The sequence below is a fragment of the Pleuronectes platessa genome, chromosome 18 (genome assembly GCF_947347685.1).
Source record: "Pleuronectes platessa chromosome 18, fPlePla1.1, whole genome shotgun sequence".
In the NCBI taxonomy this organism is placed as follows: domain Eukaryota; kingdom Metazoa; phylum Chordata; class Actinopteri; order Pleuronectiformes; family Pleuronectidae; genus Pleuronectes; species Pleuronectes platessa.
Window position 1 is genome coordinate 22,578,436 of NC_070643.1, and position 71,373 is coordinate 22,649,808.

Sequence of the window (71,373 nt, forward strand, 5' to 3'; positions counted from 1 at the left end):
AGTCAGCGTGAGCATCGCCAGCCTCGCAGTGAGCCGCCCGGGTACAGCCGGGATCCAACCCGCCACCGAGCACCCGGCTGCCGCCGACTCCGGCAAGGAGGGGGCTTTGGCATGTGACTTACCCCGACCGCAGGCTCTGCTTCTCGGCCAGATCTCCGCTGCTTCCCGGGTGGGCTGCCACATGCAATACTGCTGTAAAAACGTGCACAAGCAGCCATTTGAAGCAACTTTAAACACAAACTAACAGCAAGCTAGCGTTAGCTCCCTGCTGCTAACCGTAAACAAACACCGACAGGTCCACCAGAAGCGAGCCGCAGACATGGGTCCAGCAACCCGACATCCCCTAACGAGCCCTAGCTGAGGAGGGGGCTTTGGCATGTGACTTACCCCGACCGCAGGCTCTGCTTCTCAGCCAGATCTCCGCCTCTCACCCCGCTCACCGGCTGGTTAGCGGCCCCCCTCGGCTAGCTTCACAGCTAACACCCGCCGCCTTGAGCTGTGGAGGGTGCTGTGGCTCGTAACGTAACCCGGTATCCTCCTCCACAAGATCTCCGCCTCCAGGGGGGGGGGGGGGGGCTATGCCATGTAGACCGACTGTGACATCAATTCTGGTCGTATTCCCATTCAACGCACTCTATGGTTTAGTTTCTTACATAGAGGAACCACAACAAATCGCGGGACTTGTTTTTTTCAAGAGTTTTTGGGACGGTAGACATGCCAGATACCCACATTAACGTGTAGAAGCACTACAAAAGTGGATTTGTCATAATATGTCCCCTTTAAGGGCGGCTTATCAACATGGTCCGACGAGGTGGCGACTCAACAAGCTACGGTAACCAGCCTCCAAAGACAGGTGCCAACTCCAACAGTCCGATGCGAGGACATGGAGGGGAGAATGAGACGCTGCAACATCCGTATAGCCGGCATTCAAGAGCAACCAGACTCCAGCTCCACAAAAACAGTTGCTAAAGTTATCAGAGAAGTCCTGCAGATGGACCGGGATATAAAGATTGACCGATCGCACCGCGCACTCGCCACCAGGAAACCGGGAGACCGGGAGAAACCACGAGTGATCATCGCTAAACTATACAATGACGGAGATGCTGTAGACATCCTGAGGAGAGCCCGAGACAGAGCGCCGCTGATGTACTGCCCTAAGTTAAACACATACTGGAGAGCAGTGTTAATTTTGGCAGCTATTTTTGATTTAGTCTTAGTCTTAGTCTTTTGACGAAAATGCATATTAGTTTTAGTCACCTTTTAGTCATTTTAATCCTTCTTAGTTTTAGTCTAGTTTTAGTCGACGAAAACAAATTCCATTTTAGTCTAGTTTTAGTCACATTTCATAGCCACATTAAACTCCTTTTCTATAAAAACATATAGCTGCAGCCTAATAGCTTAAAAATATATATTTAATTTTAAATGTGAAAACAAAAAGGGAGAGCAGGTCAGACTGGAGCCGGACACAGAAACTGAACATCGGTACAAACTAACTGCAGCTTCTGCTCTGATCAAGAAGCTGAGGGGCTGATCTCTGAGCAGCTGAGACCAGAGAAACTCTGGTTTTCACTGTTTCCATAGTTAAGAAGCAGTCGGTCACTGAGAGGCTGCTCCACGAGAACGCGCTCTGCTTTCACTGTGTCTCTCTGAGCGAGTGCGCGAGGCGGGGGGCGGAGCTACGGACCGGAGCGCTATCTGGGGCGCACACACACACAGACACACACAGACACACTCACTCGCCCGCTCCTGATACTTCATGACGGCCTGATACGATGATGTTTTAAAAATTATTGTGACTTAGTCGACAACCACCAACATTTTCGTCTCGTCTCGTCTCGTCAACGAAAATTAAAATAGATTTCGTCATAGTTTTTATTTTCAAAGATTCGTTTTCGTTACGTCTTCGTCTCGTCTTCGTCATGGAAAAAAGGTCGTTAACGAATATATTTCGTCATCATCTTCGTCAACGAAATTAACACTGCTGGAGAGAAGTCTTTGATGCCCTCAAAGAGATATTCCAACAGGACATCCCACAAGACCCCACAAGCACTACTGGGAGCAATGCCTGAAGGCCTGGACTGGAGGGCCAAAGAATACCTGCTAAACATACTACTCACAGCAGCATTGAAGTGTATAACCATCAAATGGTTAAAACCAGACCCCCCCCACATACAATATATGGACCCAAAAAGTATGGGACATCTACCAAATGGAGCAAATCACATATTCATTAAGGCTCCAAAAGTCAATCTTTACTAAACGATGGGGTCCTGTCTCTGCGTTATTAATACAATGAGGGTTACTAATTAATTTCGCTCTGGGCCTCTGGTTGACAGACTCACAAATTGTTTTAAAACCAATTCTTTAATGGGGTTTTAGTTAAAGCTAAAGAAGGCAATTTGTTTATTTGTTTGTTTGTGGTAAAGTGAAATTGTGCAGACAGTATTAGGAAATAAAATTGCTTGTTTGATTCAGCTAAATTTAATATGTCTGTAGTTCTAAACAAATCTTTTACCGCTTGAACTTTCTTTTTTCATTGGTTGTCATTAAATTCGACACTATTTAGACTAAGGGTTTACTTTGGGAACAAATTGGGTTTAATTTGACATTTTGGGACTTTTAATACTGGGTAATGATAATTTTGATCGAAGGAAAGATAGTCAGAATTTTGTTTTAAGGTGATAACGTGAGGAGATTGTTTGCATTGATTAGTGACTACCAATATGTTTTTATTAGGGGTGTCCATATCTACACTAAGGGCTGATATAAATAAGAAAAACATATCTGTTTTTCTTCACTGGGCGTGAAACATGTGCGATGCACAGACGGAGAATCATAAATATATATTTGTTTATGAAAGGACTGTTGAGTTTTTAATACAGCCGTGAATAAATAATTAACTATTGAGATCTTTAAAGATATTACTAGAATGAAATAAACTAAATTATACATTGATGATGCATGGTATGAAATTATGACGGGTGTATAAAGGAGAAAAACATCTGTTGACATAAATGCTGGCAAATAAAGGGCGCTAATGTGTGCAAATCATACTGAATCGCTTGTGTTGCTGTTAAAAGGACGTAAAGGACGTAAAGATACTAAATCATTGTCTGTTTCTTTTCCCTTATGACGAGTGGGAATAGAGTTGGACAGACGAGAAGGCAGCTGGCCGGTGCAACACGGCCTGGTGCTTGCTGACATCTGCATGTGCAGCTTCTGTCTCCAGTCTGATCAAGGCCGGTACAGTCTATCCACAAACTCTTAACCCTTAACTCTTGTTTGACGATTTGAGGTGAATATTGGTTGTTTGCTGCGAATAAGAGCACATTGTGGGAAAGCGTGATCTTTTTGTCAAACATTATATGCGGATTGTGAATTGTGATATTACATTGATGAGCTTTTGAGTCCTTTGGAGTTGTGAATTCAGTTTCATATTTATTGGCTCTGGTAAATTAGTGGTTTTAGTACATGATTTATGAATTGATTAATTTGTTGAGTGCTTGACTGATTTGTTGATTAATTGATTCCTAAAAGGGGGAAGAAGTAATCTAGAAAGCTTTAACTAGCTTTAAATCTTAGCAATTACTTTTTTTAATTTACAATAAGGGAACAAAAGGAAGCTGCTACTCTAACAGAGGTCGAGTGTGTAGAGTGCTGAAAGAGACGTTTCCTACAAATGTACATCCTGACAACATTTTTATTGAACCATTGGGTCAGGAAGAAAACCCGAGGGCTTATGTGTCTAGAGCTCATCAAGTGTGGAGAAATGTCCCAGGAAATGACCCTGATTTGAATCAAATAGAGCAGTCAATTTTGCGAGCCAAAATACAGAAGGGGTTGCCCCTAACAGTGAGGAGCAAACTGGCAGAGGTAGTTGGTCTTGGAAGCATGGAAAAAGGTGTTTATACAGATCATATAGCCCATCATCTGGTGCTGTATAAGAAAAAGGAACATGACCAGAAAGAACAGGACCAAGAGGTCCTTAGAAAACTCAATCAAATACAACTGGTGGATAATGACAAAATTAAGAAACAAGCTCTGGTACAGAATCAGGCTCCACTAGATCAATCATTACTACAATCACAGCTGAACCAGGTTCAGCTCCAATCGTTCCACCCATCATCAGTGGTTCCAGTCATCTCCTACCAAGAGTCAGTATTTGATCAAGCACAGACCTGGAGAGGAAGGTTCGATCCAAATTTTGAACAGCATTCAGAAGAATGTTATGATTGTGGAGAGTTTGCCTGTGAGTGCAACAGCTGGACAGAATATGGAGGAGAATACCAAAGAAACATCAGAGAAAGATCGGAGGATGACATGATTTGCGATTCATACAAGATTTCTAAGTTGTTGACGTTGCAGTACAACAGTGTGCTTCATTTGTTCCAAATCCTTAATGCATCAGTAAGTACTGAACGATAGTAAATTGTTCTCTGTTGTTGATCTGGTAAATGCATTTTTCAGCATTCAAACTGATAAAAATAGGGTTATATTGGTTTGCGTTTGAGTCTCACAGAGAAAGTTACACTTCACATGCCTATGTGAGTGCTATTTACAACATTTTTATGCCAAGGCAACCATACATAGTATTCCTATACCACTGAAATGAGGAATTTTAGCAAATTGTGTAGGAATACTATGCATGGTTGCCTTGGCAGAGGGGCCGTGAGAGAATTTTCCTGTCTAAATTGTTTCAGGAAAGATAGCTGCCTGACAGGTTTTCACTCTCACTCCTAAACTCCATTACTGTTGCTATGTTGTTAAAATTATGCTGTAGGACAGATTGATATTTTTGTCATGATCATACACCTGTATGTTTTATTCTTCTGATTATTTCAAGACTTTGTTTAGTGGTGGTTATGTCGTATATTCGCTAGAGTAAAACATTTTGGCATGTGTTTAAAACTTAATGACAGGCTTACATTTATGATGCCTATCTGCTGGACTCTCCCACATTCTCAGAGAGTCCTCCAGATGTTTATCTTATTTGTTCTCTACCTTTTAGGAATGACCTTTGATTTAGGAATTATATCTGACCAGCTAATGGATGGGTGTAGAAGGAATGTTCTTGACCAATGTGTTTTCATCTTCATGTACATGTCCTTATTTAAGCAGAAGGCACCATGTGGGGCGGCATGTTACCTCAAGTCATGGGTGGAATGGTATCTGGTTATACCATGGTGCCCGTCTGACCTGTGAAACTTCTTGTAATAAACATAATATACAAACAAGAACGAGGTCTGCTGAGATTCCTTCATCAACATCAACCTCTACAACATCATCGACCTCTCGGCTGCATAGAATATACCATACCCATCCTCCTCCATGTACGCAGATGGGCTGTGAACCAAGCCTCCTCCATGGACGCAGATGGGACATGACCCCATCCTCCTCCATTGACGCAGATGGGCTGTGAACCCAGCCTCCTCCATTGACGCAGATGGGCTGTGAACCAAGCCTCCTCCATGGACGCAGATGGGACATGACCCCATCCTCCTCCATTGACGCAGATGGGCTGTGAACCCAGCCTCCTCCATTGACGCAGATGGGCTGTGAACCCAGCCTCCTCCATGGACGCAGATGGGCCGTGAACCCAGCCTCCTCCATGGACGCAGATGGGCCGTGAACCCAGCCTCCTCCATGGATGCAGATGGGACATGACCCCATCCTCCTCCATTGACGCAGATGGGACGTGAACCCATCCTCCTCCATGGACGCAGATGGGACGTGAACCCAGCCTCCTCCATTGACGCAGATGGGACGTGAACCCATCCTCCTCCATGGACGCAGATGGGTCGTGAACCCATCCTCCTCCATGGACGCAGATGGGACGTGAACCCAGCCTCCTCCATGGACGCAGATGGGACATGAACCCATCCTCCTCCATGGACGCAGATGGGACGTGAACCCATCCACCTCCATTGACGCAGATGGGCCTTGAACCAATCCTCCTCCATGTACACAGATGGGCCGTGAACCCATCCTCCTGCATGGACGCTGTCACAAATTCACCTTCTTATTAATATTTTCAGTTTGTCTGTTAAGTTTTGTTTACTAATTCTATTCTCTTTCCAGGACTCTGCCACTCCCCTCCTGCTCTGCACCTTCCTCATTCCTCTGATCCCTTCACTGGCTCCACCCACAGAAGCACCTGTCTTCACTTCCCTCATTAGTCTCCCCTCTATATCTGCATGCCTGTTCCCCTTGTCCTCTGCCAGATCGTTTAGTGTGTTCGTGCCTAATCTTTCCAGCGTTACTTTCCTGATTCCCTTACTGCCTGACCTCCTTCGTGACCTGCCTACCTTTGCCTGGACTCCTCTTCTGCCTGCCCCTTGTCGGTTTTGTTTGCTTTGGACTGATTTCCTGGCTCCTGACCCCTGCTCTGTCTTCACTGGATTATCTCTGGCCTGCTCCCTCTTGGATTTGTGTTGCATCGGACTGACTGCCTTGTATCTGACCCCTGCTTCGTTCAATAAACCAAGAACTCTGCTAATTCCTTCTCTGCCTCATTGTCGTAGCTTTTGGGTTCACGCCTGTCATTCTGCCAGCCCTGACAGACGCAGATGGGACGTGAACCCAGCCTCCTCCATGGACGCAGATGGGACATGAACCCATCCTCCTCCATTGACGCAGATGGGACTGCGTAACCTTCTGACGTTCCCTTTGCATCATTCACGAGCAGTCGAAACGCTCCCACGGAGCCAATGCAACTCGGCAGGACCCGGCTGTCATCAGTGGAACGACAGCGACGCCTGGTGGAGAACTGCTGTATGTACTGTGGGCAGGGAGGCCACTATGTGTCATCTTGCCCGGTAAAAGACCGGGCTCACCAGAGACTCAGAGGGCGCTGGTGAGCCACACTTCCATTACTGAAAAGCCCTCTCGGCCCCTTATCCACGCTCAGCTTTTCTGCAACGGACAGACTACCACAGTCTCTGTATTTATCGACTCGGGGGCAGACACCAATCTCATGGACTGGTCGCTTGCCGTGCAGCTGGGCATTGAGCAGGAGCTCCTGAGCCAGTCCATCAAGGCCACTGCTCTGGATGGACATCTCTTATGCACAGTGATCCACCGCACCATTCCTCTTCGCCTGGGCATGTCAGGTAACCACACTGAGCTTATCTCCTTTCACCTGATTCATGCTCCGCAACAACCAGTTATCCTGGGGCACCCCTGGCTAAAGAGACATAACCCTCACATCGACTGGGTTTCTTGTTCCATTCTCCAGTGGAGCAACTTCTGTCATGCGGCCGGCCTCAGATCTGCTTCATCCCTGACATCCGGTTTTTCTCATTCTAAGACGGTTTCTGATCTTCGTGGAGTTCCATCAGAGACCTCCGGAACGCCTATCACCTGGTGCGTATCAGAGAGGGGGACGAGTGGAAGACCGCATTCAACACACCCAGTGGACATTATGAGTACCTGGTTATGCCATTTGGTCTGACCAACGCCCCGGCGGTTTTCCAGGCCATGGTGAACGATGTTCTCCGTGATTTCTTGAATATTTTCGTGTTCGTATACCTGGATGACATTCTGATATTTTCCAAAACAGAGTCGGAACATGTTCAGCACGTTCAAAGTGTCCTCCAGAGACTCCTAGAAAATCAACTGTTTGTAAAGGCAGAAAAATGTGAATTCCACGCCTCCGAGGTCACATTTCTGGGGTTTATCATCAGGCCTGGCCAGATCCTGATGGACCCTGCGAAAGTAAAAGCAGTGTCAGACTGGCCAATCCCCACCACTCGAAGAAAGCTGCATTAATTCCTGGGGTTCGCTAACTTCTACCGACGCTTTATCAGGAACTATAGTTCTGTGGCGGCTCCGCTTACAACTCTCACTTCCCCAAGACTCACCTTCCAGTGGTCCCCTGCTGCCGACAAGGCCTTCAGTGAACTTAAGTCAAGGTTCTCATCCGCCCCCATTCTCGTGTTTCCAGATCCGAAGCGTCAGTTTACTGTGGAGGAGGACGCATCGGACTCCGGGTTGGGAGCAGTCCTCTCTCAGCGGTCGGCAGGGGACCAGAAGATGCACCCATGTGCTTTTTTCTCCCGTAAGTTGTCAGCAGCAGAACAACATTATGACGTGGGGAATAGAGAGCTGTTGGCGGTAAAGATGGCTCTGGAGGAGTGGAGACACTGGCTGGAGGGGGCGGAGCAACCGTTTGTGGTCTGAACCGACCACAAGAACCTGGAGTACATCCGGTCAGCCAAGCGGTTGGGTTCCCGTCAAGCCAGGTGGGCTCTATTCTTTAATCGTTTTGATTTTTCTTTATCTCATCGCCCAGGATCTAAAAACGTCAAGCCCGATGCCCTGTCCAGGCAGTTCCAGTCCGATGGTGGTTCACCTGTACCCGAAAGCATCCTCCCTGCTAAGGTGATTATCGGTGCGTTAACCTGGGACATCGAGGATAAGGTGAGGCAGGGTCAAGTTAATCACCCAGCACCAAGTGCCTGTCCCGTAGATCGCCTGTTCGTCCCTGCTATCCTCCGCTCACAGGTTCTCCAGTGGGGGCACTCTTCTCGCCTTGCCTGCCACCCAGGGGTCAGACGCTCCCTGGCTATGTTGAGGCAACGCTTTTGGTGGGGATCCATGGAGAAGGACACCAAGGACTTCGTCGCAGCCTGCCTGGTCTGCTCTCAGCACAAGAGCGCTCGTCACGCCCCTTCTGGCCTGCTCCAGCCACTGCCCATCGCCCATCGTCCATGGTCCCATGTCTCCCTGGACTTCGTCACCGGACTTCCGCCATCAGATGGTAACACTACTATCCTTACTGTCGTTGATAGGTTCTCAAAAACAGCCCATTTCATCCCGTTACCTAAATTACCCTCTGCCGAGGAGACGGCTGATCTTATGCTGCAACATGTGTTCCGTCTGCATGGTCTTCCCTGTGACATCGTACCTGACAGGGGTCCTCAATTCACCTCCCGGTTCTGGATGGAATTCTGAAGCATGTTGGGGGCTAAGGTCAGTCTATCCTCGGGATTCCATCCACAATCCAATGGCCAGTCGGAGAGAACGAATCAGGAGATGGAGACGGCTTTGAGGTGCATGGTCTCTCATAATCCTTCTTCCTGGTCTAAGCACCTACTGTGGGTCGAATACGCACACAACACGCTGCCCAGTTCAGCTACAGGACTCTCACCATTTCATTGCTCCCGGGGATACCAGCCTCCACTTTTCCCGGTAAAGGAGCGGGAGGCCAGGGTTCCGTCAGTCCAGACTTTTATGCAGCGATGTCGGCGTACCTGGTTGCAGGCCCGTTCGGCGCTCCTACGCGCCTCTGACCGGTACCAGCGAGAGGCCAACTGACACCGCAACCCGGCTCCTCGCTATGCTACGGGCCAGAGAGTTTGGCTGTTGACCCGTGACCTACCACTTCGGGTGGAATCAAGAAAATTGGCCCCACGATTTGTGGGCCCCTTTCCAGTCGCCCAGGTTATCAACCCGGCTGCAGTTCGCCTTACCCTCCCCCGGTCTATGAGGGTCCATCCTACGTTTCACGTCTCCAAAATCAAACCCGTCAGTGAGAGTCATCATTCCCTTACTGCCTGACCTCCTTCGCGACCTGCCTGCCTTTGCCTTGGACTCCTCTTCTGCCTGCCCCTTGTCGGTTTTGTTTGCTTTGGACTGATTTCCTGACCCCTGCTCTGTCTTCACTGGATTATCTCTGGCCTGCTCCCTCTTGGATTTGTGTTGCATCGGACTGACTGCCTGGTATCTGACCCCTGCTTCGTTCAATAAACCAAGAACTCAGCTAATTCCTTCTCTGCCTCATTGTCGTAGCTTTTGGGTTCAGGCCTGTCATTCTGCCAGCCCTGACAGACGCAGATGGGACATGAACCCAGCCTCCTCCATGGACGCAGATGGGACATGAACCCATCCTCCTCCATTGACGCAGATGGGACGTGAACCCAGCCTCCTCCATGGACGCAGATGGGACATGAACCCATCCTCCTCCATTGACGCAGATGGGACGTGAACCCAGCCTCCTCCATGGACGCAGATGGGACATGAACCCATCCTCCTCCATGGACGCAGATGGGACGTGAACCCATCCACCTCCATGGACGCAGATGGGCCGTGAACCAATCCTCCTCCATGTACACAGATGGGACATGAACCCATCCTCCTGCATGGATGCAGATGGGACGTGACCAAATTGTCTTTATATACAGTCACTTTTATTTCATCAGGGCTTTGGGACACTTTACCCTATTTTCTGATTTAGATTTTAAACTTTCACTTTCAGTGGACCAGTAATTGTTCGTTGTGTTTGAGTGTTTGGATTTTACATTCTTTGAAAACTCGAACCCATCATTGGAATGTAGAGTAACGCCTCCTGAACTAGCATCAATAAATAGTCAGAGAATAATAGATGTAATCAATACATTGGTTCCCTCCTGGTGATTCATCACGGTTTTATAATTGTTGGTTTGTGTCCTTTGTGTTTAAAGGTGGGAACCAGGTGAACTCACCTTGCTGCCCAACCTCCATTAATGGACAAACCCTCTAGTTCTCTGAGGCTTCAGGGAGTCTCTCATACTTGGAATGTGCTAATTGCACTAATTGTCTTTACTTGTGAAGTTGTGTCGGTGGCACCACGCCTCACACCAGATGATGCTCCTTTCACCAGCTCAGAGGAATGTGCTGCGGTTTATACACAATGACAGAAAATAGAGATGTGACCGAGCTGAACCTCTGGAAAATGTGTTTCAGAGATAATTATTATTAATAGTCATACATAGAGATTATAGATCATACACCCAATTACAATTTATTACGTACGTTTTGTTCTCAGTGGTGGATAAAGCACTCGCTTCACTCACTTGATAGAAAATAATAGAAAACCAGAATGTGGACGATACTTAACTCCAAGTAAAAGTATTAAAAAGTAAAAGTGCTCATTCATTAGGAAGACTTTACATTTAATTTGATCAGTATTTGATGATTAAAAGTGAGGCATTAACATGTGAATGTTGTCACTGGTTGAGCTGAAGTTGATTTTGACTGTGATCTTATGCAGATCCCTGAGATGAGAGGTGGCCCCTGGGAGCCAGGAGAGGAACCTCATGTTATTAAAGTCAGAGGAACCTCGATGGGCTTGAGCTGCTCAGCAAAGAAAACAACGATCAAAGCAAAATGCAGTAATTGTTAATTTATTGATGAAGACATAATCACATTCTTTCATGAATTAAATCAAGAGCAGCTGTTTTCATTTATAATCAAAAACAGTCACAATTACGAATATGAATTGCAATAAACTATAGAATAAGAAAAGTTTCATTCAGTACAAACCATGCTAACAATAAATAGGATAATAAATATGATAATTTACAGCCATTTAAAGAGTCGAATATCTCTATTACTGATTAGTGATTATTCAAATATTGATCATTGTTCCCTTTCTCATTTCCTTTGATCCAACCTTTCTGACCTGTCAAAGACAAATATAAAATGTTCATAATTTTGGTACACACTATGAATTGGAGATAAAATAAAGGAATAAATACATCTTGATATTCTACAATAGAACGTGTCAGTCCCTCAGTGCAGCAGCTGCGTCATGTTGCTCCTCACAGAAGCAGAGCAGCGATGACGGAGATCACCACAGAAACCAGGCTGATCGTATTGTAACTCGCAGCTCCTGTTGTGTTGCTTCCTGAATTTGATCCTGTTCCAGACCCAGACCCAGAGCTAGATCCAGATCCAGACCCAGACCCAGACCCAGATCCAGTTCCAGACCCAGACCCAGACCCAGACCCAGATCCACCTGCTGCTGCTGCTGCTGCTGCTGCCTCGGTTTGGTCAGCGAGGGCCTCTGCTGCTGTTGCTGCGGCTGAGGCCGATGTCACCGCCCCTTGTGCTGCTGATGTCATTATTGCTGTGAGTTCTGCCGCGGATGTTGCTGATGTTGCTGATGCTGCGTCTACTGCTGTTTCCGCTGCTGTTGTGGCTACTGTTGCTGTTGCCTGTGCCATCTCTGCCACTGCCTGTGCCCCTGCTATTGCTGCTTTCTCTGCTGCGGTCGAGCCTGTGGCCTGTGATAAAACGTCCTGCAGTTGTTGTACTGCTTCTTTTGATGCTGTGGCCACTGATCTGGCAGCTTCAGCAGTTCCTGAGATTGTTGCTGGATTTGCGTTTGCAGCTGCTGCCGACGTTGCTGCTGCTGCTGCTGTTTTTGCTGCATTTGCTGACTTAATTGCTGATGCTGCTATCAGCGCTGCTTGTTGCGTTTGTCCTGCTGTTCCTTTTTTTAATGCTGCGTCTACGGCTGCTTGTGCTGCCAGATCTGCAGCTTCAGCCGCTTTTCTTGCTGCTGCAGCTGCTGTTCCCACTGGTGCTGCCCCTGCTGCAACTAATGCAGCAGCCTTTGCTGCTTGTTTTGCAGCTATTGCTGCATTCCTGGCTGCTGTGGATGCTGCTGGTCCAGAAGCTGCAGCAGCTGCTGAGGCGGCTGCAGCCGCTGCTGATGCTGCTGCTGTTGACGCCACGACTGCAGTTTCCTTTGCTTTAACTGCTACAGGTGATGCTGCTGTTGTTGTTGTTGTTGCCAAGGTTGGTGCTGCACTGCTGCCTGGTGTGGGGCTTGCTGTAGAAGGGGTTACATTTGTCCCTGATACCAGTGAAAGCTGAACGCCTGCTGCTGCTGTTGCACTTCTTGCTGCTGCATTTGTACTTGATGTCATTATTTCAGAGTTGTTGGCTGTTGCTGCCTTTACTACTGATTCTACTGACAATGCTGTTGCTCCTGCGATGACTGCCACTGTTTTTGCTGTTGCTATTGCTGAACGTGATTCTTCTGTCATTTGCGCTGCTTTTCCTGCTGGGATTGCTGATAATGTCGCCAATGCATCGTTGGATGATTTCCCCACTTCTTTGGCAGCTTCTGCTGTTTCCATCAATGCTTCTTGAGATGCTCCTGCTTTGCTGGCTTCTTTTGCTGCTGTTGCTGCTGCCTTTGCAGCCTTTGCAGCTTTTGATGATTCCTTGGCTATATTTGCCATTACATCTCTAATTGATGCAGGTGCACTTGCTGCTGCTTGTATGGCTGCTAATGCTACTGCTTCTGCTGCTTCTGCAGCGTCTTCGGCTGCTGCTACTGCCAGGGATACTGATGCTGTTCCATCTGCTACTAAGGTGGCAGCTCGAGCTGCTGCTCGTGCCTGGGTTATCGCAGCTTCTAATTCTTTGGTTGCTGCTCCAGTGACTGCTGCTGTTGAGGCGGCCACTGCAGTTGCTGCTGCTGCTGCTGAGGTGGACGCAATAATTGCTGCAGTTTGTTTTTCTGTGGGTGCTGTTGTTTGACTATTTGATGGTTGCCCTGTGGCTGCACCCACGACTTTAATTGGGAGTGCCCTCACTGCTGCCCTTGCTGCTGCTGTTGCACTTCTTGCTGCTGCATTTGTAGTTGATGTCATTATTTCAGAGTTGTTTGCTGTTGCTGCCTTTACTACTGATTCTACTGACAATGCTGTTGCTCCTGCGATGACTGCCACTGTTTTTGCTGTTGCTATTGCTGAACGTGATTCTTCTGTCATTTGCGCTGCTTTTCCTGCTGGGATTGCTGATAATGTCGCCAATGCATCGTTGGATGATTTCCCCACTTCTTTGGCAGCTTCTGCTGTTTCCATCAATGCTTCTTGAGATGCTGCTGCTGAAGTTGCCTCGTTGACTGCTTTTGCTGCTGTTGCTGCTGCCTTTGCTGCCATTGCAGCTTTTGATGATTCCTTGGCTATATTTGCCATTACCTCTCTAATTGATGCAGGTGCACTTGCTGCTGCTTGTATGGCTGCTAATGCTACTGCTTCTGCTGCTTCTGCAGCGTCTTCGGCTGCTGCTACTGCCAGGGATACTGATGCTGTTCCATCTGCTGCTAAGGTGGCAGCTCGAGCTGCTGCTCGTGCCTGGGTTATCGCAGCTTCTAATTCTTTGGTTGCTGCTCCAGTGACTGCTGCTGTTGAGGCGGCCACTGCAGTTGCTGCTGCTGCTGCTGAGGTGGAGGCGATAATTGCTGCAGTTTGTTTTTCTGTGGGTGCTGTTGATGGGGCTCCTGTCACTGGTGGTGTTGTTTGACTATTTGATGGTTGCCCTGTGGTTGCACCCACGACTTTAATTGGGAGTGCCCCCACCGCTGCCCTTGCTGCTGCCGCTGAGCTTTTTGCTGCTGCATTTGCTGCTACTACCAAGTCCCCTGTTGCTGTCGATGCAATCAGTGCTGTTGCTTCTGTCATTGCTGCCACTGCTTGCGCTGCTGATAAGGATAAACCTATGGATGCTGCTGTGGGTCCACTTACGGATGATAATTCTGATTTCAATATTCCTGCAACTATTATTGCTTTTTCAGCCACTGTTTTTTCAGCTTGTGCAACTTTGTCATTAGCTGTTGTGTTACCAAAGGCTGCCAGCACTGCTGCGACTGCTGCTTCTTCAGAAGCCTGTGCAGCTATTGATGATGCATTTGCTAGTCTTGCGAGTGATTCTCTCTTTGCTGCTGGTGCTGCTGCTGCCTCAAGAGCTGCTGCGACTGCTGCTTCTTTGGCGGCATTGGCAGCCCTAATTGCTGCAAATGCGGCTGCTGCTGGTGATGGTTGTCCTTTGGACAGTAATATGGCAGCTGTGGCTGCATCTTGTGCAGCTTGTATGGCTTTTGCTGCAACTGGGCTTGTTGTGGCTCCAGCCACTACAGAAGTGGCTCCTCCTGCTGCTGCTGCAGTAGCTGCTGCTGCTGCAGCCACTGATACTGCTTTCACTGTTGCTGTTCCTCTTGGTGACAATGTTATGGGCGATGCTGTTGTTAATTGTGTTGTTGTTGCGCCGTCTGTTGTTGGCTGTATAGTTGTTGCTCCTGATGTGAGCGCTGGTGTGGGTGATGTTAGTGGTAGTGATGAAGGTATTGTTGTAGTTGTGGTAGTAGTAGATAATCCTGTAGTTGTCATCATTGTTGTTGGTGCTGTTGTTGTGGGAATCAGTGGCGTTGCAACAGAAATGGCAGTTGCGGCAGCAGCAGCAGCCGCTGCTGTTTCTCCTGCTTTTGCAGCGGCCTTTGCAATCAGTGATGCTTCCCTGGCTTTGTCAGCTGCTTCTCTTGCCTTTTCGATGGACTCAGCTACAGATGTTGCTGTTGCTGCATCTGCCGCAGCTTCAGCTGCTTCTTTTGCTTTCATTGCTGTTGCTGCAGCCAATTCTGCTGCTTTTTCTGCTGCTAACATTGATGCTTGCACAAATGGTGAGTCAGTGTTGGTTTCGGATGTTGCATTTTTGTTTTCTGATAATGCTACCTGCAATGCAGCTAGAGCTCTTGAGGCAGCCTCTGCTGCATCTGTTGCAGCTGCTGCAACTAACTTTGCTGAATCTGCTGTTGCTGAATTGTTAGCTGCAACAACAGCTGCAGCTACCTTATCTGCTGCAGCTGATATATTTGCTGAAGCCTCGACTATTTTTCGTAACATTTCTGCTTTTGATGCTGGGGCTGATGAAGCTGCTTTTAGCGCTGCATTTATTGCTAATTTTGCTTTGTCAGCTGCTTTAACTGCTCTTTCAACAGCAAAGGCTGGTGATAGTCCTGCTAGTGGTCCTTCAGAAGCTGCAGCTGCATTTAATGCAGCAGTGATAGCGGCTACTGCAGCTGCTACAGCATCTTCCGCATCTGATCCTGAAGAGGCTGCTCCAGCCGCTGCTGCCGTAGCTGCTGCTGCTGCTGCTACTGCTGCTGCTGCTGCCGTTGCTGCAGCTGTCAAGCTTGCCACTGTTGTATTTGAGATTTGGCCAGGTGCTGCTGCGATTGGGCTTCCTGTTGTTGGGTTGTTTGTTGGACCAGCTGTGGGACCAGCTGTGGGAGCAGCTGCGGGAGCAGTTGTTGGACCAGCTGTGGGACCAGCTGTGGGAGCAGTTGTTGGACCAGCTGTGGGAGCAGTTGTTGGACCAGCTGTGGGACCAGCTGTGGGAGCAGCTGCGGGAGCAGTTGCTGGTCGAGCTGTGGGAACAGCTGTGGGACCAGCTGTGGGACCAGCTGTGGGACCAGTTGTTGGACCAGCTGTGGGAGCAGTTGTTGGACCAGCTGTGGGACCAGCTGTGGGAGCAGCTGCGGGAGCAGTTGCTGGTCGAGCTGTGGGAACAGCTGTGGGACCAGTTGTTGGACCAGCTGTGGGACCAGTTGTTGGACCAGCTGTGGGAGCAGTTGTTGGACCAGCTGTGGGACTAGTTGTTGGACCAGCTGTGGGACCAGTTGTTGGACCAGCTGTGGTGGATGTCGGGGCACTTGGATTTCCACTTCTGGGACACCTGAGCTTCAGGCTTCCTTCTGCTGTCTGGCTGGTGGATGCTGTTTCCATTTCAGAGTATGATCAGAATTCATTCATATAATTCAGAGTTCATAGTTTCCAACTTAATTACATAGAAATCATAACTTACCAATCAGTATCACAACAAAGAGAAAAGTCTTGGCGATCATTTTGAATGCTCTCTGTTCTCCTCCGCTTTCTTCTCCAAAACTGAATCTGACCATCTTATGTGAGAGAATGAAGTAGTTGAAAAGATACTGTTAATATATTCATGAATATTGTTAGAATAATAAATATTGTCAACATGAAAGTATCATATACAGTTGATTTGACTAAAAACCCTCTGTACTTCTCGGATCTTGTTCATTTGAAATGATTTCACTCTATAAAGCTGTCGGACACATTCCAGCTGTGACTGGTGCTGTGGGTTTATGAGACATTGAATCAAACCCAAAACCCACAGTAACAGAGACGATGACAGGAACAGGGTCATATGCACAAATTACACATAAAAGCTAAATAAACATTTAAAATGAAATGAAATCACAAAAAACACTGAGTCATAAGTGAAATACTCACTCAGATTCTGAAGTGAAGTGACGATGTTTCCTTGACAGTTGCAGTAGCTCTCTCTCTTTGTCTGTCTCTTCTTCTTCTTCTTTGACTTTGTCCTTGTCTGTCCTCGTCTCTTCACCCTGTGTATATATATACCAAGATGCAGGAGGAATCACAAATGAGTGACGATCATGATGATGTCAGAGCCAGAGACGTCCCTCCCTTTCACGTACTTGGACGCTAGGTGTGTGGAAGCTTACTCAGAGTCGTTAACTCAGGTGAAACTTGTCCAGTGACATTTTGAGATTGAACCCAGTAATTAAAACTCATGATTTGTTGTTGACCTTTATTATGATCGTCCCTTTGATATCTGCAATGTGTTTAAGTGTAGAGCAGAACATTTATCTAATTGTTCTTCTACGAAGGCGAGGCTCCACGTAACTGCTTAATAGTTGTGATGCATGGAAACATTTGAATAGCAGAGGCAAAGATTTAATTATTGTGTGTGTGTGTTTGTGAATCTGTGTTTGTGTGTGTGTCTTTCTTTGTGTATTTGGGTGTCTGTCTCCTGTCCTCTACCTGCCCTTGTCTGTTCTCTACCTGTCCTCATCCTGCCCCCTGTCTGTCCTCTACCTGTCCTCATCCTGCCCCCTGTCTGTCCTCTACCTGTCCTCTACATGCCCCTGTGTTTCCTCTACCTGTCCTCATCCTGCCCCCTGTCTGTCCTCTACCTGTCTTCTAGCTGCCCCCTGTCTGTCCTCTACATGCCCCCTGTCTGTCCTCTACCTGCCCCCTGTCTATCCTCTACCTGTTCTCTACCTGCCCCTGTCTGTCCTCTACCTGTCCTCTACATGCCCCTGTGTGTCCTCTACCTGTCCTCATCCTGCCCCCTGTCTGTCCTCTATCCGTCCTCTATCTGCTCTTTGTCTGTCCTCTACATGCCCCCTCTCTGTCCTCTACCTGCCCCCTGTCTATCCTCTACCTGTTCTCTATCTGCCCCTGTCTGTCCTCTACCTGTCCTATACATGCCCCTGTGTGTCCTCTTCCTGTCCCTTACCTGCCCCCTGTCTGTCCTCTAGCTGTCCTATACCTGACCCCTGTCCGTCCTCTACCTGCCCCCTGTCTGTCCTCTACCTGTCCTCTACCTGCCCCCTGTCTCTCCTCTACCTGTCCTCTACCTGCCCCAGTCTGTTCTCTAGCTGCTGTTGATGTGTCCTTGTCTCTGAGGCTTCAGGGAGTCTCTCATACTTGGAATGTGCTAATTGCACTCATTGTCTTTTCTTGTGAAGTTGTGTCGGTGGCACCACGCCTCACACCAGATGATGCTCCCTTCACCAGCTCAGAGGAATGTGCTGCGGTGTATACACAATGACAGATAATAGAGATGTGACCGAGCTGAACCTCTGGAAAATGTGTTTCAGAGATAATTATTATTAATAGTCATACATAGAGATTATAGATCATACACCCAGTTACAAGTTTATTACGTACGTAATGTTCTCAGTGGTGGATAAAGCACTCGCTTCACTCACTTGATTTAAATAGTAGAAAACCAGAATGTGGACGATACTTAACTCCAAGTAAAAGTATTAAAAAGTAAAACTGCTCATTCATTAGGAAGACTTTACATTTAATTTGATCAGTATTTGATGATTAAAAGTGAGGCATTAACTTGTGAATGTTGTCACTGGTTGGGTTAGGGTTTTTGTGAAACCAAAGGCTTCCTCTTCGGTCTATATGGGTAAGCAAAAGCCTGAAACCGCATGTCCTGTGATCCGGACAAAGCCAGTGCAAAGGGAACTCAGTCTCTCAGGATGCCTCAACTTCACACAGAGATATATATAAATATATATATAAACAGCTGAAGAGAAAATAAAACAACAATCGTGCATTTATGTGCAATATGCAAATATGCCACGGTGCTGGTCTGGTGGAATTATTGCAGTTCAGAGGAGTTTAAAAGTCTTATGGCCTGGCTGATGAAACTGTCTCTGAGCCTGGTGGTGCCGGCCCGGATGCTGCGGTACCGTCGGCCAGACGGCAGCAGGCAAAAATGTTTATGGCTGGGTGATCGGGGTCTTTAATAATCCGGTTGCTCTTCTTCCTGCACCGCTGGGTGTAGAGGTCCTCCATGGATGGTAGCGCCGTCCTGGTGATGTGCTGGGCGGACTTCACCACCCTCTGTAAAGCCTTATGGTTCAGGGCGGTGCAGCTGCCATACCAGGCGGTGATGCAGCCAGTCAGGAGGCTCTCTATAGTGCACCTGTATCCTGGAGTCCATGTGGAGCCTCCGCAGCCTGAAGGTCTTCCTGATGGAGTCTGTGTGATGGGTCCAGGGCTGGTCATCAGTGATGTGGACCCCGAGGAACTTGAAGCTGCTGACTCGCTCCAGTCCCGTTGATGGAGAGGGGGGCGTGTTCTTCTCCTCCTCTCTTCCTGTAGTCCACGATCAGCTCCTTCGTTCTGCTGACTTTGAGATGGAGGTTGTTGTCCTGGCACCAAGATGTCCGGGCTCTGACCTCCTCTCTGTAGACCTTCTCCTCGTCGCTGGTGATCAGGCCTATGACAGTGGTGTCATCAGCAAACTTAACGATGGTGTTGGAGCTGTGGCCACGCAGCCCTGGGGGGCACCGGTGTTGAGAGTCAGGGTGGAGGATGTGGTGCTGCCGATCCGCACCGCCTGTGGTCTGCCCGTCAGGAAGTTCAGGATCCACTCACGGAGGGCGATGTTGATCCCCAGGTCTCTGAGCCTGGTGACGAGCTTCAGGGACATGATGGTGTTGAAGCTGAACTGTAGTCGATGAACAGCATTCTCACATATGTGTCCCTCTGGTCCAGGTGGGAGAGGGCAGTGTGGGGGGGGGGAGATGGCATCTGCAGTCGACCTATTTGACCTGTAGGCAAACTGAAGAGGGTCCAGAGAGTCAGGGAGGGAGGAGGTGATGAATGGTTGGACCAGCCGCTCAAAGCTTCATGATGATGGAAGTGCGTGCTACTGGGCGGTAGTCGTTCAGGCAGAGGATTTTAGTTTTCTTGGGAACTGGGACAATGATGGTCTTCTTGAAGCATGCGGGGACAACAGACTGGAGCAGTGACATGTTGAAGATGTCTGTGAACACATCTGCCAGCTGATCTGCACACACCTGGAGAGCTCGGCCTGGATCCCATCAGGACCAGGTGCCTTGTGGGTGTTGATCCGGTTGAGGGATCTCCACACGTCTGCTCTAGATATGACGGGGGGGCAGCGGTCCTCCTGGGCCTCTTCGATCTCCGCAGCGGGGGAGTTACTCTCAAAGCATAAAAAGTGTTCAGATCCTCTGGGAGAGATGCAGACACTACATCAGAACTACTGGTTTTAGCTTTGTAGTCTGTGATGGTTCTCAGTCCGGCCCACATGTTCCTAGTGTTGGAGCCCTTGTAATGGGACTCCACTTTGTCCCTGTAGAGTCTCTTAGCACTGCTAATAGCACTCCGGAGCGCGTACCTGGATTTCTTGTATTCCTCCAGATCCCCTGAGATGTAGGCAGCAGTCCGTGCTTTGAGTTTAGCATGGACGTCACCATTAATCCAGGGCTTCTGGTTCGGAATGTTTTCGCACAGTAATCCTGGGTACGACGTCATCGATGCATTTGCTGATGTAGCAAATGCATCGCGTCCGTGTACGTGTTGACGTCATCATCCTGGAACACGCACCACTCCGTCGTGCTGAAGCAGTCCTGAAGAGCCGAGTCTGATTGATCGGTCCACAGCTGAATGGTCCGAGTCACCGGTCTGTCACGCTCTAGTTTCTACCTATAGGAAGGCAGCAGCAGGACGGAAACGTGATCTGATTTGCCGAATGGGGGGCGGGGGAGGGCCTTATATGCACCCCGGAAGGGAGTGTAAACATGGTCCAGCGTGTTCGCTCCGCAAGTCGGACAGCTGATGTGCTGGAAGTACCTCGGCAGAACTTTCCTCATCTTGGCGTTGTTAAAGTCCCCGGCCACGATGAACGCAGCCTCGGGCCGTGATGTCTCCGTCCTGTCGATCACCGCCTGCAGCTCGTCCAGTGCCCGGTTGGTGTCGGCGCTGGGTGGAATGTCCACCGCTGTTATAACGACCGATGTAAACTCCCTCGGGATGTAATAAGGTCGGCATCTGATCATGAGGTTCTCCAGGTCCGGAGAACAGCCCGAAGAAATAATCCTCACATCAGAGCACCACAGATTATTCACCATGAAGCAGACTCCCCCTCCCTTGCTCTTACCTGAGTTTGTTGTCCGGTCCTGGCGGTGAATGGAGACCCCCTCGGGAACAATGGCGGAGTCCGGTATCCATGGGTCGAGCCAAGTCTCCATGAAAACCAACACGTTACAAAACTTGATGTCCTGTTGAAACGCCATCCTGCTATGAAGTTCGTCCAGCTTGTTGTCCAGGGACTGGACATTAGCCAGAAGAATGCTTGGTAGAGGAGGCCGGTTTTCACGTTTCCTCAGCCGGACCAGGACGCCGGCCGCGACCCTCGTTTCCTTCGTCGTCGCCTCCGAGTTCCAGGTACGGCAGGTAAACCGCGCCATGGGTAGTCTCCTTTGTTTGTTGTCGGTGGCGGTGAAAAAGTGTTTTTTACCGTCAAACCGATGGACAGAAGTTGTTCTCTATCATATATGATGATAGGGCTCTTGCTTTACCGGAGTGCATGATACAAAATACAGTAGAATAAATAACAACAAGATAGAAAAAAAGAGCAAAGCTGTGGGAGAGCGTGGGACACAGCAGCCTTGCTCGGCGCCATCCTACACACTAGGATGGGAGGCTCCTACCGCTAAGGCAGGAGCCTCCCAACCAGCCCGATGACCTAACCCAACTGCGAACTGCACAGCAACTTCTTTTATCCCCTTTCCACGGACGGGTTACACAACTGGGCTTAACAATTATACTAGGCTAAGCAAGACTGTTTATTTGGTTTTGTGTGGTGTTTATAAGTTTGATTTGTGTTGTGATATTTTGGTTATAAGTTATTCGAAAGTGATGCTAGTTTGTTCTGCTCTCCACAGTCTTTCGTTGCATCCACTCTAGTAACTTTCTATAATTTGGCACACACACAGACACATGCATAACTCTTCACCTAATTAAGTCTGAACCCCACTCCATGTGGTCAAACCTCCCAAAGGGGGAAGGGTGTTATCTTGTGGCCAGCCGCCATTTTGAAAGCACGCCGACACACACACATCTATACTCACACAGGTTAGTTTGTAATGCTCTTCACAGGCTTTCTTAGCATATAACTTTTGCATTTCTCTGATTGAACATCTACACAGACACACGCATATCACTTCACCTAGTAAAACCTTCCCCCGCTATCGGTCGTAAAGCAACTTCAGAAGAAGGGGGGGGGGGGCTATCTCTAGGTGGTCAACGACCATTTTGAAAGCATGCTAAGGAAGGTGTGAACTTTGGCCAAGCCACCATTTTGAGAGCACGCCAACGCCAAAATATCTCATTTTGATTGTGATCTTATGCAGAGCCAGTCCAGTGGCTCCGAGATGAGAGGGGGCCCCAAGATGAGCTGGGTCCAGACATGAGAGGGGGCTCCTGGGAGCCAGGACAGGGACCTCATGTTATGATGAATGTAACATCTCCGGAGCAGCTGGAGCCACTCAGAAAGAGGATATATCAGTTTTTAATTAATTTCTTCCTCTTAAATAATTGTTCATATTTATGCTATATATACAAATTGTGTTTATGAACCGTAATCATTGTACTTTTTATTTAAAAGCCCAAAACTTCACCAAATGTCTTTCAACACATATTAAAGTCAGAGGAACCTCGATGGGCTTGAGCTGCTCGGCAAAGAAAACAACGATCAAAGCAAAATGCAGTAATTGTTCATTTATTGATGAAGACATAATCACATTCTTTCATGAATTAAATCAAGAGCAGCTGTTTTCATTTATAATCAAAAATTAGTCACAATTACAATTACGAATATGAATTGCAATAAACTATAGAATAAAAACAGTTTCATTCAGTACAAACCATGCTAACAATAAATAGGATAATAAATATGATAATTTACAGCCATTTAAAGAGTCGAATATCTCTATTACTGATTAGTGATTATTCAAATATTGATCATTGTTCCCTTTCTCATTTCCTTTGATCCAACCTTTCTGACCTGTCAAAGACAAATATAAAATGTTCATAATTTTGGTACACACATGATGAATTGGAGATAAAATAAAGGAATAAATACATCTTGATATTCTACAATAGAACGTGTCAGTCCCTCAGTGCAGCAGCTGCGTCATGTTGCTCCTCACAGAAGCAGAGCAGCGATGACGGAGATCACCACAGAAACCAGGCTGATCGTATTGTAACTCGCAGCTCCTGTTGTGTTGCTTCCTGAATTTGATCCTGTTCCAGACCCAGACCCAGAGCTAGATCCAGATCCAGACCCAGACCCAGACCCAGATCCAGTTCCAGACCCAGACCCAGACCCAGACCCAGATCCACCTGCTGCTGCTGCTGCTGCTGCTGCCTCGGTTTGGTCAGCGAGGGCCTCTGCTGCTGTTGCTGCGGCTGAGGCCGATGTCACCGCCCCTTGTGCTGCTGATGTCATTATTGCTGTGAGTTCTGCCGCGGATGTTGCTGATGTTGCTGATGCTGCGTCTACTGCTGTTTCCGCTGCTGTTGTGGCTACTGTTGCTGTTGCCTGTGCCATCTCTGCCACTGCCTGTGCCCCTGCTATTGCTGCTTTCTCTGCTGCGGTCGAGCCTGTGGCCTGTGATAAAGCGTCCTGCAGTTGTTGTGCTGCTTCTTTTGATGCTGTGGCCACTGATCTGGCAGCTTCAGCAGCTCCTGAGATTGTTGCCTGATTTGCGTTTGCAGCTGCTGCCGACGTTGCTGCTGCTGCTGCTGTTTTTGATGCATTTGCTAACTTAATTGCTGATGCTGCTATCAGCGCTGCTTGTTGCGTTTGTCCTGCTGTTCCTTGTTTTAATGCTGCGTCTACGGCTGCTTGTGCTGCCAGATCTGCAGCTTCAGCCGCTTTTCTTGCTGCTGCAGCTGCTGTTCCCACTGGTGCTGCCCCTGCTGCAACTAATGCAGCAGCCTTTGCTGCTTGTTTTGCAGCTATTGCTGCATTCCTGGCTGCTGTGGATGCTGCTGGTCCAGAAGCTGCAGCAGCTGCTGAGGCGGCTGCAGCTGCTGCTGATGCTGCTGCTGTTGACGCCACGACTGCAGTTTCCTTTGCTTTAACTGCTACAGGTACTGCTGTTGTTGTTGTTGTTGTTGTTGTTGTTGTTGTTGTTGTTTTAGCTGTTGTTGTTGCCAAGGTTGGTGCTGCACTGCTGCCTGGTGTGGGGCTTGCTGTAGAAGGGGTTACATTTGTCCCTGATACCAGTGAAAGCTGAACGCCTGCTGCTGCTGTTGCACTTCTTGCTGCTGCATTTGTACTTGATGTCATTATTTCAGAGTTGTTGGCTGTTGCTGCCTTTACTACTGATTCTACTGACAATGCTGTTGCTCCTGCGATGTCTGCCACTGTTTTTGCTGTTGCTATTGCTGAACGTGATTCTTCTGTCATTTGTGCTGCTTTTCCTGCTGGGATTGCTGATAATGTCGCCAATGCATCGTTGGATGATTTCCCCACTTCTTTGGCAGCTTCTGCTGTTTCCACCAATGCTTCTTGAGATGCTGCTGCTTTTGCTGCTGTTGCTGCTGCCTTTGCAGCTTTTGATGATTCCTTGGCTATATTTGCCATTACCTCTCTAATTGATGCAGGTGCACTTGCTGCTGCTTGTATGGCTGCTAATGCTACTGCTTCTGCTGCTTCTGCAGCGTCTTCGGCTGCTGCTACTGCCAGGGATACTGATGCTGTTCCATCTGCTGCTAAGGTGGCAGCTCGAGCTGCTGCTCGTGCCTGGGTTATCGCAGCTTCTAATTCTTTGGTTGCTGCTCCAGTGACTGCTGCTGTTGAGGCGGCCACTGCAGTTGCTGCTGCTGCTGCTGAGGTGGACGCGATAATTGCTGCAGTTTGTTTTTCTGTGGGTGCTGTTGTTTGACTATTTGATGGTTGCCCTGTGTATTAAGAGTATGGTCAGAATTCATTCATATAATTCAGAGTTCATAGTTTCCAACTTAATTACATAGAAATCATAACTTACCAATCAGTATCACAACAAAGAGAAAAGTCTTGGCGATCATTTTGAATGCTCTCTGTTCTCCTCCGCTTTCTTCTCCAAAACTGAATCTGACCATCATCTGTGAGAGAATGAAGTAGTTGAAAAGATACTGTTAATATATTCATGAATATTGTTAGAATAATAAATATTGTCAACACGAAAGTCTCATATACAGTTGATTTGACTAAAAACCCTCTGTACTTCTCTTGAACTACATCGGATCTTGTTCATTTGAAATGATTTCACTCTATAAAGCTGTCGGACACATTCCAGCTGTGACTGGTGCTGTGGGTTTATGAGACATTGAATCAAACCCAAAACCCACAGTAACAGAGACGATGACAGGAACAGGGTCATATGCACAAATTACACATAAAAGCTAAATAAACATTTAAAATGAAATGAAATCACAAAAAACACTGAGTCATAAGTGAAATACTCACTCAGATTCTGAAGTGAAGTGATGATGTTTCCTTGACAGTTGCAGTAGCTCTCTCTCTTTGTCTGTCTCTTCTTCTTCTTCTTTGACTTTGTCCTTGTCTGTCCTCGTCTCTTCACCCTGTGTATATATATACCAAGATGCAGGAGGAACCACGAATGAGTGACGATCATGATGATGTCAGAGCCAGAGACGTCCCTCCCTTTCACGTACGTGGACGCTAGGTGTGTGGAAGCTTACTCAGAGTCGTTAACTCAGGTGAAACTTGTCCAGTGACATTTTGAGATTGAACCCAGTAATTAAAACTGATGACTTGTTGTTGACCTTTATTATGATCGTCCCTTTGATATCTGCAATGTGTTTAAGTTTAGAGCAGAACATTTATCTAATTGTTCTTCTACGAAGGCGAGGCTCCACGTAACTGCTTAATAGTTGTGATGCATGGAAACATTTGAATAGCAGAGGCAAAGATTTAATTATTGTGTGTGTGTGTGTGTTTGTGTGTGTGTCTGTGTGTCTTTTTTTGTATGTGTGTATCTTTGTTTGTATGTGTGTTTGTGTGTGTTTGTGTGTTTGTGTGTGTGTGTGTTTGTGTCTTTGTTTGAGTGTGTGTGTGTGTGTGTGTGTCTTTGTTTATGTGTGTGTGTGTGTGTGTCTGTGTGTGTTTGTGTGTGTGTGTCTTTGTGTGTTTGTGTGTGTGTGTTTGTGTTTGTGTTTTTGTGTGTTTTTGTGTGTGTGTGAGTGTGTGTGTGTCTGTGTGTCTGCATTTGTGTTTGTGTGTGTGTGTCTTTGTTTGTGTGTGTGTGTGTCTCTGTGTCTTTGTTTGTGTGTATGTGTGTGTGTCTGTGTATCTTTGTTTGTATGTGTGTGTTTGTTTGTGTGTGTGTGTCTGTGTGTGTTTGTGTGTGTTTGTTTGTGTTTGTGTGTGAGTGTGTGTGTGTGTCTGTGTGTCTGCATTTGTGTGTGTGTGTGTGTCTGTGTGTCTTTGTTTGTGTGTGTGTGTGTCTGTGTGTCTTTGTTTGTATGAGTGTGTTTGTTTGTGTGTGTGTGTGTGTCTTTGTGTGTTTGTGTGTGTTTGTGTGTCTGTGTGTGTTTGTGTGTGTATGTGTTTGTGTTTGTGTGTGTGTGTGAGTGTGTGTGTGTGTGTGTGTGAGTGTGTGTGTGTGTGTGTGTGTGTGTCTGTGTGTTTGCATTTGTGTGTGTGTGTGTGTTTGTGTGTGTTTGTGTTTGTTTGTGTTTGTGTGTGTTTGTTTGTGTTTGTGTGTGTCTGTGTGTGTTTGTGTGTGTGTTTGTGTGTGTGTTTGTGTTTGTGGTTGTGTTTGTGTGTGTGTGTGAGTGTGTGTGTGTCTGTCTCCTGTCCTCTACCTGCCCCTTGTCTGTCCTCTAGCTGCTGTTGATGTGTCCTTGTCTCTGAGGCTTCAGGGCGTCTCTCATACTTGTACGTAATGTACTTGAATGTACTAATTGCACTATTTGTGTTGTCTTGTGAAGTTGTGTGGGTGGCACCACGCCTCACACCACACGATGCTCCTTTCACCAGCTCAGAGGAATGTGCTGCGGTTTATACACTGTTGTGCAATAATGCTTGAAAAAAGTGTTACCATAGTGTTGGGCAAGAGTCCCTGCTGAACTGGCCATGTGGTGGGATCCACACAATGAGTCGTAAAAGTAAGGCCTGTGAGCCAAGATGAAACCAGCAGTTTCCAGCTAAGATCAAGCATGGAGATAGCATCTCCTCTGGTAGTAACTTCCTCCCTGGGGTTTTCCCAGAAACCCCTGCTCTGCTCCTGGCCGTTCCCACTCTGATCTGACCTCTGACACTCAATTGGCTTAAAGCCAGCATCATCCCATGACAACACCTCAAGGAGGCTGGGCCTCCACAGGTTAATAAGAGGGGCTGCTCATCAATAATCGCGGCCCATTCCCGATTCCCTGAAGATAGAGCTGACCTTTCCAGTTAGTTGATCCAGAGGTAATTTTAGGGAGCAATTACAGACGTTTGTTTTAATTCCATTTTCTTTTATTTCGTTATCCAGTCGACGTTTTATTTTGATAGGACTTTTTGTTATTTTAACTTGAAGGAGATCGCCAAAGGAAGTCCACTCGCCGGCTGAGATCACAGACTTTATTTTTTCACGATCCCCACAACAGCGCCACAGCTGATCATCCCTGCAGAAGAGACGAGGCCGAATTCCGTTCCAAGAGCAAGAGAAGTTCGCTCTATTCGGCCCAGCGCTGACCTCCGTTGCAACCACGAGACCCAGCGGAGCCCCGCTTAAGAGGCCAGGACTTCACTCACCTAATTCCGAGGATTCGCTGACCGCATGTACCCCGAGGAACACAACACGAGATTCACTGGACTTCCCGAAAATCACCGCGACACGCGCAAGCAACACCGCGAAGGTCACAGTAAAAGGCTTTATTGTCTGGGCAGAGACTAGTTTAAATACTTAGCGTGTCATGTTTATTTGAGTGTTTGTTTGTAGATCGCTGATCTGTTTTTAGCTGTGTAACGCGTGGCGAACTGGAGACGTCACATCCGGTTCCTTAGTTTACTATGTTCTGAGAAGCGCGCGTAACAAGCCGGCACTTCCCTTTTTAAAGTGTTACCGTCAGAGATATTGTGCGGAGATTTACATCTGTTAAAAGATAAATCTCACGTAACTGGACTGCCCGCTTCGCCGGAAGTTTGTCTCTGACGATGTTTTGAGAGCTTTCCTGATCTCTCTATCTCTCCCTCTCTCTCTCTTTTCTCCTAAACCTGTTTTTACACACGTCCCGACCTACACTTACATATTTCATGTGGCATAGAAAATTCTAGATTTAAGGAGCCTTGATACATCTCGACGCCATTCGGCGCCAGAACCAGGAGATAAGAAATCCCTTTGTCTAAAGATCCCCTTTGTTAAGTTCAGTGACCGGCAGCCATTTTGCTTTTCGCAACATGGCTTCATTCATAAACCTCCATCTTGAAAGTACGTGAACGTAACATCCTGATCTTGGCCAGACTTCGTCACCACGTGATCTCGTCATTACGCCATAGCCACTCCCCTTTCTCTTTAGACACACACACCCACACACACACATAGAGACACAGACAGGCAGACACACACGACCACGCACACACACACCAGTAGATACCCAGTATTACCTGTGTGACCATTGTGATAAGTGCTGCTGCTGTTGCCATCTTTGAAATATTGGTTTTGTTAAATGAAGAATCATTGAAATAACACTAACTTTATTTCCCCTTTTTAATAAATACTTTTGTAATTAAAGTATTTGTATTTCTATGATTATTTGTACATGTGTATGTGAATACAGCTGGATTACTATAGCCTGTGCTCGAACTTAAAACCCTTCATTGTTTATTATATAATCATTAATATTAACTATTGAGATTATTAATTTAACTTTTATCACTTGAGACTGATAACTATAGTTTGACTCGTTGGTCCCTGTAACCAGGGTGGTGCCTCGCTACGATAAGCATTAATTACAGATTGTTTCATTCTTAATTGATAATTTTATTGATTTCATTAATTATTTAACCATTATTAATTGATAACCGTATCATTTCTAATTAATTATTTTACTATTCTTAATTACTAGCTTTATAATTTTTAATTATTTTTAACAAATAATTTCTACTTTAATAATCATTTCTCATGATTATTAATAATTAGCCAACGTCAAATCTACTACTACTATTGCACAACAATAGAATGGTGTGCCTTTAGGCATTCAATAAATTTGGTTATCAAAATATAAATATAAAACATTAAAATTTAAAATATTCATATTAAATCATAACTTTAGTTGGTTAAAGTTACCTCGGGGCACTACTCTTCAAAGGAAGGGAAAAGATAGCCAAATTATTGATTAAGATCAGTCTCATTTAAATCTAGTTCGATTAGAAATCTCTATATTTACTATTAAAGATTATATAAAGAACAGTTAAGGTCATGGAGTTCTTGACAGTGTAGATGTTGGCAAAATTCACTTATGCAACATTAATGAAAGAACATTTGTGAAAGTTAAACATTTATTATAATAAAGTATAAAAACACAAATTACTAGCACGCATTAACTAAACAAAGATGTGAGTGTGTGTGTGCCTATGTAAATCAGGGTGCTCTCAAAATGGTTGCTTGGCCAAAGTTCACACCTTCCTTAGCATGCTTTCAAAATGGTCGCTGACCACCTAGAGATAGCCCCCCCCTTCTTCTGAAGTTGCTTTACGACCGATAGCGGGGGAAGGTTTTACTAGGTGAAGTGATATCCGTGTGTCTGTGTAGAAGTTCAATCTGAGAAATGCAAGAGTCAGAGAGATATGCAAAGAAAGCCTGTGAAGAGCATTACAAACCATCCTTACTTTCAAATAACTTATAAAGACAATATCACAACACATATCAATCTTATAAACACCACACAGAATCAAATAAACAGTCTTGCTTAGCTTAGTATAAATGTTAAGCCAAGTTTTTGTGAGGATTGTGTTTTGTTGTTGTGTGTTTTTGTTGTATCTCCTCCTTCCCTTCTTCTTCTCCCTGTGCAGGTTGTGTGTGGCAGGGGGCGTGGCTGGCTCCTGCTGCTGTGGACGACACACACCTGCGCCCAATCCCATCTCATCATCCCCTCCATAAAGGCCTGGTCGTTTCTCCTCTTCACTGCCAGATTATTCCGTCTACGATGAATCTCCGTGTGTCTCTCCGCTCAGCGCCTCATCTCGGTCTCGTCCAGGATCTCCCAGCCAGCACCCTGCCGCTCCAGCCTGCACCTACCTACCTACAATAAACTCTGTTCATTCTTCTACAACCTACCTGTCTGTGTCTGCTTTGGGGTCCAAACCTGACTCACAATTTAACAGAATAATCTGGCCAAAACATGGACCCCGCAGACGCGGAAAAATTCCGACTGGCTCTGTCTTCCCAAGGAAGTCGTGTGGGGCAGCACGAACAGGCTCTGCACGAGGTGATGGAGGCTCTCAACAACCTTACCGCTAACGTGGCACGGATCGGCGGCAGGATGGAGCAGCTGTCCACTCACCTCACCACGCTGACGGCTCCATCTTCCGCTCCAGCGCCGGATCCAACTCCACCACCTCCTCCAGCTGCTTCACCGGGCGTTCTTCCCATCCAGCCTCGGGAACCCTTCATCCCCACGCCGGCCAGGTTTACTGGTCAGTCAGGGTCCGGTAGAGAGTTTATTTTTCCGTGTAGCCTTGTTTTCGATCATGAGCCTTTCACATATTCTACAGACAAGTCGCGGATAGCATTCGTCATGAGTCTCCTTTCAGAGAAAGCCGCGGCTTGGGCTGTAGCCTTGTCTCATAGCAACTCACCGTTTTTTTTTCCTTTTTCCTCGTTTTCTAAGGAATTTTTGAAGTTTTCGATCATCCTCTGCGCACCAAGCAGGCTGGTAGCCGGCTCCTGTTGCTTCGTCAGGGAGAGAACTCCGTAGCCAAGCACTCCGTCGACTTCCGCGTTCTGGCAATCGAGAGCGGGTGGGACGAGCGAGCGCTACAGGGGGTGTTTCTCCGGAGTCTTAGAGACGAGCTGAGAGACAAATTAGCCGCTCGGGATGAGACCTCCTCGTTAGATGAGCTAATCTCTCTGTCATTCCGGTTAGATTCTCGCCTATACGAGCGGCGCAGGGAGAGATCCGGTCGGGTCAGTCACACCCCTCCCGGGTTTCGGACACTGAGACCTCTTCAGCGGGGGCTTACGCCCTCTCCACGACCACCGTCATGCCCGACGTTATTCCTCCTCGGACGGCAACTTCCCTTCCCGGCTCCGAGGAACCCATGCAGCTGCGGAGGACGAGACTTACTCCGCGGGAGCGTCAACGTCGTCGTCTCCAAGGACTCTGTGTCTACTGCGGGTAGGATGGACATCTACGAGTGCATTGCCCATCTCTGCCAAAAGAGGGACTCACCATCCACTGGAGGAGCGTTGGTGAGCCAGTCCTCTCTCTGTTCGTCTCCTCGGCTTATGATTAAAGGTACTGTTTCGTGGGACCAGACCTCCCGTCCTCTATCCATCCTGGTGGATTCGGGGGCGGATGATAACTTTATTGACTAATTATTTTATTAAGTTTTGCTGCTCAGGTGCACATTCCCTGTCAGCTCCTTCCTCACCCTAAGAGGGTATTTGCTTTAGATGGAAGACTTCTAGCACAGGTCACCCACCGCACTGTGCCCGTTAGTTTTTTATGATATCTGGTAATCATCATGCAGCTATTTCTTTTTTTTTTATTCCTTCTCCAGCTTCCCCAGTAGTTTTAGGGTTGCCATGGCTAAAATTTCATAATCCTCACATAGACTGGTCCACTGTTTCCATCCTTGATTGGAGTTTATTTTGTCATTCTCATTGTTTGCACTTCGCCATCCCGTCCACTTTATCTACCTCACCTTCTCCTCCCAAGCCAGTTGACGTCAGCTCCATTCCCTCAGCATATCATCACCTCAAGGAGGTGTTCAGTAAAGACCGGGCTCTATCTCTTCCACCCCACAGACCCTACGACTGTGGGATCGATTTACTTTCGAACGTCCCTTATCCTTCGAGCAAACTGTACAATTTATCTTAACCTGAACGAGAGGCCATGGAATCATACATCACGGACTCTTTAGCCACAGGACTCATTCGTCCCTCGTCTTCGCCACTGGGGGCAGTTCTTTTTTTTGTAGAGAAGAAAGACAAATCGCTTCGCCCATGTATAGACTTCAGGGGTCTGAATGACATTACAGTGAAGAACAAGTACCCTCTCCCTCTCATCGACTACGTTCGGCCCCCTGCACGAAGCAACTATTTTTACAAAATTGGATCTCCGCAACGCTTACCATTTGGTGAGAATTAGGGAGGGGGACGAATGGAAAACAGGATTTATAACTCCCGTTGGACATTTCGAGTATTTAGTCATGCCTTTTGGCCTCACGAATGCCCCTGCTGTGTTCCAAACCCTGATTAATGATGTGTTAAGGGACATGCTGAATTGTTTTGGGTTCGTTTACCTTGATTATATTCAGATTTTCTCCCGCATCTCCAGGAGCATATTCAACACGTTAATTTAGTTTTAAAGAGACTCCTGGAGAATAGACTATGTGAAAGCTGAAAAATGTGAGTTTCATGTTTCTTCTGTTAGTTTTGGGGGTTTTGTGGTGGAGAAGGGCAAAATAAAGACTGACCCTGCCAAGGTTAAGGCAGTGGCCGAATGGCCTACTCCTACATCAAGAAGGCAACTTCAGAGGTTTCTCGGGTTTGCCAATTTTTACCGCAGGTTTATCCGGGACAATAGCCGAGTTGCCACACCTCTTACCCAACTGACGTCAGTTAAAGTGCCTTTTGTGTTGTTGTCCGGCGGCCGAGAGTTCTTTTGCTAAACTAAAATGTTTGTTTTCATCTGCACCTGTGTTGATTCATCCTGACCCTTCGTTACAGTTTATTGTGGAGGTGGATGCCTCTGACTCCGGGGTTGGAGCCGTGCTCTCGCAGCGCTCCTCGTCGGACCTGAAACAACATCCCTGTGCCTTTTTCTCCCGCCAGCTCTCACCTGCGGAGATAAACTATGACGTGGGGAACCGGGAACTGCTGGCGGTCGTGCTGGCGCTAAAGGAATGGAGGCACTGGCTTGAGGGTTCCACTCATCCGTTCATTGTCTGGTCAGATCATAAGAACCTTTCGTACCTCCGTGCTGCCCGATGGCTCAATTCTCGCCAGGCTCGGTGGGCGTTGTTCCTGGGGCGTTTCCAGTTCACACTAACCTACAGACCAGGGTTGAAGAACATTAAGCCGGACGCGCTGTCACGTCAGTTTGCCCTCCCTGCGGAGGACACGTCGGGAAGCACCATTTTGCTATCCGCTTGTGTGGTTGGAGCAGCGGGCTGGGAGATCGAGGGTGTGGTCCATGGGGCCCTGAGGGACCAGCCGGCTCCACAAGGTTGTCCTGCAGGCAGGTTGTTTGTTCCCGTTGTGGTCAGATCTCCAGTCCTGCAGTGGGGACACTCCTCCCGTATTGCTTGTCATCCTGGTTTTCGGCGGACCCTGGCCCTCATCCAACAACGGTTCTGGTGGCCTTCCATGGTGGCCGATACCAGAGAATTCGTCACTGCCTTTTCTGTCTGCGCCCGAAGCAAAGCATCTCATCAAGCTCCTGCTGGATTACTGCATCCCTTACCCATCCCTCACCGCCCTTGGTCGCATGTGGCGGTGGACTTCATCACAGGCTTACCTCCCTCTGAAGGCAACACAGTCATACTTACCGTGGTTGACCGTTTCTCCAAGGCGGCTCACTTCATCCCACTACCCAAGCTGCCTACCGCCCTGGAGACCGCCAACCTTCTGGTCACGCACGTCTTCCGCCTTCATGGCATTCCCGTGGACATCGTATCGGACAGGGGTCCGCAGTTCTCCGCCAGGACGTGGAAGGAGTTCTACCAGGCGTTGGGGGTGTCGGCCAGCCTATCTTCCGGTTACCATCCGCAGACCAATGGCCAGACAGAACGGGAAAACCAGGATCTGGGGGCGGCCCTGCGTTGTGTTACAGCTAGACATCCGGCGTCCTTGGCCACACACCTCCTCTGGATTGAATACGCTCACAACTCCCTGGTCTGCTCCGCCACAGGTATGTCTCCATTCATGGCTACTAATGGTTTCCAACCTCCGCTTTTCCCATCCCAGGAGGCTGACGTGGCAGTGCCATCCATTCAGGAGCACCTTCAACATGTTCGTCGGATCTGGCGTGAGGCCCGGGCAGCCCTCGTCCGTACAGCTGCTGGCAATCAGCGAGTGGCTGACTGCCACCGTACCCCGGCTCTGGACTACCAGCCGGGACAGAAGGTTTGGCTGTCATCCCGGGATCTGCCTCTCCAGACCGAATCACAGAAACTCCCCCGAGGTTTATTGGTCCGTTTGGGATTGAGCGGATCATTAATCCAGTAAGACTTAAACTTCCCCTGTCAGTCAAGATTCACCCTACGTTCCACGTCTCTCTCCTCAAGCCAGTGTCCACCAGTTCCCTAAGTCCTCCTGACGAGCCACCGCCACCCACCCTTGACATTGATGACCACCCTGCGTACACGGTAAACACAGTGATGGACGTTTGTCGATCAGGGTCAGGGTTCGTCGAGAGGCCGTGGCTTCCAATATCTGGTAGATTGGGAGGGATATGGGCCGGAGGAACACCAATGGATTTCCCGTTCCCTTATCTTGGACCCTTCTGTCCTTCATGACTTTTATGCCCGGTTTCCAGAGAGACCGGGTCGGCCGCCAGGTGGCGTCCCTTGAGGGGGGGGTACTGTGAGGATGGTGTTTTGTTGTTGTGTGTTTTTGTTGTATCTCCTCCTTCCCTTCTTCTTCTCCCTCTGCAGGTTGTGTGTGGCAGGGGGCGTGGCTGGCTCCTGCTGCTGCGGACGAGACACACCTGCGCACAATCCCATCTCATCATCCCCTCCATAAAGGCCTGGTCGTTTCTCCTCTTCACTGCCAGATTATTCCGTCTACGATGAATCTCCGTGTGTCTCTCCGCTCGGCGCCTCATCTCGGTCTCGTCCAGGATCTCCCAGCCAGCACCCTGCCGCTCCAGCCTGCACCTACCTACCTACAATAATTGACAGCTCTGAGCTCATACAAGACCCTAGAGATCAGGGACGTCATTACGGTAAGCGTGCTGCGTCATTTCCTGTTTTCTTGCCACTGGTGGTGGTCGCTCTGCGAATTAGCTCCGCTGCTAAAACACAACTGTTTCTCTGTAGCACTACAGCTAAAATCACCGGTCTGTAGTTAAACACTCGCACATACCAACCCTTACTCTATCGTGCTTAGTGATTCTGTGTTCTGTTTGAGCTCACCCTCGCAGCTCTATAGCAGCGATGTCTTCTCTCTCTCCCTGTTGCTCCACTGCTCTCTCTTGCTCCGAGTGTCTTATGTTTACTTACTCCTCTGCCTCCCTTAACAGTAGTGGTACATGTAATAAATGTAGTGTGTTGATAGCGATGGAGGCTCGGCTTAGCGACTTAGAAGCTCGGCTCAGCAGCTTAGAAACTCCGTTAGCTGTAGTTAGCCGGCTCCCGCTAGCCGCGGAGCCACCTAGCTTATCACGTGGCTTAGCCTTAACTAGCAGTCCCCAGACTAGTCCCGTGCAGCCGGGAGCGCAGGGCAGCTGGGTGACAACCCGGAGGGGGCATAGTGCTAGACTTAAAAAGCCCACGATTAAAGAGCCACCAGCTCACGTCTCAAAGAGATTCGCTCCACTCAGCGAGGCACCCGCTGATAAACAGACTCTGATTATTGGCGACTCGGTTCTGAGAAACGTCAGGTTAGCGACACCAGCGACTATAGTTAATTGTATCCCAGGGGCCAGAGCCGGCGACATCGAATCTAAACTTAAGTTAATGGCTAAAACTAAAAAAGGTAAATACAATAAAATCATAATTCAGGTCGGCAGCAACGACTCCCGGCTTCGAATGTCGGAGATCACTAAAGTTAATGTTGAGTCCGTGTGTGCTTTTGCTAAAACGATGTCGGACAAAGTAGTTTTCTCTGGCCCGCTCCCTAATACAACAGGTGATGACATGTTTAGCCGCATGTTGTCTTTTAACCGCTGGCTGTCGAAGTGGTGTCCTGTAAACGGCGTGGGCTTTATAGATAATTGGCTAACTTTTTCGACAAAACCTGGTCTTGTTAGGAGAGACGGCGTTCATCCCACTTGGGATGGAGCAGCTCTCTTATCTAGGAATATTACTCAGTCTATTACATGACAACCCATAGTTGGGACCAGGAAGCAGAGCTGCAGTGCTAAACACTTCTCTGCGCTCCCTCTGGATCAATCACAAAACCCCATAGAGATTGTGTCTGTTCACCGTCCGATTAAATTATTGAAATTAAACAATAACAGAGCGAGAACTCCACACAAAAATTTAATACAAATAAAAACAACCTCTGAAACAATACAGGAAACCCAGACTTTTAAATGTGGTCTTTTAAACATTAGATCACTGGAAAAAAAAGCTCTTTTAGTTAATGAAATAGTCTCCGATTACAACATAGATTTACTGTCCCTCACTGAGACGTGGCTGCATCCTGATGAATATGTCAGTCTAAATGAATCTACTCCCCCCAGTCATATCAATTCACAGGTTCCTAGAGAAATTGGGCGAGGAGGTGGAGTTGCTGCTATTTTTAACTCCAGTCTATCAATTAATCCTAAACCTAAACTCAGCTACAAATCATTTGAATGTCTGGTTCTTAGTCTTCCACGCCAATCCAGGAACCACCAACAGCCAATCATATTTGCCGTAGTTTACCGTGCTCCCAGGGCTTATACTGAATTTTTAAAGGAATTCCCTGAGTTTTTATCAAACTTAGTCCTAAAGACCGATAAAATTATTATTGTTGGTGACTTTAATATTCATGTTGATAATAATAAAGATTGCCTTAGCGTAGCATTTATTTCAATACTAGACTCTATTGGTTTCAGTCAGTGTGTGCACAAACCTACTCATTGTGGTAACCACACACTTGACCTTGTATTATCGTACGGTGTCGGAATTGAAAATTTAACAGTACTTCCGCGCAATCCAGTTCTATCAGACCATAATTTAATAACCTTTGATTTTTCAATAACTGAATATATGCCACTAATAAAAAATTCATTTTCTAGATGTCTACCTGATAGTGCTGTAGCTAAATTTAAGGAAATAATCCCAATTACATTTAAACCCGTATTAGCAGTAGATATAAACAACAAATTCTTTAAAACCCTGAGCTCCATTGAGATCGACCACCTCGTCGATAGCTCTGCAGACTCATTACGATTAACATTAGACTCAATAGCGCCTCTAAAAAAGAAAAATGTCAAACATAGTAAATTAGCTCCGTGGTATAATTCCCAGACAAATGAGTTAAAACAATTATCAAGAAAACTAGAAAGGAAGTGGCGCTCCAGCAACCATGTTGAAAATCTAATAGACTGGAAGAATAGTAAAAAAGGCTCTCCACAAAGCAAGAGCCGCCTACTATTCAAAACTAATAGAAGAGAATAAAAACAACCCCAGGTTTCTCTTCAGCACTGTAGCCAGGCTGACAGAGAGTCACACCTCCACCGAACCCAGTATTCCTCGATCCCTAAATAGCAATATCTTTATGACCTTTTTTAATGATAAAATTCAAACTATTAGAAATAAAATCAACCATCTCCTGCCCTCAATTGGCACTAATACCCTCCCAACAACAGAGATCTCAGAAACGGCTGAGAATCCTACCCATTACTTAGACAGCTTCTCTCTGATCACCCGTGATCAGTTTACCAAATTAATCTCAGGTTCTAAACCAACAACCTGTATCTTAGATCCCATTCCTACCAAATTACTTAAAGAAATTCTGCCCCTAATTGATAGTTCGTTACTTAACATCATCAATCTGTCATTATCATCAGGTTATGTACCACAGTCTTTTAAAATAGCTGTCATCAAACCCCTACTCAAAAAACCCACCCTAGACCCAGAGGTTTTAGCCAATTACAGACCAATATCTAATCTCCCCTTTGTCTCTAAAATCTTAGAAAAAGTTGTTGCCAATCAGCTGTGTGAGTTTCTCCGGGAAAATAATATATATGAAGACTTTCAATCGGGGTTTAGAGCCAATCACAGTACAGAGACAGCCTTGGCAAAAGTCACTAATGACCTTTTAATAGCCTCAGATCAGGGACTTGTGTCTGTCCTCGTTCTGTTAGATCTCAGTGCAGCATTTAACACAATTGACCATCAAATTCTATTACAAAGACTCAAACAGTAATTAACATTAATGGAACCGCCCTTAACTGGTTTAAATCGTATTTTTCTGATCGCTCCCAATTTGTGCAAATTAATGATGAGTCATCTGTGCGCACCAAAGTAAACCATGGTGTTCCACAGGGCTCTGTGCTCGGCCCAATTTTATTCTCATTATATATGCTTCCACTAGGAAACATTATCAGGACACACTCGGTAAATTTCCACTGCTATGCGGATGACACCCAGTTATATTTGTCAATAAAACCTGAACAAAGTAATCAATTAACTAAACTTCGAACATGTCTCAAGGACATAAAAACCTGGATGACCCGCAATTTTCTCTTATTAAACTCAGACAAAACAGAGGTTATAATACTTGGCCCCAAACACCTTAGAGATGCATTATCTAATGATATAGCTGCGCTAGACGACATTGCCCTTGCTTCCAATGAAACCGTCAGGAACTTGGGAGTGATCTTTGATCCTGATTTATCCTTTAATTCTCACTTAAAACAAATTTCTAGGACCGCTTTTTTCCACTTACGTAATATTTCCAAAATTAGACATGTCCTTTCCCAAAAAGATGCAGAAAAACTAGTCCACGCCTTTGTTACATCGAGACTGGACTATTGTAATTCATTATTATCTGGCTCCAGCAGTAAGTCGTTAAAGACTCTACAGCTTGTCCAAAATGCCGCAGCACGTGTCCTGACGAGAACAAAGAGAAGAGAGCACATTTCTCCAGTATTAGCATCGCTACACTGGCTTCCAGTTAAATCTAGAATAGAATTTAAAATTCTCCTCCTCACCTTCAAGGCCCTTAATAATATGGCGCCTTTTTACCTTAAAGAGCTGTTAGTACCTTATAAACCCGCTAGAGCACTCCGCTCCCAGAATTCAAGCCTACTTGTCGTCCCTAAATTCTCTAAAAAAAGAGTAGGAGCCAGAGCTTTTAGCCATCAAGCCCCTCGGCTGTGGAATAATCTACCACTTTCAGTTCGGGAGGCAGATACCATCTTTTCATTTAAGAGTAGACTCAAAACCTTCCTTTTTGATAAAGCTTATAGTTAGAGCTAATTAGTGCGCCAGAACATTACTTGTTCTATTTTATGACACATGACACACGGAGCTTCTCTTTCCAGCTTCTCCTTCCTCTTCTCCATCCCTATCCCCCTTCCCCGGAATCCCTTTGCTTTATCACCCGCAGATCCAGGGCCTCTGTGGCCGCACCATGGATTGCGGTTTGTGGATCGTACACCGGGGGTCGCGGTGGTGGATCCATTGTGGCGGATTCTGGGCTGATCGTGGTGCTGGTGGCGGACCCTGTGTCGCGTTGGCATTGGGCACGGGCGGTGGACCAGGACCGTGGTGGTGGCTTGTGATGGGTCCTGGTGGGCGGCGGTGGACGGTGACTGAGGACTGGAGTGGCGTCTGGTCTGGATGGTGGATCGTGGTCTGGATGGTTGCTGACAATGGACTGTGCTTGCAGCGGGACTGCTTGGCATGTCATGTTGGGGTTGTCCTTCGGGATGTCTACCCTCATCAAATGCTGCTAGAGACTTTAATCTTTAATCTTGAAGACTTTAATCTTGATGATGTTTTCCTGCACGTGGCATCTATTGCACTTCTGTCCGTCCTGGGAGAGGGATCCCTCTCATGTGGCTCTCTCTGAGGTTTCTACATATTTTTACCCTGTTAAAAGGGTTTTTAGTAGTTTTTCCTTACTCTTGCTGAGGGTTAAGGACAGAGGATGCCACACCCTGTTAAAGCCCTATGAGATGAATTGTAATTTGTGAATATGGGCTATTCAAATAAAATTTGATTGATTGATTGATGAATAAACTCTGTTCATTCTTCTACAACCTACCTGTCTGTGTCTGCTTTGGGGTCCAAACCTGACTCACACCTTAACAGTTTTGTTACCATTCATTGGAAAGGGAGAAAAGAAGTTGCCGTTCAGTTTGCAGTTCTGTGAAGTCTTCTTGTTGGTCGTAAAGTTTCTGCATTCGCGGTTCTGTTGAGCTTTGGGGCTCAGTTGCTGGTTCGAAGTTCTTACCTGCAGGACATCGAGTCGCTGCTAGGAGTTTGGTATAGCTTGAGATGCGAGGAGGTTTCCTTAGTAAGATGAGCTGGAAGCTGCAACGTTGACCTCCTCTTGTTGGATGGGAAGAGAAGAAGAGCTGGAGAAATCAGGTTTCTCCTGTTGCCGATTCAGGAGGAGAACCTGGCTGCCTTCCTCCTTGGAAGGTTTGAGGAAAGAGAGCTAGGAGGGGGAGATCTGTCCTTATATTGGCCGGGTGACCTCACAGATCATTGGGCCAGAGTGACCAATTGGAGTTGACCCTGGTTGCTTTTTCACACCTCTGGGTGAAACTGTCTGGAACAAAAGGACCTGCTGCATCCTGGGAGATTGAGTTCCTTTGCTTTTAAGTAGTTCTCCTGAACAAAGGGACCATTCTTGTTTTCAGGCTTTTGACTACACATATAGGCCGTAAAGGAGGCCTGTGGTTCCACAAAAAACTCTTTCCAACAACACAATGACAGATAAAAGAGATGTGACCGAGCTGAACTTCTGGAAAATGTGTTTCAGAGATAATTATTATTAATAGTCATACATAGAGACTATAGATCATACACCCAGTTACAAGTTTATTACGTACGTAATGTTCTCAGTGGTGGATAAAGCACTCGCTTCACTCACTTGATTTAAATAGTAGAAAACCAGAATGTGGACGATACGTAACTCCAAGTAAAAGTATTAAAAAGTAAAACTGCTCATTCATTAGGAAGACTTTACATTTAATTTGATCAGTATTTGATGATTAAAAGTGAGGCATTAACATGTGAATGTTGTCACTGGTTGGGTTAGGGTTTTTGTGAAACCAAAGGCTTCCTCTTCGGTCTATATGGGTAAGCAAAAGCCTGAAACCGCATGTCCTGTGATCCGGACAGTGCAAAGGGAACTCAGTCTCTCAGGATGCCTCAACTTCACACAGAGGTGTGAAAAGCCACCAGAGACACAAGGGTCAACTTCTATTGGTCACTCTGGACCCCATGACCTGTGAGGTCCCCGGCAAATATAAGGCCAGGTCTCCCCATCTTCTATCTCTTTCTACAATCCCTGCCAGAGGATGGCTGCCAGCCTCTTTTCCTGCATCGCCGAGGGGAGAAGCCTGGTTTCTCGTATCTTCTCTTTCCATCCAACTCTTCGAGAGGAGCACAAAGGTGCAGCTTCCAGTTCATCTCACCAAAGAAACCTCCTCGCAACTCAAGCTCTGCCAAACTCCTAGTAGCGATTCGATGTCCTGCAGGAAAACTTCAACCAGCAGCTGAGCTGCACAGTTCAACAGAACCACTAAGGCAGGAGCCTCCCAACCAGCCCGATGACCTAACCCAACTGCGAACTGCACAGCAACTTCTTTCATCCCCTTTCCACGGACGAGTTACACAACTGGGCTTAACAATTATACTAGGCTAAGCAAGACTGTTTATTTGATTTTGTGTGGTGTTTATAAGTTTGATTTGTGTTGTGATATTTTGGTTATTCAAAAGTAATGCTAGTTTGTTCTGCTCTCCACAGTCTTTCGTTGCATCCACTCCAGTAACTTTCTATAATTTGGCACACACACAGACACATGCATAACTCTTCACCTAATTAAGTCTGAACCCCACTCCATGTGGTCAAACCTCCCAAAGGGGGAAGGGTGTTATCTTGTGGCCAGCCGCCATTTTGAAAGCACGCCGACACACACACATCTATACTCACACAGGTTAGTTTGTAATGCTCTTCACAGGCTTTCTGTGCATATCTCTCTGACTCTTGCATTTCTCTGATGTTTTTCCATTAATGTTGCATGCGTGAATTTTGCCAACCTTTACACTGCCAAGAACTCCATAACCTTCAGTGTTCATTATATAATCTTTAATAGTAAATATTGAGATTTCTAATTGAACTAGATCTAAATGAGACTGATCTTTACATTTGATTGTTGGTCCCTGATACCAGGGTGGTGCCCCGTCTTTTATAGATTATAATTACAAATTGTATTAATCTTAATTGATAATTGTACTGTTTTTCATTAATAATTTCATTTTTCTTAATTAATACATTTATTATTGTTATCATATTTAATGATTATTAGAAATTAGCTAACATCAAGGCTACCTATTGCACAGCACACTGGTTGAGCTGAAGTTGATTTTGATTGTGATCTTATGCAGAGCCAGTCCAGTGGCCCCGAGATGAGCCGGGTCCCGAGATGAGTGGGGGCCCCACAAGATGAGAGGGCCCCAGAGATGAGAGGGGGCTCCTGGGAGCCAGGACAGGGACCTCATGTTATGATGAATGTAACATCTCAGGAGCAGCTGGAGCCACTCAGACAGAGGAAATATCAGTTTTTAATTAATTTCTTCCTCTTAAATAATTTTTCATATTTATGCTATATATACAAATTGTGTTTATGAACCGTAATCATTGTACTTTTTATTTAAAAGCCCCAAAACTTCACCAAATGTCTTTCAACACATATTAAAGTCAGAGGAACCTCGATGGGCTTGAGCTGCTCGGCAAAGAAAACAACGATCAAAGCAAAATGCAGTAATTTTTCATTTATTGATGAAGACATAATCACATTCTTTCATGAATTAGATCAAGAGCAGCTGTTTTCATTTATAATCAAAAATTAGTCACAATTACGAATATGAATTGCAATAAACTATAGAATAAGAAAAGTTTCATTCAGTACAAACCATGCTAACAATAAATAGGATAATAAATATGATAATTTACAGCCATTTAAAGTGTCGAATATCTCTATTACTGATTAGTGATTATTCAAATATTGATCATTGTTCCCTTTCTCATTTCCTTTGATCCAACCTTTCTGACCTGTCAAAGACAAATATAAAATGTTCATAATTTTGGTACACACACGATGAATTGGAGATAAAATAAAGGAATAAATACATCTTGATATTCTACAATAGAACGTGTCAGTCCCTCAGTGCAGCAGCTGCGTCATGTTGCTCCTCACAGAAGCAGAGCAGCGATGACGGAGATCACCACAGAAACCAGGCTGATCGTATTGTAACTCGCAGCTCCTGTTGTGTTGCTTCCTGAATTTGATCCTGTTCCAGACCCAGACCCAGAGCTAGATCCAGATCCAGACCCAGACCCAGACCCAGATCCAGTTCCAGACCCAGACCCAGACCCAGACCCAGATCCACCTGCTGCTGCTGCTGCTGCTGCTGCCTCGGTTTGGTCAGCGAGGGCCTCTGCTGCTGTTGCTGCGGCTGAGGCCGATGTCACCGCCCCTTGTGCTGCTGATGTCATTATTGCTGTGAGTTCTGCCGCGGATGTTGCTGATGTTGCTGATGCTGCGTCTACTGCTGTTTCCGCTGCTGTTGTGGCTACTGTTGCTGTTGCCTGTGCCATCTCTGCCACTGCCTGTGCCCCTGCTATTGCTGCTTTCTCTGCTGCGGTCGAGCCTGTGGCCTGTGATAAAACGTCCTGCAGTTGTTGTACTGCTTCTTTTGATGCTGTGGCCACTGATCTGGCAGCTTCAGCAGCTCCTGAGATTGTTGCCTGATTTGCGTTTGCAGCTGCTGCCGACGTTGCTGCTGCTGCTGCTGTTTTTGCTGCATTTGCTGACTTAATTGCTGATGCTGCTATCAGCGCTGCTTGTTGCGTTTGTCCTGCTGTTCCTTTTTTTAATGCTGCGTCTACGGCTGCTTGTGCTGCCAGATCTGCAGCTTCAGCCGCTTTTCTTGCTGCTGCAGCTGCTGTTCCCACTGGTGCTGCCCCTGCTGCAACTAATGCAGCAGCCTTTGCTGCTTGTTTTGCAGCTATTGCTGCATTCCTGGCTGCTGTGGATGCTGCTGGTCCAGAAGCTGCAGCAGCTGCTGAGGCGGCTGCAGCCGCTGCTGATGCTGCTGCTGTTGACGCCACGACTGCAGTTTCCTTTGCTTTAACTGCTGCAGGTGATGCTGCTGTTGTTGTTGTTGTTGCCAAGGTTGGTGCTGCACTGCTGCCTGGTGTGGGGCTTGCTGTAGAAGGGGTTACATTTGTCCCTGATACCAGTGAAAGCTGAACGCCTGCTGCTGCTGTTGCACTTCTTGCTGCTGCATTTGTACTTGATGTCATTATTTCAGAGTTGTTGGCTGTTGCTGCCTTTACTACTGATTCTACTGACAATGCTGTTGCTCCTGCGATGACTGCCACTGTTTTTGCTGTTGCTATTGCTGAACGTGATTCTTCTGTCATTTGTGCTGCTTTTCCTGCTGGGATTGCTGATAATGTCGCCAATGCATCGTTGGATGATTTCCCCACTTCTTTGGCAGCTTCTGCTGTTTCCATCAATGCTTCTTGAGATGCTCCTGCTTTGCTGGCTTCTTTTGCTGCTGTTGCTGCTGCCTTTGCAGCCTTTGCAGCTTTTGATGATTCCTTGGCTATATTTGCCATTACATCTCTAATTGATGCAGGTGCACTTGCTGCTGCTTGTATGGCTGCTAATGCTACTGCTTCTGCTGCTTCTGCAGCGTCTTCGGCTGCTGCTACTGCCAGGGATACTGATGCTGTTCCATCTGCTACTAAGGTGGCAGCTCGAGCTGCTGCTCGTGCCTGGGTTATCGCAGCTTCTAATTCTTTGGTTGCTGCTCCAGTGACTGCTGCTGTTGAGGCGGCCACTGCAGTTGCTGCTGCTGCTGCTGAGGTGGACGCGATAATTGCTGCAGTTTGTTTTTCTGTGGGTGCTGTTGTTTGACTATTTGATGGTTGCCCTGTGGCTGCACCCACGACTTTAATTGGGAGTGCCCTCACTGCTGCCCTTGCTGCTGCTGTTGCACTTCTTGCTGCTGCATTTGTAGTTGATGTCATTATTTCAGAGTTGTTTGCTGTTGCTGCCTTTACTACTGATTCTACTGACAATGCTGTTGCTCCTGCGATGACTGCCACTGTTTTTGCTGTTGCTATTGCTGAACGTGATTCTTCTGTCATTTGTGCTGCTTTTCCTGCTGGGATTGCTGATAATGTCGCCAATGCATCGTTGGATGATTTCCCCACTTCTTTGGCAGCTTCTGCTGTTTCCATCAATGCTTCTTGAGATGCTGCTGCTGAAGTTGCCTCGTTGACTGCTTTTGCTGCTGTTGCTGCTGCCTTTGCTGCCATTGCAGCTTTTGATGATTCCTTGGCTATATTTGCCATTACCTCTCTAATTGATGCAGGTGCACTTGCTGCTGCTTGTATGGCTGCTAATGCTACTGCTTCTGCTGCTTCTGCAGCGTCTTCGGCTGCTGCTACTGCCAGGGATACTGATGCTGTTCCATCTGCTGCTAAGGTGGCAGCTCGAGCTGCTGCTCGTGCCTGGGTTATCGCAGCTTCTAATTCTTTGGTTGCTGCTCCAGTGACTGCTGCTGTTGAGGCGGCCACTGCAGTTGCTGCTGCTGCTGCTGAGGTGGAGGCGATAATTGCTGCAGTTTGTTTTTCTGTGGGTGCTGTTGATGGGGCTCCTGTCACTGGTGGTGTTGTTTGACTATTTGATGGTTGCCCTGTGGTTGCACCCACGACTTTAATTGGGAGTGCCCCCACCGCTGCCCTTGCTGCTGCCGCTGAGCTTTTTGCTGCTGCATTTGCTGCTACTACCAAGTCCCCTGTTGCTGTCGATGCAATCAGTGCTGTTGCTTCTGTCATTGCTGCCACTGCTTGCGCTGCTGATAAGGATAAACCTATGGATGCTGCTGTGGGTCCACTTACGGATGATAATTCTGATTTCAATATTCCTGCAACTATTATTGCTTTTTCAGCCACTGTTTTTTCAGCTTGTGCAACTTTGTCATTAGCTGTTGTGTTACCAAAGGCTGCCAGCACTGCTGCGGCTGCTGCTTCTTCAGAAGCCTGTGCAGCTATTGATGATGCATTTGCTAGTCTTGCGAGTGATTCTCTCTTTGCTGCTGGTGCTGCTGCTGCCTCAAGAGCTGCTGCGACTGCTGCTTCTTTGGCGGCATTGGCAGCCCTAATTGCTGCAAATGCGGCTGCTGCTGGTGATGGTTGTCCTTTGGACAGTAATATGGCAGCTGTGGCTGCATCTTGTGCAGCTTGTATGGCTTTTGCTGCAACTGGGCTTGTTGTGGCTCCAGCCACTACAGAAGTGGCTCCTCCTGCTGCTGCTGCAGTAGCTGCTGCTGCTGCAGCCACTGATACTGCTTTCACTGTTGCTGTTCCTCTTGGTGACAATGTTATGGGCGATGCTGTTGTTAATTGTGTTGTTGTTGCGCCGTCTGTTGTTGGCTGTATAGTTGTTGCTCCTGATGTGAGCGCTGGTGTGGGTGATGTTAGTGGTAGTGATGAAGGTATTGTTGTAGTTGTGGTAGTAGTAGATAATCCTGTAGTTGTCATCATTGTTGTTGGTGCTGTTGTTGTGGGAATCAGTGGCGTTGCAACAGAAATGGCAGTTGCGGCAGCAGCAGCAGCCGCTGCTGTTTCTCCTGCTTTTGCAGCGGCCTTTGCAATCAGTGATGCTTCCCTGGCTTTGTCAGCTGCTTCTCTTGCCTTTTCGATGGACTCAGCTACAGATGTTGCTGTTGCTGCATCTGCCGCAGCTTCAGCTGCTTCTTTTGCTTTCATTGCTGTTGCTGCAGCCAATTCTGCTGCTTTTTCTGCTGCTAACATTGATGCTTGCACAAATGGTGAGTCAGTGTTGGTTTCGGATGTTGCATTTTTGTTTTCTGATAATGCTACCTGCAATGCAGCTAGAGCTCTTGATGCAGCCTCTGCTGCATCTGTTGCAGCTGCTGCAACTAACTTTGCTGAATCTGCTGTTGCTGAATTGTTAGCTGCAACAACAGCTGCAGCTACCTTATCTGCTGCAGCTGATATATTTGCTGAAGCCTCGACTATTTTTCGTAACATTTCTGCTTTTGATGCTGGGGCTGATGAAGCTGCTTTTAGCGCTGCATTTATTGCTAATTTTGCTTTGTCAGCTGCTTTAACTGCTCTTTCAACAGCAAAGGCAGGTGATAGTCCTGCTAGTGGTCCTTCAGAAGCTGCAGCTGCATTTAATGCAGCAGTGATAGCGGCTACTGCAGCTGCTACAGCATCTTCCGCATCTGATCCTGAAGAGGCTGCTCCAGCCGCTGCTGCCGTAGCTGCTGCTGCTGCTGCTACTGCTGCTGCTGCTGCCGTTGCTGCAGCTGTCAAGCTTGCCACTGTTGTATTTGAGATTTGGCCAGGTGCTGCTGCGATTGGGCTTCCTGTTGTTGGGTTGTTTGTTGGACCAGCTGTGGGACCAGCTGTGGGAGCAGCTGCGGGAGCAGTTGTTGGACCAGCTGTGGGACCAGCTGTGGGACCAGTTGTTGGACCAGCTGTGGGACCAGCTGTGGGAGCAGCTGCGGGAGCAGTTGCTGGTCGAGCTGTGGGAACAGCTGTGGGACCAGTTGTTGGACCAGCTGTGGGACCAGTTGTTGGACCAGCTGTGGGAGCAGTTGTTGGACCAGCTGTGGGACCAGCTGTGGGACCAGCTGTGGGAGCAGTTGTTGGACCAGCTGTGGGACCAGCTGTGGGAGCAGCTGCGGGAGCAGTTGCTGGTCGAGCTGTGGGAACAGCTGTGGGACCAGTTGTTGGACCAGCTGTGGGACCAGTTGTTGGACCAGCTGTGGGAGCAGTTGTTGGACCAGCTGTGGGACCAGCTGTGGGACCAGCTGTGGGACCAGTTGTTGGACCAGCTGTGGTGGATGTCGGGGCACTTGGATTTCCACTTCTGGGGCACCTGAGCCTCAGGCTTCCTTCTGCTGTCTGGCTGGTGGATGCTGTTTCCATTTCAGAGTATGATCAGAATTCATTCATATAATTCAGAGTTCATAGTTTCCAACTTAATTACATAGAAATAATAACTTACCAATCAGTATCACAACAAAGAGAAAAGTCTTGGCGATCATTTTGAATGCTCTCTGTTCTCCTCCGCTTTCTTCTCCAAAACTGAATCTGACCATCTTATGTGAGAGAATGAAGTAGTTGAAAAGATACTGTTAATATCTTCACGAATATTTTTAGAATAATAAATATTGTCAGCATGAAAGTATCATATACAGTTGATTTGACTAAAAACCCTCTGTACTTCTCTTGAACTACATCGGATCTTGTTCATTTGAAATGATTTCACTCTATAAAGCTGTCGGACACATTCCAGCTGTGACTGGTGCTGTGGGTTTATGAGACATTGAATCAAACCCAAAACCCACAGTAACAGAGACGATGACAGGAACAGGGTCATATGCACATATTACACATAAAAGCTAAATAAACATTTAAAATGAAATGAAATCACAAAAAACACTGAGTCATAAGTGAAATACTCACTCAGATTCTGAAGTGAAGTGACGATGTTTCCTTGACAGTTGCAGTAGCTCTCTCTCTTTGTCTGTCTCTTCTTCTTCTTCTTTGACTTTGTCCTTGTCTGTCCTCGTCTCTTCACCCTGTGTATATATATACCAAGATGCAGGAGGAATCACGAATGAGTGACGATCATGATGATGTCAGAGCCAGAGACGTCCCTCCCTTTCACGTACTTGGACGCTAGGTGTGTGGAAGCTTACTCAGAGTCGTTAACTCAGGTGAAACTTGTCCAGTGACATTTTGAGTTTGAACCCAGTAATTAAAACTCATGTTAAGTTTAGAGCAGAACATTTATCTAATTGTTCTTCTACGAAGGCGAGGCTCCACGTAACTGCTTAATAGTTGTGATGCATGGAAACATTTGAATAGCAGAGGCAAAGATTTAATTATTGTGTATGTGTGTATCTTTGTGCGTGTGTGTGTGTGTGTGTGTGTGTATTTGTGTGTCTGTGTGTGTGTTGTGTGTGTGTGTGTGTGTTTGTGTCTATGTTTGTGTATCATTGTTTGTGTATTTTTGCGTGTCTCCTGTCCTCTACCTGCCCCCTGTCTGTCCTCTATCTGCCCCTGTCTGTCCTCTACTTGTCCCCTGTCTGTCCTCTACTTGTCCCCTGTCTGTCCTCTATCTGCCCCTGTCTGTCCTCTATCTGCCCCTGTCTGTCCTCTACTTGTCCCCTGTCTGTCCTCTACTTGTCCCCTGTCTGTCCTCTATCTGCCCCTGTCTGTCCTCTACCTGCCCCCTGTCTGTCCTCTATCTGCCCCCTGTCTGTCCTCTACCTGCCCCCTGTGTCTCCTCTATCTGCCCCCTGTCTGTCCTCTATCTGCCCCTGTCTGTCCTCTACTTGTCCCCTGTCTGTCCTCTATCTGCCCCTGTCTGTCCTCTACCTGCCCCCTGTCTGTCCTCTACTTGTCCCCTGTCTGTCCTCTATCTGCCCCTGTCTGTCCTCTACCTGCCCCCTGTGTCTCCTCTATCTGCCCCCTGTCTGTCCTCTACCTGCCCCCTGTGTCTCCTCTATATGCCCCCTGTCTGTCCTTTATCTGCCCCCTGTCTGTCCTCTATCTGCCCCCTGTCTGTCCTCTATCTGCCCCTGTCTGTCCTCTACTTGTCCCCTGTCTGTCCTCTATCTGCCCCTTTCTGTCCTCTACTTGTCCCCTGTCTGTCCTCTATCTGCCCCTGTCTGTCCTCTATCTGCCCCTGTCTGACCTCTATCTGCCCCTGTCTGTCCTCTATCTGCCCCCTGTCTGTCCTCTATCTGCCCCTGTCTGTCCTCTACTTGTCCCCTGTCTGTCCTCTATCTGCCCCTGTCTGTCCTCTATCTGCCCCCTGTCTGTCCTCTACTTGTCCCCTGTCTGTCCTCTTCCTGCCCCCTGTCTTTCCTCTATCTTCCCTTGGTCTGTCCTCTACCTCTAATCTTAAAAGAGAATTAATAAAATGACAGGTGTCTTTATCCCACATGTGAAGGGACAGTTTGTCTCTTCCTCTTGATGCCACTTGTGTCTCCATCTCATAGTTAAAGGTTTTGTTCAGGGCGTCTCCGTCCATTAAATCATCAGAGTGAGATCTGTGACATGAGGCGTGGGAACAAACCAGCTCCACGCCTGCTTCCCCCCCACAGGGACGGCGTGTCCCAGGTCTCCAGCTGAGTCGTGCTGAGCAGCAGGTCCACTGTAAAACTTCGGGGGGGGGGGGGGGGGGGGGGTCTCTGGACAAATACAATAGAGTCAATAGAGATCTATTTGTCAAACATAATAAACAACTGGAAAGATACCATCAAATAAAAGTTTGAAGCCTTAATGTCTCTGATAAAATGACTCGTGGACCAGTTCAAACTGGATGTGAACTGGTTTCCACTGGAATGTGAATGTTGGGGCTTGTGGACACTTGATGACATCACACGAGCAGAATGGGCCCAATTTGATTCTCATTAAAAATGCTTCCACTAGGAAACGTTATCAGGACACACGGTAATTTCCCACTGCTATGCAGATGACACCTAGTTATACGTTAATTTGGTATCTGGCATGTTTACCGTCCCAAAAACTCTAGAAAAAAACAACCTCTGCGACTTGTTGTGTTTCCTCTATGTCAGAAACGATACGCTCGATGGCGTTGAATGGTGTTACGACCTGAAAATACGTCATAGTCTCGCTACATGGCCTTGAACCACCCCCCACCATCATCTCACCGGCTCCGGCTCCCCGGCTAGCGTTAGCTAACGCGCTCCATCCTCTCTCCGGGGAGACGGCGCCAACGGAGCCGGGCCGGTGGAGTGGACTCTCCGGAGAACCCTAACCCTAACCCCCAAATGGTTGCAAGATTGTATCTTCGTCTCCAGTAGCCATATTTCAACAGAGGTAATGGGAAGCAAAAAGATCTGGGCGCTTGTATCTCATGAAGGAGGGAGGAGGGGAGGGGAGGGGGGGGGGGGGGTGAGAGGGAGGCGGGGCACTCAAAACAGCTCAATCTGAGGAGGGTTAGCTGTCACTCGGAGCTGGATGACCTTGATGACTTAGCTAATTGGAGTTGTGGGTGGGTGGGCGCGGCTGCCCTGTCGTAGCCCCGCCTCCAGGCCTGTGCTCTAAAGGCATGTTTATGAAGTTCCAGGTAAAAACACTGCAGATGGTGTGGGGGGGGCGCTTTAAGGTCAGGCCGTGTGTTTCAGAGAGAATGTGGGCGGGGCCAGCTGTAGGTGTAGGCGCTCCGTCTTTTGTCTGCTCTAATAAACACTAATTACATCTCTCACTAATTGATAGGTGGCTGTTGCCCTCAGCTGCTTGGAATGCCTTGATGATGAACTGTCCTCGGGGGGGGCGAGGAGGACTTGTGAGCTGGAAACCAGATGTGATCCTGAACCTCTGACTGGAGTTCAGGGCCGGACCCAGGTGAAGGGGCCCCGCAGGGTTCCACTGGGGGACATTTATGTACAGTGGGTTCTAAAGAATTCAAATATCATTATTGTCATTATTATCATCATATTGATCAGCTCCTCGTTTCCTCAATCTCAGTAATGTAACCATGACGACGGAGGTGCTCTAAGCGCCGTGAAGGACAACAAATGTAAATATTATTCATATTAATATTCATAATTAAGATTCATATATTCACACATGTGGTGAATTAAGGACAAACCTCTTCGGCCCTGTTTTCACGTGTCCTCGTCTCATCTTGAATCTTCCTCCTGACTCCGCCTCGTTGGTAAACAAACGTTTGCTTTGGTTCATTTTGTTTCTTTAGAGCTTTATTCATATTTATGCCTCAAGTCACAGCCTCCTCCTGATCTCAGGTCAAAGGTCAAACCGGTCAGCTGCATGTGACCTCCAGATCATTTTATATATTCTATGAATAATGTTAGACACGTATTAGACACTGACTTAAAAATTTGAATTCATTCAGATTTTTTTTTTATTTAAACCAATAAAGTCTCATATGTGTCGACAAACATGGAAACACAAAGACATGAAGTTCTGTTTATTATTTTTTGTTAAAGATGAATTATCTCACACGATCACAAGTGTCAGTTTCCTCTTTGTGAGGGATGATCCACAGACCTGAGTCTCTACAGCGCCACCTGGTGCCCACATGTGAATCCCACTCATCCAGATGTTTGATCAGAGATGTGAGCAGTGCACTTGGAGCGCCCCCTAACGGTCCTAACCAGAAACAACAGAATCAGAGGGAAACCGAATTCTTTACAGTTGCTCCAATCAAGAATATATATATATATATATATATATATATATATATAAATACTTGCATATAAATATTTATAAAATTCATATGATACATGTTCTACGTCACATGACCACAGCACCAGGGTCATGGGGGGGTTTTCTAAACTCCAGTTACACAACACCATATTTTGAAGAAGACAACACTTTGTGGAAGTTGTGACTGAAGCTGAACGCGTGACGACAGTAAACTGTGACGTTCAAATCATGGTCGCTGCATAGACAACATTCTTCTGACTTTAACGTTTATTCTTATTCATTTCAACAAACCCAAACAGTTCACACCTTATCAAAAAGAAAACACACAACATGGAGGACAGCTGAGCTGGCGAGCAGCAGGTGAGTTCACGTTTTCATCGTCAGGACATCTTCTGGAAGACGAACACCAGGTAGATACCTGCACAGGAAGCAGAGACACCAGGTTATTACCTCCACCAGGTTATTACCTCCACCAGGTTATTACCTCCACCAAGGTTTGTGGTCTGACTGTCGGCAGGATTACTAGAAGACGACACAACTGATTTACACAATTTTGCAGAGGGGTGTGTCATGACCTAAATAAGAACCAAGTCCATTCTGGAGTGGATCCCGAAATTGTGTTTCACTTTCTTTAACATGTTAATGAGCGTTGGACTTGGTGAAAACTAGAGACCATGAAAAAAGATGGACGACATGATGGCTCCAATAAGTGAAGCCAATCATCTGGATCCCCCCCCCCCCCGGTGGCTGGCTGCAGTGTAGCTTATAGACCCTGCCCCTGACTGCACACAACATCAAAAGAGCAAGATGGCAGCGTTCGAGTCGGAGAGGTCGAGTCATCGTCCATCGTTACTTATAGAACTTCAAATACTACTTCATGTTAACAGGTACGATGAGAACATTTAAAAGTATTTTCTGCTGAACACAATCGAATGAACCAGGTTCATTTGCAGGTCAAATTTTTTGCGTTATAACTGATAAAAAATTTTTTTTAAACAAGTCAACAGTGAAGTTGAAGGAGAAACTTACTGGTTGCTTCCCACTCAGATCTGCTCAGAGTTCCCTGCACAAAACACAAACTGCGTCAGACACTGAGCTGGAGTCAGTTTCATCAGATCTTTGTTCACGATGTCTGCTTGTAAAACATTAATATCTTAACATCACACAGGAACTAAACACAGCTGCTGTTTTATTTCACTTTGTCGTCATATTTTTTGTCTCGTTCGTCAGACCTCGACACTGACGCCATCTGAACCAGCTCTCTCACCAGTGGTAGTTTGACTCCAGTGCTGCCGCAGTGCTCTTTAGCATGGATGTACTCTCCTTTGGTGTCTGTAGCCGGTCGACCTCCGTCCTCACAGGGAAACGGCTGAAAATAAAACGACACTTTACAAATCACAAGATTTTATCACTGACAAGAAACTGACTGATGCTCCAGCAACAGAGAACTGGTTTGAAATGAAGGAACCCAGAGGGACAACTTCAAAACATTACATTTCATTGAGCCGACGCTTTTAGCTGAAGCGAATTCCAATAAGTGCATCAACAAACCCAGAGAACCTCAAAAAACCTAAATGCTCTTAGAAATCTTGATATTTAAACCTCAAGACAACGGCCTAGTCTACAGCTTCCTCACTCAGCCGGTGTTTGTGATGATAATTGATCACTTTACCTCTAGCGCCATCATTTTCATCATGAGGCTGCGGTGATGCTCCTTCTTCACCTTCTCCTCAGAGAACTCAGAGAACCTCTGCTTCAGCACCAGACGCATGTTGTAGCGTTTGGCCATGCTGACACAGAGAGAAGAAAAGCAGAGTTTCTACATGAGAGTGACTGCAGAGTTCTAGCCATTGATTCTTGATGGTCCTTATTCACTCCACAGAAATGTTGCCAAACCGGATGCAATAAACAACTTCTGCATTAATGATGTGATCTTACTGCTCTAGAAGAGGAAAGTAGACGAGGAACTCTGGAACGTCGACCACGTCCTCGAGGCTGAAGTGATACTGACAGCCGAACATAGGGTAGGAACCTTTGGACTGAAACGAGACTTTAAACACCTCGTTACCAAACGACAGAGAGTCCGACGCCTCCAAACGTTTACTGCAAAGGAGAAGAGGAGACACATGTTCAGAATCCTTGTGGGTTTCTGACGATCTCCAGTGAACCTGCAGCACGACAAACACAGTTCAGTCATACAACATTCTTGTTCTTACACAAGTTCGAAGGCATCTGGCGTCGTTCCGATGAAGTAGCCGCCGGGTTTCAGACGCTCGCAGGCGTTTCTCAGCATCACGTTCGCCTTCTGCTCGCTCTCAAACGAGTAATGAAACACAAACTGACAGCTGCAGATGTCAAACATCAACTTCGGGTCGTCCAGCTTCTCTGACAGAACCTCCTGCACACAGACGTCACAGGAGTTACACCAACATCTCTACAAATAGAGAGATCTACGTGCTCTAATTCTACCTTCACAGATAAACTGATCTATGTGTTGTGGTTCTACCTTGGAGCAGTCGGCAGTGATGAACTGAGCGCTGTAGATTTTCTCGTTAACGTGACTTTTCCTCTTCATCTCTTCATAACGACTCTGACATTGCTCCACAGACACTCCAGCTATATCTGAAAATAAAAACATTATATTGATGATTCATTTTTTAATCCGTCTGCTTTTCAACAATCTGGAATTGGGAGTGATCTTTGATTTCTAGGACCGCCTTCTTTCCCTGGTTTAACATCTCAAACATCATACACGTCTCAAAAAGAGTTTCATCCAGACGTGATTATTGTAATTCCTTATTCGAGGTGGCAGCTGATGGTGGATCCTTATTGTGGACTATGATCACAACAGGACTGCTTGATATATAATATTTCTCCTCAGATACTCGACCATTACTGACAATAATCATCAGGTCATTGACCCTCAGTTCTGCTGCAAAGTGTTTATTCTAATCAAAGCTGTAAATTGACCAACGATTTACTGGAATGTGATTTGAATTCAGGATCTAGATGATTGACAGAAAACCTTGTGACGGACGGAGAGGCAAAACTTTACCCTTCTTAGAATATTAACACTAAATATAAAATCTCTAACATTCTTGGAGAATTAAATTCTGTGAGTTGACCTTTCAAAACAAGGATCACATTTTCAAATTCATTGAATGGATCCAACAAAAGAAAGATGAGAGAATGATCTCCACTAGTGCACCATCCACTGGTGACAGACCGTAGTGTTCTACAGTCGCACACCTGGGAGATAAACCCACTGACCCAGGTAACTTCCTGTGAGGTGAGCCTCTGACAGGTAACTTCCTGTTTGTGATGTCACAGTAATAACCTCACAAACGGCAGAGGAACAGGTGAAGATGAACCTGACAACAGCTGATCAGGGACGTTAGTGATGTTAATCAATAATAAGTGATTACCTGCACAGACCAGGTGATTGATTCCTCCTCTCCTCCACTTCAGAAGGTCTCCTCCTTTCCCACAGCCCAGATCCAACACAGACACCTGCCGAGACCCCGCCCCCCGCACCTGCTCCAGGATCTCACCTGTCAGTCAAACAAACAGCACTTAAATACTTCCATAATCAACAAGATGTCAAATCAACGACTTCCTCCTCTGACACCTGAACACATCTGTTGCTCTCTGATGAGTCACAGTTATGAATGGACTCGTTATATCTAACAGATCATTGGTCAGTTACCGATCAGGACGCTCTTCAGCCAGTTGTTGAAGTTCCTCATGAAGAAGATTCTGCTCTGGCTTCTCGCAGCCAGACCCACTTCCTGTAGCCGGTTGTAGTGACTGGCCACCTTCACACTGTGATCGGCCACCTGACGGATCAACGCCACACATCAACACCTTCCATCGCTAACAGATCACAGGGGGCATCGGACAGTGAACTACCTGCTTCCTGTTGGAGGAGGTCTCCTCTTTGTCCTCCTCTTCCTCGGGTCTCCTCTTCCTCCCTCTTTCCTCCCCTTCTCCTCCCTCCTTCACAGTTTCTGTCGTCTGAAGATCCATCGTTCTCTGAACACAAAGACACACAGACAGTAAATAAAGATGGACGCTCCGTCTCCTCACTCGAAACAAACATGAAGCTAAATCCTCTCAAAACGCTGCCGTCTTGTGCTGATGATGTCATCAGAGTGTGTTTCCACAGATACTTAATGTCGCTGTCGATCACAAGACGGATCTGGATCCAGAATCATTTTAAGATTTTCTTTGATTCCTCAGAGAATAATCCCGGGATCTTGATGAAACAAATTTGAGATGATGACTTTGTAAGAGAAGGTGTGAAATGTGGTGCAGATGCAATAAACCTCAGGATGTGGTGAATGTGGCTGTTGGAGCGCGACTGAGTTATTAAAATAAAACTTCACAAACACTAGCTCTACAATAAAGAGGCGTGTCTGGGGAGGTGACAAAACACAGACCAACAGTTTGGTTCAGGAAGTGAAGATTTGAACCTTCCGCGGTCAAAGCCCCACAAGCGACGAGGTAGAGAAACGCATCTCATTCAGGATGACGAGGAGAACTACACTACCCACAATCCTCAGCCGGGGCAGCGACGGCTCTGATTGGTGGAGCTCGCTGTTAGCGTGAAGATTAAACTACACAACAACATATGAAGTATTTCACATGAGCTCAATCACGACATTCACATTAACGCAGCAGTAATACTAATACAAAAACCTGGTAAAACTTCTTCTGCAGCACATTTACTTGAAGTGCGTTTTGCTGAATATACAACAAATGTTCTGAAGGCAGGACTTTACTTGCAGTGGAGTATTTTAAACGTGCTGAAGTATAAAGTACACACTGTGAATACTTCAGCTCGGTTCTCAGGAGCTGAAGGAAACTGCTGTTTTTACTGCGTTTCTCCGGCTAACGTTAGCATCTAGCATGCTAACAGCTCCTGGAGTCAAATTAAACGTTTGTTTTCGGTCTTGGAAGAACCGGAAGTCACCAGTGCCTCGTGGCTCAGGTCGAGCAGTCACGTGGCTGGACATAAACGGGGAAAGGCTCCGTTACCGGGCGAGTTTTCACGAAAACACAAAACAACAACAATGGACTCACGGTGCAGAACCGGCGCACGCGCTCTGAGCAACTTCCGGTTGATATACGTCACATCTCCGCGCCGCGGACGTATCGGAAATGACAAACCCCGACTCAGTTCTCTCTTCCTGTCAAACTGAACGAAGCAACACAATGTAAATAACTTACTCACTAAGTCATACATATCTAATCATCTAAATAAAACAACTGTCATTCAAACGTTTTGGTCTTTTAAGAATGAAATCAAATATTACAAACAAATAATTATTAGCTCTAAAAACTCGATTTAAATTCAGAAAACTCTCAAATCTGTCGTTCAAAGGGAAACCTACGGGCTGCGTTCCAGGGGGCGCTGTTGAGCCATTTGGCCCTAATAAAATATACAGTAATGTGTAAAATAAAGAAAATCTAATTTAGAGTAAAATACAATGATGGTATGACATTGTAAAATAGATTAGTTCAAGGGACTCGTGAATAAGAGAAGTTTTCATTCTGCTTTTAAACAGGTTACTGGTTTGAAAGCCTGAATGTGTTTGTGTAATGAACGGTGAACTCGTTGTGAGTCTGTCCCCTGACTGTATGTTGTAAATGGTAAATGGTTGTATTCATATAGCGCTCGTCTAGTCTTGATGACTCAAAGCGCTTTACAGTACAGTTTTACATTCACACACACATTCATACAGACAGTGGTGGAGGAAGTATGGAAGTTTAGTACTTAAGTAAAAGTACAAGTACCCAGGAAAATATATACTTAAGTAAAAGTAAAAGTACTACATCAACAATCCTACTTAAGTAAAAGTAAAAATAACTTACTTTTAAATTTACTTAGGCAATGGGTTGTCTGTCAATGTCTAGGCTGTGCCATTTTGATAAAGAATGCAGATATAGATACTGGTAATACTCATGCCTCTACAGATGTCACTACTAGCAATAATTATAAGCAACAACATTTGTTTATTGGAAAGGTTGGTGCACTTATTGTGCTTACCCTCTGTAATACTGTTCACACTCTATCTTACAATACTGCGGATGACAAGTTATCTACCAGGGATTATCTGCAAAGTTAATACCATTAAGCCAAACCAATAAAGACAACATGTTATGTCTTTAAATCTTTTATATTTGATTGTAAACGTGTAAAAAATGGAAACATGGAACATGAAAAACAACTGTAAAACTGGTCAAATGTTAGAATGAGAAATTTAAAAGGAAGGACCTTGAAATTAAAATTTGACTATTGGTCGGGGCAGCCAAAATATTCATCTTCTGAATATTTTGAAATGGTTTAGACGGAAGGAGAAATGTTATACTTTTATTTTAAAAAGGTAGTTCTTGAAAAACGAAAAAACCAAAACAGCAACGCAATCCATATTTCCCGAAACTGTGCAGATGGGTCAGACTGGGGATCAAACTGCCGACCTTCAGGTTTGAGGACGACCGCTCTACCCCTCAGCCACAGCCACCCAGTGTGTCCTTGTCTTGACAGTAACGGACCAACAGGTGGCGCTGTGAATCTGTAAAACATATAATATCGTCAGAAAGTTTGGCAGATGATGAAGAGGAACCAGGGACACGACTGTTTGACTGTTTGTTTAAACGGGCTGAGAAATTAATTCATAAAAAAACCTCAAACACAAAATAGAGCAACTGCAGATTGAATCGAACCTGAGTTATAACTATGAAAAAAAAGTTCTTAAAGATGCCTCATAGACAAATTATTATGACTTTGTATTAGATATGAGCTCACACATATTTAACTGGACACATCAGATAACTGGAAAGGAAAAATATACCTAGACAATAGACGCATGCAAAACATATAAAGAAATTTAATTAAGATCAAGTTAGCAAATATGTTATTTTGAAGATAATGTGTGTTCATTAGAGTCCTGTGAATATTAATAAACTCAGAAACTGATTAAAGATTTCTTCTTCCACTGTGTGACTGGAGAGTGAATTAAAGGACAAGTCCGTGTGCCAAACACAAACTGTAAATAAAGATAGAAAACATGTCTCCACCTCCTCCCACTCTCCATAAATGAAGCCCAAATATCCAGGATCGAAACATAAACACGTGAACAAACACATTGAGATAAGAACTGCCTCAAATGAAAGAAACATCTTTGACAAACATTCAATTAACAGTTGAATCATTATCAGTTTCCTTTGATTTTTTACTTTGATCCATGTCCCATCTGCTCATATGGAGGACTACAGCCAGCCAACAGGGGGCGATATGGCTTATTTGGCTTCACTTTGGGAGCTGGCATGTCGTCCATCGTTATTCACAGTCTACGGTTTAAACGTTGACCTCAGAAAAAATCCTGTGAAGGACACGATCTGTCCGCACTACCCAAGTTTCATTAGTAGTCACTTCGAGCTGCGACATGTTCTCCAGCTCATAGCTAGCTGTCCGAACCGACCCCACGACTCATCGTTCAATCAGTGAGAGGTGTGATGAATATGAGGCTTCAACTCAACTGAACAGCTAACGGTGCACATGGTTAGAAACCGACGGCCATTCAAACAATCTCTTCACGAGCTGGTGACGCTGATCACGTAAATCCTCCGTAGACCAGACGGCCTCGACTTGGTGTGATCTGGTGCAGCTCGACTGAATGCTTGGGTCAGTGACGTGGTCTTCTCTGTTCTTCTGAGCGGATTTCCACAAAACTTGGAGGAAGGGGTGAACATGACCAAAGCTAGCTAACTTGTCACTGGTGCACAATGTGTTGTGGGAGAGGTCGGCCTCCGAGGGATCACCATCGGTCTTTAAGTGTTTCTTCAGAAGAATGCAGCACCTGAACTGAGACACAGTTTCTGTCTCATCTGGATTGTTCTTGGTTCTTTAAATGAATCCTAGAGTAGAACCCAGTACCTCAGGAGAGCATCAGTGTGGGGGGGGGATCTCCCTGCACTTGCTAACTGGAGTTGTCCTTCACACGGACTCTCGCGTCACCGGCTGAGGGTTCGGGTTCATGTTGGTGTTTTGAAACCAAGATGAATTGATGCAGACAGACGCAGTGTGCGCTTCAGTTTCATATCAGCTGATCCTGGATCAGTTTCATACAATGAGCCTGTCTGGTATGTCTGTAATTCACCCTGCTGATGGAGATCTGAGAGATGAGACGTGTTGCTGTGCTGGCAGACGCCTGCAGTCTAAACTTAGCTTCAGTTCACCTCCCAGGAATCCAGAGAAAACACCAGTGTGATCCCTTCACTTTAATGAAAAGAACAAACCTCAGACGCTACGGTCCTTGTAAGGTCATCCTGTCTGGTCACGTGACACATCAGGTTAAAAAACATCCAGCTCGACCAGGGAGATGTTTGACCTTTGACCTCGCAGTCCGCTGAGTCACAACAGGAACAGCAGCGCAGCTTATCGGGCTCTGAAGTCCGACACTCGTCCTGTTCCACTCTACTCGTCCGCTGACACATTGCGTCGTTAGCTAACTTTAGGTTGGCGGCGCGCACAGAAGCTCATTCAGTTTGTCAACAGCACACAATGAGTCCTGGGGCCGGAGGAGGAGGAGGGTCCCCCACCAGGTCCTTGAGGACACGTTTCTCAGCGGTGGTTGAAGGAGCCTTCTACAGGAGAATCTTATAGTTGTGATGTCGGAGCTCATACGCAGCCTCTGAATGATTCTGTCCCTGTGTTGAGCGACCGCTTGTTTGTGAAGTCCACTGTCTGTCCTCTGAAACGAGCTGGTCCAGTTCAGGGGCCAAGTTCGTAGACCAGGTAGCCTGCGAGGTCGGAGGTCAGGTCAACGGAGTCATGACGTCTTTAGCTCCTTTGCAGGTCTCAGCCACCGCTAGCTCGTTGGTTAGCTTGGACCGGGTCGTCCTTCGTGGCTCAGGGATGAAGGACTCGTTTGTCTTCTAAAGGGACGGACTAGTCACACCACTGTGACGGAATCTGTCTTTGAAAAGCAGCTTCCTGATTTGGGTCACAGCTAATGTCTTTACTTCCTGTCTGTCCTTTATGCACTTCCTGTGATCTATGCTCTCAGTAAATATTACATTTTTTTTTTAGCCAACATTATATTAAGAGACGTTATTTTACAGTCGTCCTCTGTTCCAGGTCCATTCTTCCTCCTGTGGGACGGGGGACAGACGGATGGGGGATGAAAGGGGGGATGGACTGATTAATGGATGGAAGCTCTATAAACATGTAAATCTGACCTTACCGTGTTTCAAAGCGTCGGCTGCCTGAAAAAACTTTTTCAGCATTCAACCGACTCCGTTTACACATAAAGACGTTTTCAGACAGAAGAGGCTTTGATACTCAAATACCACACCACCCCCCCGATACGCCCCCACCGCCCCCCACCATTATCACTGTGTGTGTGTCCCTCTGTGTGTGTGTCAGTGTGTCCCTGTGTGTGTGTGTCCCTGTGTGTGTGTGTGGATCTCCAGGGACGGAAACCATTCCACCTGCTTTTATTGCAACAGTGCACACACAAACACACACAGTGTTTAATTTAAAATAGTAGTATGTAAATATAATGTATGTAAAGTATATTAATAGAAAGTATGTAAATGTAAATATATGTGAATACAAAGTATGTAAAACATGAAGTATATAAATATAAAATATGTAAATGTCAGGGCCCTTTCTAGGGTTAAGAAACAACAAGTGTACAATGAACATGAAGCCAGTGAAGCAGCAGCAGGACGGTTCTGTGTAGAACCTTTCACCTGAACTCACTGGACCTTGAACCATGAGGACACACTGGGACTTCTGAGAGGTGGTGCAGACTTGTGTGTGATTGGACGCTGCCAGTGGAGGTTCAGGTTCCAGATCAGCGTCATTGTTCTGCTCTGATTGTTCTCCAGGTTCTATCAGGTGGATCTGATTCTGCTGAAACTCGACCTGCTGCTAATGAATCACTGTGTGCCTGTCGGGGGGGATTCCCTGAGCCGTCGGGACGTGAAGGCCCGTTTACACAACCTGACATTTACACTACACACATCTCTGTACAATTACTTCTGTTAGTGAAGATTTTTATTAAATTATACTTGATGTATACAATAATATTTATTATTATATTTGAGTGTTTTGTTCTAAAAATATCCAACAAACACAAAGTGACGACAAAGGACAGAACCAGCCACACACACACAGTTACACACACACACACACACACACACAGTGAACAGCCTCTCTCTGTGGTCCGTCCTCTGTGACATTTAGGCAGATATATAAACCACCGCTGAGGCTCAGAACCAGAAGATTCCTGAAGAACTGAACCAGCACCAGTCTGACCAGCACCTCTCTGACCAGCACCAGTCTGACCAGCACCAGTCTGACCAGCACCTGTCTGACCAGCACCAGTCTGAACAGCACTGACCCAGGACCTGTCTGACCAGCACCTGTGTGACCAGCACCAGTCTGACCAGCACTGACCCAGGACCTGTCTGACCTCCCAGCATCATGTCCATAAGGTACGTCTTCTCTCTGTGGATCAGTTTCATGTGTTCACTGTGTCAACGTGTGTAAATATCACAGGTCGTAAATAAGGATGGACGACATGATGGCTCCTTTAAGTGAAGCCCACCAATCTTGAGCGCCCCCTGGTGGCTGGCTGCAGTATAGGCCTTAAACCTCCTCCATGTTAGTAGATGGGACATGGACCAAACCAATAAAAACAATTTAATAAATGAGGTCAAAGATGTTTCCGTCGTTTCCGCTCGTTCTCGTCTCACGGATGTTTGTTCAGGTGTTTCTGATGAGTTTGGTTTGACAGCTGAGACTCAGGATTGGTCGAGTGCGTGTGAGGGCGGGGCCTCGATACCACGACTGTACAGACTAAGACTGTAAATGACTACAGATGTAACAGGAGAATGTGGAGATGTTTCGTCCATCTTTATATGTATTCTCTGTTATATATATTATATATATATTATAAACATGTGTGTCTGTTGCAGGAGCGTCGTCCTGGTGTTGTCTCTGTTCGTCCTGCTGGTGGACGGAGACCTCGACTCCAACGGTTCGATTTAAACTCATCTGATCAATATCTGTTCATCTCAATAAATCCCAGTTTGATTGACAGGTTATGTGACTGTTTTGTGTTTGCAGATGTTGGAATACACGCCACGTCCACAGGTGAGCACACGCGTGTCTCTGATCACTGATTGGCTGATAAATTGAACCCGTCTGTCCTCTGACCTGTTCTCTGTCTCCTCTGTTAGACAAAGATTCTACGTCTGATGAAGCTCCCACACGTGAGTCTGACTGATTCATTTCTGATTATTATTTTAAATCAGAATTTGACATAAATCCACATTTCAGTTTCATCCTGTCTTCAAATGTTCTTTGATTCTTAAAGAGAAATTAACTTTCTGTGGCTGAAAACATCTTTAAATCTCCGACCTAAAAGATGTTTTCTTCAGTCCATTTGTCAAATCTTCCAAATGTCGATTATCGTTCATTATATGTCCTAGAATATTTCCCTGAGGAACACCACACTCAAATCAAATATCTGATAAACAAAACTACCTAAAGATTTTCTTCCTGAAAGAATGAATTCAATCAACAAAACAGCTTCAGCCTATTAAAATGGTTAACTTGTACATTAAGTGTTTACATATGTCATCACATGATCAGTTTACAGAGACAGTTCATAAACAGCAGCAGCATCACCTTCAGTTCTGACTGTAAACAAACAGTTGTTGTTGTTGTTTTTTCAGAGAGTATGAACGCCATCTCTCCTGATCAGCCCGGTAAGACCCTGAGAACTCTGAAGGAATCTGTCGAGTATATTTTAATAATATGAATAATTTGAAATACAAGATGACGTGTGATGAAAACAGAGTTTAATGTTCTGTGAAGGTGATCAAAAAAGAATTCTACTGAATCTGCTGCTCCTCTAAGCTTTGGGCTACGTTTACATTGGAAAAAAAAACAAACACACACACACACACACACACACAAACACACACACACACAAACACACACACACCATGATCACACGTCTCCAGATTCTGGAGTGTAGTCTTTACCTGAGGTTACCTGTGAGACTCTGACATCTACTGGTCGACTTCATGAATGCATCAAATGTTTCTTCTCAGGCACCTCATTAATCATGGGGGCGATTTGGCTGAAATGAACCAATCAGAGAGCAGCTTCCCACCCCGTTATCAGCCAGGTGTGATTGAGACGATTCTCCAGATGTTTAACTTGAGTCTCCTTTGTTTTCAGATGAAGCTCAGTATGTGGGAGGAGGACCTTCAGGTAGGAACATGATGTTCACCAGCTCACCTTCATGTGTCATGTGTCTTTCATGGGCTCTTGTGTGATCATAAAGTGAATTGTGTTGATGTTTTCCAGACGCCAGCAGCTCTAGCACAGAAACAGCAGACGGTAAAAACACAACGTTAATACTCATTCATTCATTAGGGTTAGGGTCACTCACTCACTCTCTCACTCACTCATTCATTCAGTCGTGTCAATCATCCATTTATTCAATTTTATGTGTTTGTTTGTAGCTCCAGCAGCCAATCAGGTGACAGCGCCTGGTACGTCCCTTCTTTTCTTCAACCTCTTACATCCACAGATGGTTGTTAATTGGTTGATTAATTGGTTGATTGATGAGTTGATTGATTGATTGTTGATTGGTTGATTGATTGATTGTTGATTGGTTGATTGATTGATTGTTGATTGGTTGATTGCAGAACCTGGCACAGCTGCTACAAACAGCGTGGAGGACACAGACGGTCAGAACAATAAAACACAAACACTTCAAATCAACAACAGTTATGAATTGATGTCAGGTCAACAAATCTATACATATTTAAAAGTAAACAAGATCATTTCCCATCAGGCAGCATTTGTTAACTGAATGTTAAGATTTTATTCTTATTATGAAAAATTACATCAGTTTATCTTCGAAGTGCATCGTCATCAGGATTCAATCATTAATACAATAAAACAAAATTAAATTTTTCAGATCAAATATTCCAGATTTATATATAATTCCTCATGAAGAACCAAAATTGATGTCAGCAGCAGAGGTGTAACTGAGTACATCTACACAGGGTACTGTTTTCTTAACCCTAGAATAGGCCTTTTAGATTTAAATAATTATATTTTAATACTTTATATTCAAATAATTTAGAGTAAAATACTCAAGGTGAAGTGTGTTCAGCTGCATCATGACACTTCACCACTAGGTGTCACTACATTCTACACACTGAACCCTTAATTCAAGACAGTACATTTTGAATAATTGTCTGTTTGTGTGATAACTGATCTAACTGGAGTGAAGTTTAAATTAAAGACTTTTTAAAGTAACAATTGTTGTTTTTCTTTCAGACGACAAAAGTTCCGAGTCGGAGGAGAGAGGGAAGAAAAGGTTCAGCTCTCGCTCGGCCAAATCTCAGAGCGCCCCCAAATCACAACAGCCCCCCCCACACGTCCAGAGCCCCGCCCTTCTTCCCAACAGCCCCGCCCGTGTCATCCTAAGCCCCGCCCTCCCGCCTCAGCCAATCATTCCTCAGCCCAAAGCTCTGGTGAGGAATCGAACATCTAAGAGGAGATCCAGGACCAACCGCCGCCAGATTTAAAACCCAACCCAGTAACACAAACACAACATAAACACACACAGTAACACAGATAGTGAAACACAACCTAAACACACACAGTTACACATCCAACTCGAACACACACAAACAAACAAATGTGTAGATAAACACCTGGGACACACTTCCTGCTTCGCGTGTGTCAAACCTCCTGGTTTTTCATTTTGCCGCTGGGTTGACAGGTCGCAGTGACATCACTTCCTGTGGGAGGGTCCTCAAATCTCTGATCAACAGCTGATAATTGTTATTTGGTTAAAACGTCAAATTACATTTATACTGAGCCATCACACCGAGCCATCTAATTGGTCAACTTATCTGTCATCTGATTGGTTGACCAGAACGATTACAGGTATCCAGAGGTGGTTTTCAAACCAACTTTATTAGGACAGAAGGTTGAGACCTCTTCGCCTCTCAAACAACAACTGAGAAATTTGAATTTGAGACGGTAAATTTATTCTCTGACACTTTCTGAAACCAAAGCTGAAATTTAATGATCAAGAAAAATGATTTTCAATCAAAGATCTTTTTGATAGTTTTTAAGTTGCTGCCCCTCTCAGCCCCTGGACTCCTGCTGACCTCAGAGTATTACATCTCTTCACTTCATCTGTTTATTGTGTTTTACTTTCTTCATTCATATCTTCTGTAGCTGAAACATTTCATCAACTCATGTTCACGTGTTCTGTTCTTTTGTCGTATTTTAATAAACTTACACTGAAAATAACTTGGAGGATCCCTCGACCTGTGCATCGAATAACTTCATTAATACATTGTTTTATCATGTAAAGGTTTCCACCAATCAGAGGAGCCTCCTCCAGGTACGACCGTCACCATTGGTCTCTGACAGGGTCAACAGATCAAATACATTTATTAATCCCAAACACACGCACACTATGCAGATGAGGGGAATTTGTCCTCTGCTTTTGACCCATCTGGTGAACTGAGCAGGACACACAGAGCAGTGGGCAGCCATGCACGGCACCCGGGGAGCAGATGTTGGGGGAGAAAGGTGCCTTGCTCAGGGGCACTTAGACAGTGGGGGTAGGGAGAGTCCTCTTTGGACTTTAGAACAGATCCAGGGTTTGTCCATCCAGGTATGTTTTTATTGTCACTGCGAGGAGTCGAACCAGAGACCTTCCGGTCTGGTGTCCGTAACTTTCTGCACATGGTCCAATTTTCCTGCCACTAGTCACTAGTCACCTGCCACTAGTCCACCGCCACACGTGGCAAAGGGGACATGTCCCCTTTGCCACGTGTGGCGGTGTCTTGTGTATGATCATGTTTTGAGTGAAATAATGAGTCAACACCACGGCTGAATATTCAATCAATCAATTTTGATTTGAACAGCTCATATTCAGAAATCACAGTTTGTCTCATAGACCTTAACAAGGAGCAACATCCTCTGCTCATCACCCTACACAAAATAAAAACTACACAATACAACTATTAACAGGGGAAACCCCTGCACCTGCTGCACCTGCTGCACCGTCACCACAGCTCCTCCACTGCCGGTCGATCTCTGGGTCACTGACAAAGAAACAAGGTTCAGATTTTAAATAAAGACAACGACACGTCTCCAGAAACCAGAACATGTCAGAAATGAGCTCTGCCATCTTGTGGTGATGACGTCATCTGGAGTCAGAGTCTGTGCTGTCCTGATCGTGGAGTGGAGCTGCCCCTCGACCAATCAGGAGTCAGACTCAGCTGTCAATCATGACGCCTCAGCCTGTTCTTATATCATCAAAAATAACTAATAAAACCAAACTGATCAGAAACATTTGAACAAACATCAGAGAGATAAGAACGATCTGAAATGACAGAAACATCTTTAACAAACATTTATTTAACGTCTATTTAGGATTGAAGGTTTATAACCTATACTGCATCCAGCCACTAGGGGGCGCTCAAGTTGTTTTTGGTCAGAACTTTGTGCGTGCGTGCGTGCGGGTGTGTGTGTGTGTCTGTGCCAGTGAGTGTGGGAGTGTGTGGGAGTGTTTTACTATTAGTTGTTACATTTCTATTTCTTATTCCTTGTTTCTTGTTATTTTATGTGGGTTCATGTTCAGTCACTTTCAGGTTAATAAAGTTTATATAAACTTTATTTGAACAGACAGTTGAGAGTTAAACTGAGTCTGAGTTTGTGTTTGGAAACGATTCCTGTTGTTTCTGTGATTCATCGATTAGAAGTGAATACACTGCCCCAATTAGAGGCTATTTGCATGCTCTCTCACACACACACACACACACACACACACACACACACACACACACACACACACACACACACACACACACACACACACACACACACACACAAACACACACACACACACACACACACACACACACACACACACACATTAGCAGGGACAGATTTATTTCTGTGTTTTCTGTCCTCAGTCGAACTTTTAGCTCATTCTGCTCAGTTTCTATCAAACAGACTCTGACTTCACTTTCTCTAAACTCTTTCACTGTGAACTAAAACATCTGTAACATCGGAAATGAAAAACACCTCCATGTTTACTAACTCATATAAAGAAGACATTACATTTCATTTAGCTGTCGCTTTTATCCAAAGCGTCTTACAATAAGTGCATCCACCATGAGGGAACAAACCCAGAACAACAAGAATCACCTTCTGAAAGACCTACTAACTAACTAACCAGCTAACTAACTCACTGAATAACTAACTCACTAACTCACTATATCACTAGCTAACTCACTGAAAAACTAACTCACTAACTCACTATCTCACTAGCTAACTCACTGAATAACTAACTAACTAACTCACTGAATAACTAACTCACTAACTAACTCACTAACAAACTGAATAACTAATTCAATAACTCATTCACAAACTGAATAACTAACTCACTAACAAACTGAATAACTAACTCAATAACTCACTGAATAACTCACTCACTAACTCACTAACAAACTGAATAACTAACTCACTAACTCACTAACAAACTGATTAACTAACTCACTGAATAACTCACTCACTAACTCACTAACAAACTGAATAACTAACTCACTAACTCACTAACAAACTGAATAACTAACTCACTAACAAACTGAATAACTAACTCACTAACTCACTAACAAACTGATTAACTAACTCACTAAATAACTCACTAACAAACTGAATAACTAATTCAATAACTCACTCACAAACTGAATAACTAACTCACTAACAAACTGAATAACTAACTAACTAACTCACTAACTCACTAACTCACTAACAAACTGAATAACTAAGTCACTAAGTCACTAAGTCACTAACTCACTAGCTAACAAACTGAAAAACTAACTCACTAACTCACTAACTCACAAACAAACTGAATAACTAACTCACTAACTCACTGAATAACTCACTCACTAACTCACTCACAAACTGAATAACTAACTCACTAACAAACTGAATAACTAACTCACTAACTCACTAACTCACTAACAAACTGAATAACTAAGTCACTAACTCACTAACTCACTAACTCACTAGCTAACAAACTGAATAACTAACTCACTAACTCACTCAAAAACTGAATAACTAACTCACTAACAAACTGAATAACTAACTCACTAACTCACTCAAAAACTGAATAACTAACTCACTAACAAACTGAATAACTAACTCACTAACTCACTAACTCACTAACAAACTGAATAACTAACTCACTAACTCACTAACAAACTGAATAACTAACTCACTAACAAACTGAATAACTAACTCATTAATTCACTAACTCACTGAATAACTAACTCACTAACTCACTAACTCACTGAATAACTCACTCACTAACTCACTAACAAACTGAATAACTAACTAACTAACTCACTAACTCACTAACAAACTGAATAACTAAGTCACTAAGTCACTAACTCACTAACTCACTAGCTAACAAACTGAATAACTAACTCACTAACTCACTAACTCACTCACAAACTGAATAACTAACTCACTAACAAACTGAATAACTAACTCACTAACTCACTAACTCACTAACAAACTGAATAACTAACTCACTAACTCACTAACAAACTGAATAACTAACTCATTAACTCACTAACTAACTGAATAACTAAGTCACTAACAAACTGAATAACTAACTCACTAACTCACTAACTCACTAACTCACTAACAAACTGGATAACTAACTCATTAATTCACTAACTCACTGAATAACTCACTCACTAACTCACTAACTAACTGAATAACTCACTCACTAACAAACTGAATAACTAACTCACTAACAAACTGAATAACTCACTCACTAACAAACTGAATAACTCACTCACTAACTCACTAACAAACTGAATAACTCACTCACTAACTCACTAACTCACTAACTAACTGAATAACTAACTCACTCACTCACTAACTCACTAACTAACTGAATAACTAAGTCACTAACAAACTGAATAACTAACTCACTAAATCACTAACTCACTAACTAACTGAATAACTAAGTCACTAACAAACTGAATAACTAACTCACTAACTCACTAACTCACTAACAAACTGAATAACTAACTCACTAACAAACTGAATAACTAACTCATTAATTCACTAACTCACTGAATAACTCACTCACTAACTCACTAACTAACTGAATAACTCACTCACTAACAAACTGAATAACTAACTCACTAACAAACTGAATAACTAACTCACTAACTCACTAACAAACTGAATAACTCACTCACTAACTCACTAACAAACTGAATAACTAACTCATTAACTCACTAACTCACTAACTAACTGAATAACTTACTCACTAGTTGAGGCGATGCAGAAGCCTCTTGATATCAGTATAAAGTGAACGTCTTCCTTTAGAAGTCGTTTCTCATCATTTTATTAACGACAGTAAAACACAATATTCTACTTTTCTCACAATGAACTGTGAGCAGCTCTATTTGCATCATCATCTGTAAAGTCTTCACCATCCAGGCAGCGGCTCTGCAGTCAAGTGGCATCAACGTGGTTTCTTCTCCCGTGTGAGAAATGATATTTCACTTTGAATCTGTTGAGTGCGATGTTTGTGTGTGTGCACGTGCACCTGCACCCCCACTACCTTCATGATTTAATGAATTCTGCAGGAAACGCTGCAGAAGAAGTGAAAGAAAGTTCTTGGATCTGGATCATTAGTTCAGTTTACCTGAGAACAGCTCAGTAGTTTGTGTGTAATCCTGCTGACAAACAGACACAAAACCAACACACAACCTTGATGGAGGTCGTTAGCTTAATCAGCTTCTTTCATTTAAAGGATTTAAAAGAAAAAACGTAAATAAATAAATAGCATCTTCTTCTCGTCTTCAGACACGACTGCTCTCATTAGCTCCATATTGGTTTATTTGTTCATCTATCCTAATATTCTCCTTAATTTGTACTTTTAAACTCTTTATTCATGTTTTATCAAACATGTTTCATG

General features: G+C 45.6%; 2 protein-coding genes and 1 long non-coding RNA gene across 6 annotated transcripts; all 3 read right to left on the minus strand.

Annotated features, from left to right (window-relative positions):
* Window positions 1–16,223: 16,223 nt before the first annotated feature.
* On the minus strand, window positions 16,224–16,982 carry LOC128462001 (uncharacterized). Its single transcript, XR_008342317.1, has 3 exons — window positions 16,866–16,982; window positions 16,417–16,510; window positions 16,224–16,327 (listed from the first exon to the last, which is right to left on the minus strand). It is a non-coding gene; the product is annotated as an uncharacterized LOC128462001 (long non-coding RNA).
* A 5,712-nt stretch (window positions 16,983–22,694) lies between these two features.
* LOC128462002 (uncharacterized protein DDB_G0271670) lies at window positions 22,695–49,273 on the minus strand. 2 transcript variants are annotated; one of them, XM_053447220.1, is made up of 4 exons: window positions 26,808–26,889; window positions 25,447–25,562; window positions 24,986–25,082; window positions 22,695–24,899 (listed from the first exon to the last, which is right to left on the minus strand). In XM_053447220.1, exons 3-4 carry the CDS (start codon window positions 25,080–25,082, stop codon window positions 23,137–23,139), a joined length of 1,860 nt encoding a protein of 619 aa, XP_053303195.1. In that variant the 5' UTR covers window positions 25,447–25,562; window positions 26,808–26,889; the 3' UTR covers window positions 22,695–23,136. The 2 variants fall into 2 exon arrangements, with proteins under 2 accessions (XP_053303195.1, XP_053303196.1); XM_053447221.1 differs by lacking the exons at window positions 25,447–25,562; window positions 26,808–26,889 and adding an exon at window positions 48,563–49,273.
* A 2,701-nt stretch (window positions 49,274–51,974) lies between these two features.
* On the minus strand, window positions 51,975–57,454 carry rnmt (RNA (guanine-7-) methyltransferase). Of its 3 annotated transcripts, XR_008342280.1 has the most exons (12): window positions 57,386–57,454; window positions 56,213–56,335; window positions 56,010–56,139; window positions 55,729–55,854; window positions 54,810–54,925; window positions 54,520–54,701; window positions 54,242–54,406; window positions 53,976–54,093; window positions 53,571–53,672; window positions 53,333–53,366; window positions 52,610–52,721; window positions 51,975–52,246 (listed from the first exon to the last, which is right to left on the minus strand). XR_008342280.1 is itself a non-coding variant. In XM_053446556.1 (11 exons), the coding sequence occupies exons 2-11, from the start codon at window positions 56,327–56,329 to the stop codon at window positions 52,684–52,686; spliced, it is 1,128 nt and encodes a 375-aa protein (XP_053302531.1). In that variant the 5' UTR covers window positions 56,330–56,333; window positions 57,386–57,406; the 3' UTR covers window positions 51,975–52,683. The 3 variants fall into 3 exon arrangements, 2 of the variants coding, with proteins under 2 accessions (XP_053302531.1, XP_053302532.1); XM_053446556.1 differs by having other exon boundaries at window positions 51,975–52,721; window positions 56,213–56,333; window positions 57,386–57,406; XM_053446557.1 differs by lacking the exon at window positions 57,386–57,454 and adding an exon at window positions 57,129–57,353 and having other exon boundaries at window positions 51,975–52,721.
* Between the last annotated feature and the right edge of the window lie 13,919 nt (window positions 57,455–71,373).

What these genes read in the sequence shown, in the direction of transcription:
- rnmt (XM_053446556.1), bottom strand. Translation starts at nt 56,329, where the DNA reads ATGGATCTTCAGACGACAGAAACTGTGAAGGAGGGAGGAGAAGGGGAG. An exon ending in CCTCCTCCAACAGGAAGCAG is followed by an intron (nt 56,140 to 56,212) that starts GTAGTTCACTGT and finishes TTGATCCGTCAG; the next exon opens with GTGGCCGATCACAGTGTGAA. An exon ending in TGAAAATGATGGCGCTAGAG is followed by an intron (nt 53,673 to 53,975) that starts GTAAAGTGATCA and finishes TTTTATTTTCAG; the next exon opens with CCGTTTCCCTGTGAGGACGG.
- LOC128462002 (XM_053447221.1), bottom strand. Translation starts at nt 25,082, where the DNA reads ATGATGGTCAGATTCAGTTTTGGAGAAGAAAGCGGAGGAGAACAGAGA. An exon ending in CTTTGTTGTGATACTGATTG is followed by an intron (nt 24,900 to 24,985) that starts GTAAGTTATGAT and finishes CTTAATACACAG; the next exon opens with GGCAACCATCAAATAGTCAA.